This window comes from Salmo salar, chromosome 07, assembly GCF_965601325.2.
Source record: "Salmo salar chromosome 07, fSalSal1, whole genome shotgun sequence".
Lineage (NCBI taxonomy): Eukaryota > Metazoa > Chordata > Actinopteri > Salmoniformes > Salmonidae > Salmo > Salmo salar.
The window spans coordinates 53,515,496-53,587,584 of record NC_138297.1 but is presented as its reverse complement, the minus strand read 5'-3'; the positions used below and the strand labels follow the sequence as shown (position 1 = coordinate 53,587,584).

Below are 72,089 nucleotides of genomic sequence, written 5' to 3'. Positions count from 1 at the left end.
CCAGACCTGCCCAAGGACCTGCGGGACCGCATGCGGCGGGAGAAATACCTGATCCAGGAGATGATGTACGAGGCCGAGCTAGAAAGACTGCAGAAGGAGAAGAACGAGAAGAAGAAGAATTACAGGGCCCATCATAACGCATTGCTCTGAATGCACAAACAGGTGATAAATAACTACACTGCACTGAATAGTGACAGGCAATCTATAACAGTTTGCAGGCTGCAGAGTGTGGCGTATAGGAATTACATTTATATATAGGAAGAATAAGTCACCTGTATGACCAAGGTGTAGCACCACTCATCTGGGTGAAGCACGGCTGTCATTTTATGCCTGAACGCTCAACACACATCAGCTATCGAAGTAAGATTTGCCAATTGAAGCACCGGACGACAAGGGACCAGGTTGTGCATGGAAGGGAAATAAGGAAATAAAATAAAAAGTAATGTCCCTTTTGTTCCTGTTGTCTAGAAGTTCCACTACTGTTGTGATTATCTACTGACACGCTCTCTATGACTCCACAGGTCATACTGGTGTCCATTTTTGCTCGGTGGTGTTGTGTGTGGGAATGACAGAGAACTGGCTGCATGCACGCCAGGGACTGTCCTGCCTGTCTGCGTCTCTCACTGGACCAGGTGAGCGCCCCCAAGAGGACCATCCAACAAACCTGCATTCAGCATGCTCCTCGCCATGGTGTTCAAACGTACTGTACGTCATTCTGAAACCGAGAAGCCAGTGGGTGAGGGGGAAAAAAGAGGACATACATTGGAACATTTGACAATGGGTTTACTAATTTTTTCCAGATTGCTCCTTCCACTTTGGACTCACAACTGTACATTTCTTGAAAACCTGAATGTAGATTTCAAAGAAACACAAAAAAACTAACTTTTGCAGTTCTATTGTCACAACTTAAAAAAAGATTCTGTCATCCGTGCGGTTGAATGACAAACCCTGTTTACAATCCTAGCCTTTTTATTTTCAGGACAAACTCATGAGGAATCATGATCAATTGCTTTTACAAGGCTGTAAACCTTCGGCCATGTTCTCTGCTTACGTTGTGTGCTGCTTACAATGTTATTTTGAAATGTTCCATCAGATCTGTGTTAGTGGACGCAGACTGCTCAAACATCCAATGCCTTCCTTTACAATGGATACTAATTACAAGAGTAATAAAAATTCATATTTGTTACAAACCGGTTTTGTAATTGTCCCATTTGCACTTTGATGTGATTTTAAAACCGTCTCAACATGTTTCCATCTGACAGAATGTGCCACTATGAGAATCTCCATGCGGGTTAGCACGTCCTTAGCGGGTAGGTCAGGTTGTCAGAACACAGTATGCATCACTAACACTGATGTCTCCTCCAGCTCGTTTAGAGGCTGCCCACCAAGTAACTGTAACTGCAGCTACTGTCTGCCTCTAGTGTCTAGTGTGGTAACACCTGATTCCCCCTCTGCAGTTCCCTACTTGGCCACCAAGGGGTGCCAATACACCTATCTTCTGATGCAGTCACAGACCTCAACAATGAGAGAGAGAAGGGAATAGGTAGGTGTACAGTTAGTTCTCACATTTTTTTGACAAGTGTCCAAAGATAAACACAGTCATGTTCTGATACTTTGAAGATGAGAAGTATCTTTATTTATGTTTATTGTAGGGTGGGGTTTTTTTGTGCCCCTGGAAGAATTCTTGTTCGGTTTACACCATTATTGGTGTAAAATATCTGTCAAATCCTTAAAGCTTTATGTTTATTTGAATGCTCTCTACTGTTGGCAGCTTTCTCCTGTACATTTATATAATTCCTAGTGTCTACATGTCTATGTAATAGTAATACACATTTTGCCAACAGTTGGTTCCCCAAGCACCGCCTCAATATTGACCACTTTCTTTCATATCCGTAGGAATTGTCAGGCTTGTTTCACACATTTGGCACTACAACAGCCTATCAAGGTGAACTAGCTTGTTATCCTTTTCTGTGATAGGTAACAGTTACATTGAGGATAAGATGTAATTTAAAACTGTTACAGCTCCTATTCATGATTGACGTTCAGGGGTCTAATAAGACAAAACAAGAATATGGCTGAAGTGGCCAGTCAAGGTCATGTTGGCACACAGAGCACACTGAAAGGCCTTTTCAGCAGCAACCACAGGGCTGGATTCAAGCAGAAATTGGATGTTCCTGTTTGAGCACAAAATACACAAATGTTGGGGGGAAATTTCTTGGCTGAATGTCATTGCAGAGAGACAGCATTTTGGTTGGAAGTTGATTGTCTTGACAACGGAATCACACCCATCTTGCAACTGTCTTGACCCTGGAAGCCTGAGAAAAGGGCTTTGTAATGCCACTGGGAAGTTCCAAGCCATTCTGTATGTTTTATGAAAACCGCTTTTACAGTATTTTGTCTATGGTCATATTGTGTTAGCATTATAAAGCCATTCTGAGGTTACATAAAGTATCCCTTCTTAGTCTGTCTGACCTTGACTGGAACTGTTACATGTGGAGCTGGAAGCTGTTGGAAATCACATTAGCATCTGAGTCGTTGAGATGTAGCTTACGTAATAATACATGGATGTACTAATCACCTAATAACCACCGTATCCATAAGGGTGTCTTTCTATATTGTTTTTAGCTTCATAACTTTTCCATATTGTTCCATTTTATATATTCAAAATGCTTAATCCTCCTGACCCTTGCAAAATGCTTGTAATCTGCTGTTCAGATTTTTAACTTTCGCTTGTAAATGATGCACATCACTACAAATTGGAGGCTACAAGTTCTATGTAGTCCAGTGCCATGTCCTTCAGGGTGGATTACTGTGGTGTGATGGAGTTAGCGTAGGGTGCCCATCCACACACACTCTCCATTCTGAGAATTAAAAACAGGAGGGGAAACATGGCATGTTTGTTTCCTATTAAGGCAAATTTTCACCTCTAAGAGGATTATCTCTGACACCGGCTCTGAGTTGCGTAAGGCTATCCTGGGAATCTGCGATCATATCAGCCATGGCCTCATATCCTGTATTTTTTCAGAAATGTCTAATACGAAGTGGTGGGGACCTGGGAACATAGAAATAGAATGAATGAATAGATTATATTTATATGTCCAGGCTCCTGTTTGATGGGACGTAAGCTTCATTTGAGTTTTCATCCATTTCGTTCAGACCAGTGACCAGTGTTCCTTGACCCGTCTGGTGTTTTTTTTCTTCAGATTTGTATCCCTTGCTAGTCTTTCTAATTTATCCATTCTAACTAATTTTCTAATACTTATTCATGCAGGACTACTCAGTCTACCTCTCCAGTCTGTCTCAGCCACGATTCAGACATCAAACACAGTGTCCCATGTTATACCCAGACTTATTGGTGTTCAATAACATTTAATGAGTTCTCAAATATAGACTTTCAGATTTTAATTGAAGAGACCCCCTGCTTTGTGTGGTTCCTTGAATGTTGCTTGCCTAATGTCTTCAAGAGAGCGAGAGTTGCACCCCTTCTGAAAAAAACCTACACTCGATCCCTCCGATGTCAACAACTACAGACCAGTATCCCTTCTTTCTTTTCTCTCCAAAACTCTTGAACGTGCCGTCCTTGGCCAGCTCTCCTGCTATCTCTCTCAGAATGACCTTCTTGATCCTAATCAGTCAGGTTTCAAGACTGGGCATTCAACTGAGACTGCTCTTCTCTGTGTCACGGAGGCTCTCCGCACTGCTAAAGCTAACTCTCTCTCCTCTGCTCTCATACTTCTAGACCTATCTGCTGCCTTTGATACTGTGAACCATCAGATCCTCCTCTCCACCCTCTCCGAGTTGGGCATCTCCGGCGCGGCCCACGCTTGGATTGCGTCCTACCTGACAGGTCGCTCCTACCAGGTGGCGTGGCGAGAATCTGTCTCCGCACCATGCGCTCTCACCACTGGTGTCCCCCAGGGCTCTGTTCTAGGCCCTCTCCTATTCTCGCTATACACCAAGTCACTTGGCTCTGTCATATCCTCACATGGTCTCTCCTATCATTGCTATGCAGACGACACACAATTAATCTTCTCCTTTCCCCCTTCTGATAACCAGGCGGCGAATCGCATCTCTGCATGTCTGTCATACATATCAGTGTGGATGACGGATCACCAGCTCAAGCTGAACCTCGGCAAGACGGAGCTGCTCTTCCTCCCGGGGAAGGACTGCCCATTCCATGATCTCGCCATCACGGTTGACAACTCCCTTGTGTCCTCTTCCCAGAGTGCTAAGAACCTTGGCGTGATCCTGGACAACACCCTGTCGTTCTCCACTAACATCAAGGCGGTGACCCGATCCTGTAGGTTCATGCTCCACAACATTCGCAGAGTACGACCCTGCCTCACACAGGAAGCGGCGCAGGTCCTAATCCAGGCACTTGTCATCTCCCGTCTGGATTACTGCAACTCGCTGTTGGCTGGGCTCCCTGCCTGTGCCATTAAACCCCTACAACTCATCCAGAACGCCGCAGCCCGTCTGGTGTTCAACCTTCCCAAGTTCTCTCACGTCACCCCGCTCCTCCGCTCTCTCCACTGGCTTCCAGTTGAAGCTCGCATCCGCTACAAGACCATGGTGATTGCCTACGGAGCTGTGAAGGGAACGGCACCTCCATACCTTCAGGCTCTGATCAGGCCCTACACCCAAACAAGGGCACTGCGTTCATCCACCACTGGCCTGCTGGCCCCCCTACCTCTGAGGAAGCACAGTTCCCGCTCAGCCCAGTCAAAACTGTTCGCTGCTCTGGCACCCCAATGGTGGAACAAGCTCCCTCACGACGCCAGGACAGCGGAGTCAATCACCACCTTCCGGAGACACCTGAAACCCCACCTCTTTAAGGAATACCTAGGATAGGATAAAGTAATCCTTCTAACCCCCCCCCCCCCCCTAAAATATTTAGATGCACTATTGTAAAGTGGTTGTTCCACTGGATATCATAAGGTGAATGCACCATTTTGTAAGTCGCTCTGGATAAGAGCGTCTGCTAAATGACTTAAATGTAAATGTAAATGTAATGATCAACCATGCCTGATACCTGAAAACCCATGTCAGCTCCTAGAGCTAATTCTAAGGCTTTAGCTCGGTGGGCTACCACAGACAACTTGGGTTTGATACTGGTCAAATTTGTATACCCCAAGATCAAGGCTCACGGGTAAAAGCTATTTTGTCAGGATCTGTAACTTCAATGTGAGGGTGAAAAAGCTCTAGCACACCTGAATCACACAGTGATGGTCCCTCAGACATTTCCCAACCCCAGTGAGAGCTTTTCCAGAATAATGCATAGGCCCTTTGAGCAACAGAAAGCACCAACACACAACTGATGTAGTTTCTAACATGGTCTTGTGTTTTTATCATACGTCATAAATTATTTCAGCTCTCCCGTTGCGACAGTGCCATGGTGCATGTCCTTGAATGTCAGCTGTCGGCCCTAATGTTGCTGATAAAGAGCCCTCCTCGCAGGCTGTTTGCACAAACAGATTAGATGTATGATTGTCTTCCTCTGTCCCTGCTACAGGGAGAGAAATAACCACTCACTGGTTGCCTGGAGCGACACAGCAACCTGTTCCATCTCTCACACACACACTTAAGTGCGCCAACAACCCTTGTAACAGCAGATAGATAATAATGTAGTCTAATAACACGGTTGATGATGTGGAAAGCTACTTTCATCCTGTCCAAACCGTGACCTGCTGCGTGCACCCATTTTTAAGGGTGAATCTGTCAGCGCTTGTCCCGGTGAAAGTTGCAATTATGTCAACAGTGCACCACTCTTCACCTTCCCCACACAAGAAACTGTGTCAAAGGTACCACATTCTATTTATTGACTTGTCCATGGAACCCATTTCTGTTTATATGAAATGTTATGTCACCATTCACCAGTCTGTTCTAGGAAATAGTGCCACAACACAAGAATCTCATTCCCCTCACTTTAATAGGTCCACCGACCATACGAATTAATTCATTCTCAAAAAACACATAGCATTGTTATAAATTGATGCAAAAAACGAATTACGATATTAGTTCCACATTTAATAAATCAACAATTTAGTGTGTGCTGCGTCTCTAAGTCAAACATTTTGAAATGCTGCTTAATAGTTTCATAGCCAATCATGTTCGACCTTTTCTTGCACATGTAACTGAATATCATTTAGAGATTATGGTCAAATGTCAAACGTGAAAGCTTTCAGAGGAGGCATGTAAGACATCTAAGTGAATAAATGTATAGATCTGGCTAAATTTGCTAATGCAGACCCATCATGACAACTCTTTAATGTATTTGTCTACATCTGTTTCACAAGCTCCTGCTAAATTAACCGTACATCTCCTTCTTGCTGAATGTTTTTTGTATTATTATTTTTACCTTTATTTTAATAGAGAAGATGTGCCCTGTATAATACAACATAAATATACACATTATACACACACAATAAAATACAAAAAAACTGTAATGGGAAGCACAAATAAAACATCACAAATCAACCAGGAAAACAGTTACATTCCTCCGCAAATAAGTCCTGTCCCATGTCAGGTGCATTGTACAGATGTCACAGGTCTCTCCTCTCACTGTCACCCCATACAGTGGCAAGAAAAAGTATGTGAACCCTTTGGAAATACCTGGATAGCTGCATAAATTGGTCATAAAATTTGATCTGATCATCTAGGTCACAGCAATAGACAAACACAGTCTTCTTAATAAACTAATAACACACAAACAATTATACAGTTTCAGGTCTTTATTGAACACACTGTATAAACATTCACAGTGCAGGGTGGAAAGGGTATGTGAACCCTTGGATTTAATAACTGGTTGACCTTTCTTTGGCAGCAATAACCTCAACCAAACGTTTTCTGTAGTTGCGTATCAGACCTGCACAACAGTCAGGAGGAACTGTTTCAGTTCAGCAATATTCTTGGGATGTTCCCTTTATTTTTTTGAGCAGTGTATATATATATATATATATATATATTAAAAAGTGACTTAAAAACATTTAAAATATATATAAATAAGAAACCTGTGAATTTCTGACTCAGTTGACAGACTCATTTATCTGTTTCAATTGAAGGCCTACTATTATCCTTCTTGCACAATACTGCTTGGGTAGGCCTGACTGTGAAAGACCAATATGGGATTTATCATTTTAGGTCATTCAGAGTGTCACCATTTCTCAGATGTTTTCACACAGGGTGCCTTTCCGTTGCCGGGTGGACCATTTTGATTTTTTTTCCTCACAATTAGAGTATATCCACTTCTCCAGGCACCACTACACCACTGCCTACAGCGATTCACATCATGTCCTATTTAGGGAGGGAATCTGTGTAGGATGGGTTGTATCATTCAAGCTAATCAGATATGTTATATTCAATGCTAAAAGCTGTTAGGTGGGTGAGAAGTGTTTCATATTGGTTATGCTGATCAAACCCTTCAAAGTTAGATTTATACCATGCACTGAATTTGTTAATATAACGTTATTCCTAATAGGATATGTGGGTAATACTACCCCTGTGGGAGGCATATAACATCAATATAACACCACCAGGCATTGGTCATGTCAGCGGGACCTTTTCGAAGCACACAGTCACAGGAAATGAGGTACATGAGTCAGGGGTATGGGCTGAATTTAAAGCTCCATGGTCTTTAGATTGTCCTAAAAGACTTGAAACGTTGCCAGATAGGCCTAATAACTGCTGTTCAATAGGCATGGCATACACTATGTCCTTTGTTGTGACAATAAGAGTACCTCATATTCAATTATGAAATATATAATTTTTTATCCAAAGTAGACAAGTTCAAGTGTTGATTATTTTGTATAAATATATACTGTAGGCCTATAATTATCTTCTTATACAATCAATCTATTGTTCCATTTTCAAGGTGCTAAATCCAGTTCAATGCACCAGTTTGTTACAGTGGATGTCTGTTGAAATACTTCTCCACTAAAGACTGTGGTAGAAGACATATGGTGATTTCCATAACCATGCTACTCTCTAATCTGATTTAAATAGGCCACTGTCTTCATATGACTTAAAGGGAAAGGGGGATGCCTAGTCAGTTGTACAACTGAATGCATTCAACTGAAATGTGTCTTATGCATTTAACCCAACTCCTCTGAATCAGAGAGGTGCCTTAATCGACATCCACGTCATCGGCGCCCGGGGAACAGTGGGTTAACTGCCTTGCTCAGGGACAGAATGAGGGTCAAACTGCAGTTGCTACATCCATTTTTGGATTTATTAATTAATTATATATACCCATTCTTGAAAGATATAACATAATGCCTCATGAGCTTAGTTCGAACTGTCACACCCCATCTGAACCCAAAATATAAGCTGGTTTTACTACAATGATTGTAAACATTGTAAATGTATAGCCTCAATACTGTATAGCCTCAAAACATAGTTAAAACCTGGTATTAATAGTTAAAACAACACCTTTGATATAATGTATGGTCAGTCCTCTGTCAATGAATGGTTACATTTCTCCAGGCCCATCCCTCAGCTTTTTACCAAAACAGAGGCAGGGTTGACGTTTTGTTATTGTTTCAACAGCGGATTGGCCCTTTAACTGGAGATTTGAGCGATATGGGATAGGCCACCTAATTGTGTCTGCGCAGGATCCTTTCAATGATTTTATAACATGAACAACAGAGAATGCAATGCAATAACATGTTTGGCAAAAGGAACATCCCACTGGGCAAAAACTGGTTGAGTTGATTCAACGTTGATGACGTTGAATCAATTTGGAAAACTGATTGGATTTTTCAAAGATCATCAACATATCGGGGTGTTTTCACCAAACTTTTAACCTAAATCCAATGACATGGTACATTTTTTGTAGCTGAATTCACTTTAGTTGACAACAAATGTAAATCAAAACTAGACGTTGAACTGACATCTGTGTCCAGTGGAATGTAGCCGACATAATTTAAGAAAAAACCTTTGATTGCACTTACTGATTTTGGATCTGATCAATATCTGTGATTTCTCTTCGCTTTCATAGCCTACATTTCTTGATTAGACTTGTATATTACAAATGGCATTTGATTAGCCTTTAGCAACTAACTGTAACTCGTGTAGTAGTACCCACCCACTTGGGAGCCATGTCCACCCACAGGGAAGCCAGGCGCAGCCAATCAGAATTCGTTTTTGGGTTACACGTGGTTACACGTGGTCTGCGGTTGTGAGGCCTGTTGGATGTACTGCCAAATTCTCTAAAATGACTGGGCGTCTTATGGTAGAGAAATTAACATCCAATTCTCTGGCAACAGCTCTGTTGGACATTCCTACAGTGAGCATGTCAATTGCATGCTCCCTCAACTTGATACTTCTGTGGCATTGTGTTGTGTGACAAACCATTCTGATCAGTGTCTGGGAACTTGCCAGCTCTAGCCCCAAGCCTCCCATGATCTATATACTATTGTTGTTCTCGGTTATTTTTGCAGGTGTGACTGTGAATAGAGTTTTTCAAGGTGAGGAAGGGACTGATATGTTACTGCTGGTATTAATATATTGAACTAACTTGGATATTGACATTAATTTAGAAGAACTAAATTCCATTGTCTCAATGTTGTATCTTTTCAGCATATATGCATTCCAGATGAGTAGGCTTTTTTTCTGTCAATGATCTCGAAACAGTGCAGGAGACCTGCTATATCTTGCAGACCCCATTTTTAGAAAGAAATCACTTAATTTTATATTAGCGTTAGGCTGTAATGGAATAAAGCTTTACAAAGCGTTTTCACATCCTTAGAGGTAATGGAGTGGACAGGAATTGATTGCCGAGATCTCTTGGCTGGCATTACCATAACTGTATGGGAGTTAGAGGAACATGTAGGATGAAACTCCGCCTCCATGACAGTTATATCATTGATGAAGGGGCAAGACACGGCAAGCATTTGTGTACAGCAACTCACAAATGATTTTCTCATGCAATTACATAGTTTAGATTAGAGCACAGTATGGCCATCGGGTACTATATTCTGAACTGTGTCGTTTTGAAGTACTCCCTAAAACGCACATTGCCCGCAAACTGATGTGAAAACAACAATTCATGTCTGGGCTTTCTTCTCCTAAGAAGAAAAGGGAACATTTTCCCAGCAATGGCAGGGAGCTACCACCACACGGACTATAGGCCTGGCTTCTGTAATAATGACAACTCAGAGGTTTAGTATGTGTGCCTATTGGTCAATGACTGGATGCTATGATGAGCCTGTGAGATCTATTAGCATATTGTATGATATACTACAATCACACACACAAAAAAAGGCAATTTTTGTTAAATACATACAAACGTTACAACACGTACATGTGTTAAATTGGCATGTTGACAGGTGATTTGTAAGTGTTAATATGTAATAACTAAGTAATACATGGGTTACGGATACAGGTATCCTGTGTGTGTATCCTGTGTGTGTATTTTCCTTCTGCCCTATTCACAGGTGCCGCCAATCAGTCACCAATCAGTCGCTAATCTGAAGACAGACCTGCTCCTTTTCTCTTACCCAATCACATCCCCTTTCCCTTAGTTTAAAAGTATCCCAATCAGTTCCCTCTGGAGATCTCTCTTTTGTTTTTGTAACTACATGTCACTTTGTCCATTATCCTGTGAGTTTTGTTATGGTGTTTGACTGTTTGTTTGATGGTGGGAAAAGGGGGTAACAAGACAAGTCGCCAATGGGCATACACTTCACGTAGGTAAATATTGTCTAAAGAACACTAGTTAGAACTGGGCGGACCACCCACTGTATTTTATTGGTTAGTGAGCTAGCTGTTGTTGAAGCAGGTAGACTAGCTTAGGGGTGTTTTTGAATACTTATTATTTCTTTCCTTGGGTCCAGCTCAGCTTTTCTTCCCGCCCCCCTTTACCGTGTGTTTAAAAATAAACCTGAAGTGTTTGACGGTAAATTTAAGTTGTCTGTGGTTTTTGTTCTCACTGTTCCTTTTCACTGTTATAATTTGCATGAGTTATGTTACGGGTCTCGTTTCCATCCCCCTTAGACTGCAGGGCCAAAGGGATTCGTAACAGATGTAACTGTTGAAGCCAACTTTTCACTCAGTCAGTCCAAGGTTCTCAACATTAGCAGTGTAGCAGCACATTAGCTATGTAACCATAAGTAAGTGAACAGAAAATTGAAAACTGACGCATTGAGTCACTGACACTTCATATGCTTGGAGTAAATGTCCTTATAAAGTAATTGATAGAAAACAGAAATATTAAATTGTAAAGGAGGAAATATTTCCATAGGAAATGTATGAATGGCCTCCCGAGTGGCGCAGCAGGGTAAGGCCCTGCATCGCAGTGCTAGAAGCATCACTACAGACCCGGGTTTGATCCCGGGCTGTATCACAACCGGCCGTGATCGGGAGTCCCATAAGGCGGCACGCAATTGGCCCAGTGTGGTCCGGTTGTGATACAGCCTGGAATCGAACCAGGGTCTGTAGTGATGCCTCTAGCACTGAGATGCAGTGCGCCAATCGGGAGTTGTCATTGTAAATAAGAATTTGTTCTTAACTGACTTGCCTAGTTAAATAAAACAATTATTGAATCATTGAAATAGTTGTTGGAAGCCCATTTGACGCAATCTTCCTGGGAAAACACTGATGTCATGTAATCTAAATATATAGTGGTGCATTTCTAAGAATTACAAGTGATGAAATTTCCATTCGCAGAAACTGAAAATAACTTTGGAGTGCTGTTTCTGTAGAAAGCTTACTTGAGTCTAGGTGGATCTGGAGCCCAAACACATCTGGAGCCCAAATGCATATAACAGAGAAGGTAGTTATTCCAGAATACCTACGTTTCATTTCAAAGCAATTTAAAATGTTTTATCATTCAAAATATCCAGGGGTGCAACTTTCATTGGGAGGGGGAGGGGGACATGTTTCCCCCACATTCTGAAATTGCATTTTTGTCCCCCCCCATGTTTGTCATTGGAATGTGATACAAAACGAGGCAACAGTGTGCTTTAGAACCATGCGGACACCTGCGAGCGGTCGGGTAGGCTGTTTGGAGAGTCTGTCTGACTGGATTTTTAAAAAAAAGTTGTCCCCCCCACTTCTAAAACCAAAGTTGTGCCCATGAAAATAACTACCACTGAATTTCCATTCTATTAAAGCACTACAAAAGAGTGAATTGACAACACTTCCGAATATCCAGTACATTCCATTTCATAGAACACTCCCCGTTCTCTATTTTCAGCTAATGCATGTCTGTGGTGTGACCTACCTGAGCTCCTCTTATTAACAGAACTGGGTTTCTTGATGTCTACTACATGAAAGTTTGCCCTTTACAATGCCCACTGGGCACAGACATCAATTCAACGTCTATTCCACGTTGGTTCAACCTAATTTCATTGAAATGACGTGGAAACAACGTTGATTCAACCAGTGTATGCCCTGTGGGTGGTTTGCTATCTCCCTCTGTTTTGTTCATACTTGGAAGGTTTTACACTCCTGTGTAACTCTGTCATGTCACACTGCTTAGTGTACTATTCAATCCCAACTTGAGATATGCAAATCTGAAATTACACATTTCCTGTTGATATCAATGAATTATTAGCGCTTGAGTAATGAGTGCATCATATCTCAATGATTCTACCTTCTGTATGTGTACGGTAGGCATATTTTCTCTGTAGCACAAAAAATTAACAGTACTGTTTTGCAGTGGTGTAAAGTTCTACTTTAGTAGTTTTTGGGGTTATCTGTACTTTACTATTTATATTTTTGACCACTTTCACTTTTTACTCCATATATTTTCCCTGAAACCCAAAAGTACTTGTTACATTTTGAATGTTTAGCAGAACAGGAAAATGGTCTAATTCACACACTTATCAAGAGAACATCCCTGGTCATCCTTCTGCCTCTGGCGGACTCACTAAACACACATGCTTTGTTTGTAAATTATGTCTGAGTGTTGGAGTGTGCCCCTGGCTCTCTGTAAGTAAATTTAAAAAACACAAGGTACAGTCTGGTTTGCATAATATAAGGAATTTTAAATTATTTATACTTTTACTTTTGATACTTAAGTATATTTAAAACCAAATACTTTTATTCAAGTACTATTGTACTGGGTGACTTTCCCTTTTACTTGAGTCATTTTCTATTAAGCTATCTCAAATCAAAGTTTATTTGTCACGTGCGCTGAATACAACAGGTGTAGAACTTACAGTGAAATGCTTACTTACAGGCTCTAACCAATAGTGCAAAAAAGGTATTAGGTGAACAATAGGTAGGTAAAGAAATAAAACAGCAGTAAAAAACAGGCTATATACAGTAGCGAGGCTGTAAAAGTAGCGAGGCTACATACAGACACCGGTTAGTCAGGCTGATTGAGGTAGTATGTACATGTAGATATGGTTAAAGTGACTATGCATATATGATGAACAGAAAGTAGCAGTAGCGTAAAAGAGGGGCCGGCGGGTGGTGGGTGGGACACAATGCATATAGCCCGGTTAGCCAATGTGTGGGAGCACTGGTTGGTCGGCCCAATTGAGGTAGTATGTACATGAATGTATAGTTAAAGTGACTGTTCATATATGATGAACAGAGAGTAGCAGCAGCGTAAAAAGAGGGGTTGGGGGGGCACACAATGCAAATAGTCCGGGTAGCCATTTCATTAACTGTTCAGGAGTCTTATGGCTTGGGGGTAAAAACTGTTGAGAAGCCTTTTTGTCCTAGATTTGGCACTCCGGTACCACTTGCCATGCGGTAGTAGAGAGAACAGTCTATGACTGGGGTGGCTGGGGTCTTAGACAATTTTTAGGGCCTTCCTCTGACACTGCCTGGTGTAGAGGTCCTGGATGGCAGGCAGCTTAGCTTGACATTTATTCAAGTATGACAATTGAGTACTTTATCCACCACTGCTGTTTTGACTGGTATTTACCTGGTATTTGATAGGAAATAATGTGGTAACGTTGGGTATTTTCTGGTATTTACACCTCTGGTGGCATGCGTTTTATTCATAGTGTCGTGTCTTTGGGGTACCATTACACTGAAGATATGTTTATCAATTAGCTCCCTGTAATTATTATCACGCGATTAAACTGATTAATCGTTTAATTGTAATTAACTAGGAGATCGGGGCACCAAGGAGAATATTCAGATTACAAAGCTATAATTTTCCTAATATAACTTTCCTGTACTATAATATTATATTCTATTATAGTATAGGCCGATTATCTTCTTGTTTAAATGGTGTATTTTACCTCTAGTCCAGTCTCATTCCAAACGTCGTAAATTGTTGTATCTGCACGAACCCAGTCTTTACTAAAATCATCCATACATCAATTGTCTTAAAATCATTTATTTACTACACTAAGTAATTAACAGAAAAACATACAAACAGTAATTATCGTCACAAAGGATTGGTAGAGGAATGTGCCCTTGTGGGCTAAACAGGCAGGTCGGCCTGTTGAACAATGGGTCATAAACGGTCCGCTGAGAAGTTGCACAGAGTTCATTAATATTAACAATTGACAATTGAAGGCTCACTCATTCGGGAACAATTGCAATCAATATATATTTACGCTCAGTGTGTCGTCGTGATCCTTGTTCGAGAGTTCTGTTCTGTTGGGGAGTTTTGTCCGCGTTCTCTCTCTCTCTCTCTCGGTTAGAATGGATCTTTCAGAGCGACATTCATTAATGTCGTCATAGAATGGTTGTTTCGTTGGTCTTCGCGTTCGATGATATAATTTACTTAGCTGCAGACTAATAATTAATATCAAAGACTTGTTCTTATTCTGTCGGTATCAATAGTCTAAAAGTTAACCATGTGGTATGGTTCACTTTCAGTAGAGGAATTGGAAGGTAAAACCTATTAGCCAACGGAGTGTAGGCCTGGTCTGGGGAAATGTAAATCAAGGGGTGTTTTATAGTGCCCATAGAACAGCTTGTCAAATGACGCCTGGTCCTGTATGGGTCCCTGGGGGCGTGCCTATGACTGAGTTAGATTTGGTTACAGTAATACAATTCTATGACATTACATCAGTACATAGCATCTCAATGTCTTACAACAGCTTTATCCTTATTAATACATTCTATACAACCATTATGATGCTATTATATAAACAGTTTTATGGTAATATGGCTATATTGTCTCTTCTGAGTATCACAAAATTGTTCCAAGCGGATCAGTTCGTAGCTGGATTCTTCACCAATCTTCCATACCTTCTCCAGCACACACAAAATGTCGCTTGGCTCTCCAATTCTATGAGTTGGAAGAATTTCCTGTGTCTCTCTATGGGCCATGTGGCCAGAGACTCTCCTGGAATTTTAGAGTTTTTACAACCCTTTACACACAGGGTGGATTGGTGGGGAGTCAACTGTCCTCCCTGTACCAAAAGAGGCCAACGTCATGACAATAGCCTAGTACAGTAAAGAAATGGTGCCCTCGTGCTTTAACTGAGGGTGCCACACCTTCTGACTGAGATGTACTCAGAGATGTTCCGGAACTCCAATTTGAGCAGCAGCAGCTGAAAAATGAGCTCCTACAAATATTGAAATTTACATGGTTTTTAGAGTGAAGTACATCGGAAAAAAGCAAAAGAAAACTGCAAGACTGAATAGGAGAAAAAACAAGCAACAAACAAAGAAGATAGGCTTTTGAAAAATAACTATTTTTCATAAAATTGTAGTTATCTTAGCAAGCTGAATTGTTTACCAGTTGCTAAGCAGTTGCTAGGGACTCTTTTGGAAGAAGCTAGCTAGCTAACGAAGAACAACAAAGAATATCTAGTTAACAGAAGAAAAGAAAGAGAAAATCAGGACAGAAGAAAAAGGATATCAAAGTGAAACAGTTCTCTAAAGACACAGGAGACAATAATACAAGAAACAACACTTCTGTAGCTTGTCAACTATGTGTCTGTCTATCCCTGTTCTCTCCTCTCTGCACAGGCCATACAAACGCTTCACACCGCGTGGCCGCTGCCACTCTAACCTGGTGGTCCCAGCGCGCACGACCCACGTGGAGTTCCAGGTCTCCGGCAGCCTCTGGAACTGCCGGTCTGCAGCCAACAAGGCTGAGTTCATCTCAGCCTATGCTACCCTCCAGTCCCTAGACTTCCTGGCGCTGACGGAAACATGGATTACCACAGATAACACTGCTACTCCTACTGCTCTCTCTTCGTCTGCCCACGTGTTCTCGCATACCCCTAGAGCATCGAGCCAGCGGGGTGGTGGCACTGGAATCCTCATCTCTCCCAAGTGGACATTCTCTCTTTCTCCCCTGACCCATCTGTCTATCTCCTCATTTGAATTCCATGCTGTCACAGTTACCAGCCCTTTCAAGCTTAACATCCTTATCATTTATCGCCCTCCAGGTTCCTTTGGAGAGTTCATCAATGAGCTTGACGCCTTGATAAGTTCCTTTCCTGAGGATGGCTCACCTCTCACAGTTCTGGGTGACTTTAACCTCCCCACGTCTACCTTTGACTCATTCCTCTCTGCCTCCTTCTTTCCACTCCTCTCCTCTTTTGACCTCACCCTCTCACCTTCCCCCCCTACTCACAAGGCAGGCAATACGCTTGACCTCATCTTTACTAGATGCTGTTCTTCCACTAATCTCATTGCAACTCCCCTCCAAATCTCCGACCACTACCTTGTATCCTTTTCCCTCTTGCTCTCCTCCAACACTTCTCACTCTGCCCCTACTCGGATGGTATTGCGCCGTCCCAACCTTCGCTCTCTCTCCCCCGCTACTCTCTCCTCTTCCATCCTATCATCTCTTCCCTCTGCTCAAACCTTCTCCAACCTATCTCCTGATTCTGCCTCCTCAACCCTCCTCTCCTCCCTTTCTGCATCCTTTGATTTTCTCTGTCCCCTATCCTCCAGGCCGGCTCGGTCCTCCCCTCCTGCTCCGTGGCTCGACGACTCACTACGAGCTCACAGAACAAGGCTCCGGGCAGCCGAGCGGAAATGGAGGAAAACTCGCCTCCCTGCGGACCTGGCATCCTTTCACTCACTCCTCTCTACATTCTCCTCTTCTGTCTCTGCTGCTAAAGCCACTTTCTACCACTCTAAATTCCAAGCATCTGCCTCTAACCCTAGGAAGCTCTTTGCTACCTTCTCCTCCCTCCTGAATCCTCCTCCCCCTCCCCCCCCCCCTCCTCCCTCTCTGCGGATGACTTCGTCAACCATTTTGAAAAGAAGGTTGACGATATCCGATCCTCGTTTGCTAAGTCAAACGACACCGCTGGTCCTGCTCACACTGCCCTACCCTGTGCTTTGACCTCTTTCTCCCCTCTCTCTCCAGATGAAATCTCGCGTCTTGTGACGGCCGGCCGCCCAACAACCTGCCCACTTGACCCTATCCCCTCCTCTCTTCTCCAGACCATTTCCGGAGACCTTCTCCCCTTCCTCACCTCGCTCATCAACTCATCCTTGACCGCTGGCTACGTCCCTTCCGTCTTCAAGAGAGCAAGAGTTGCACCCCTTCTGAAAAAACCTACACTCGATCCCTCCGATGTCAACAACTACAGACCAGTATCCCTTCTTTCTTTTCTCTCCAAAACTCTTGAACGTGCCGTCCTTGGCCAGCTCTCCTGCTATCTCTCTCAGAATGACCTTCTTGATCCTAATCAGTCAGGTTTCAAGACTGGGCATTCAACTGAGACTGCTCTTCTCTGTGTCACGGAGGCTCTCCGCACTGCTAAAGCTAACTCTCTCTCCTCTGCTCTCATCCTTCTAGACCTATCTGCTGCCTTTGATACTGTGAACCATCAGATCCTTCTCTCCACCCTCTCCGAGTTGGGCATCTCCGGCGCGGCCCACGCTTGGATTGCGTCCTACCTGACAGGTCGCTCCTACCAGGTGGCGTGGCGAGAATCTGTCTCCGCACCATGCGCTCTCACCACTGGTGTCCCCCAGGGCTCTGTTCTAGGCCCTCTCCTATTCTCGCTATACACCAAGTCACTTGGCTCTGTCATATCCTCACATGGTCTCTCCTATCATTGCTATGCAGACGACACACAATTAATCTTCTCCTTTCCCCCTTCTGATAATCAGGCGGCGAATCGCATCTCTGCATGTCTGTCAGACATATCAGTGTGAATGACGGATCACCAGCTCAAGCTGAACCTCGGCAAGACGGAGCTGCTCTTCCTCCCGGGGAAGGACTGCCCGTTCCATGATCTCGCCATCACGGTTGACAACTCCCTTGTGTCCTCCTCCCAGAGTGCTAAGAACCTTGGCGTGATCCTGGACAACACCCTGTCGTTCTCCACTAACATCAAGGCGGTGACCCGATCCTGTAGGTTCATGCTCTACAACATTCGCAGAGTACGACCCTGCCTCACACAGGAAGCGGCGCAGGTCCTAATCCAGGCACTTGTCATCTCCCGTCTGGATTACTGCAACTCGCTGTTGGCTGGGCTCCCTGCCTGTGCCATTAAACCCCTACAACTCATCCAGAACGCCGCAGCCCGTCTGGTGTTCAACCTTCCCAAGTTCTCTCACGTCACCCCGCTCCTCCGCTCTCTCCACTGGCTTCCAGTTGAAGCTCGCATCCGCTACAAGACCATGGTGATTGCCTATGGAGCTGTGAAGGGAATGGCACCTCCATACCTTCAGGCTCTGATCAGGCCCTACACCCAAACAAGGGCACTGCGTTCATCCACCACTGGCCTGCTGGCCCCCCTACCTCTGAGGAAGCACAGTTCCCGCTCAGCCCAGTCAAAACTGTTCGCTGCTCTGGCACCCCAATGGTGGAACAAGCTCCCTCACGACGCCAGGACAGCGGAGTCAATCACCACCTTCCGGAGACACCTGAAACCCCACCTCTTTAAGGAATACCTAGGATAGGATAAAGTAATCCTTCTAACCCCCCCCCCCCCCCCCCCCCCCTTAAAAGATTTAGATGCACTATTGTAAAGTGGTTGTTCCACTGGATATCATAAGGTGAATGCACCATTTTGTAAGTCGCTCTGGATAAGAGCGTCTGCTAAATGACTTAAATGTAAATGTGAATGTAATGTACTGTTAGGCTTATTCCTTACAACATATAAATGCAACAACCACACTAAATAGTAGGCTACACACCACAACAACATTAGGGTACGAGTTACAGCTATTATTGGGTAATAACGAATAGCAATTGGGTAATGGCAATACAATACCATATGTACTGTAAATATATCTGTAAGTAACCACTGGTTGGAGCTAGTAAACTTCATAGACCTACTATCTCACTCTGCACATTGTAGAAATCAGGGGTTTGCTACAGTAGATCTCAGTGTTGTATGTGCAGTTCAAGCGCAGGCTGTGACAGTGACATAGTTCCCATACGTCAGTGATCATTTAATATTCATTGATTTAGTTTTCATTAGGCATATAAATCATTAGGAGGGTAAACGTGTTGAGTTGGAGAACATGAGCGTTCTTAGAAAATGGCTCGCATTGTGTCAACGCAGGAAGTGATTTCCTTGGCATTCTACCTTTTGACATTTCTTAAAACTGGTTCCCTTTCTCTCTTACAAGAAGTCAGAAGCCTTACCAATTCAGTGCTACATTAGTAACACTATTACAGATTGCTATTTTGGGGCCAAGAGGAGGTTGTACATATTGAGATGCAAGCCAGTTACAGCGTCACAAGACAGTCCGTAATTGTGATCATCTCTGTTCATGGTTGCTAATGATTGCCGTCACAGAAACCAAATTGTTCACCACGAACAAAGGAAAATAGTCGTTAGTTTCAAATTGTTGATCGTAAACTTTACCGCCAAACACCAAATCAGCATACATCCAACATCCTGCTACTTGTAACATGTTCTCGAAATGTTTATGTATGTAACTTTTTACTCATGTTGTCTGTTATCTACATGACACAGAAAATACTAAGAAATGAACACGGATCAGATGATAAGAGCTGGACAAAGTTGTGAAAGGAAAAATTTAAGGACGTCCGTAACACTATACTCATACAATGTATTCACATTGTGAGTATTGACACAGATACACGAGTCCATTCTGTATACCAACTCTGTGACCTTGTGGTTAGTGTCAGCCCTGAGATTGACATTTTTGTCGTTTAGCAGACGCTCTTATCCAGAGCCACTTGCAGGAGCAATTAGGGTTAAGTGCCTTGCTCAAGGGCACATCGACAGATTTTTCACTTAGTAGGCTCTGGGACTTGAATCAGAGGCCTTTCGGTTACTGGCCTAACACTCTTAACCGCTAAGCTACCTGCTGCCCTGGAAGTTAATTAAGGACGGTTGGGAGTTTGATCCTCGGCCGAGTTATACTAAAGACTGTAAAAGTGGCACCTGCTTGGCACTAAGCATTAAGGAGATAGATTGAGTGTAAGGCCCTGCGATAGACTAGCGTCCTTTCCAGGGGTGTACTTCTACATCAAGCTGCCTCACACTACAGAAACAGGAGATAGGCTCCTGCCTCTATTAGCCATTCTGGCTCACACAAGCCAAGGTTCGTGCAAGGCTACTAACTTACAATTCTGTATGGATCTTTGCAAGGAATAAGATCCACCGTTGTATCAAAGTCAGTCACTATTAAACTATAGGCAAATTCTTAGTATTTGATTAGCTCCTTATTTTTTAACATCTCACTCATGTTGGAACTGGTTTCAAGTACTTGTATGTATTTATGAGTGTGTGCATGCTCACTTCCTGTGGGCCGTGTCAGTTTAGTGTTATTACTGTATGTAGAGGTGTGTGTGACTCCTATGGTTTAAAAGTGGACAAACGGGCAACTTCCCAAATCTTTGTCCACATCAGACATCATGTTATGATCATGAAGAAAGACTTTGAACCCATTGGGACAGAAAATACCCGTCCTGTATCCTGTATTTACACAGAGGTAAATAATAACACCTGTTCGTCAGAGGGAAGGAAAGGTGAACCCAGGAGGTCACTGGGTTTGCATTCCAGGTAGAACATACTGCTGGGGTCCTTGAATTAGACTCTGACGTTAAATAGTTTGAGTGAGTGGAAAGTTTGTTTGAACGTTCGCCACCGGAGACCGTTTGAAAACTACAAATGAATGTATTGCTAAGATTCTGGCTTTGTTTTTATATTTTTTATTAAACCCAGGAATGTTGGTGGATTGCTTTTTGAACCAAAGGTGCAGGGGCTTGTGGAATGGCTCCTGTTGTGATCTGCTTGGGGGTCACAGGGTCAAGTCCAAAAATATAATGTTGACGGGAAGCTAATGGACATGGAGGGTACAGGTGGTCGCCCGCCCGTACAATGAGCTGAACACAGATGCAGCTAAAAGCATGTAATCTGCAGTCCCTGACTCCACTCAGTCCAACACACAGAAAACAATAACAACCTCACACTGAGTTGCCCCCTCACTTGGAGAAGTGGGATGAAAGAGCAGAATACAGCTCTCAAGAAGAGCATTATAGTGCTATGAAGCTAGACAGACGTCCGCTTTTAACTGCTTTATGGAAGTATAGCGCTACGTTCACCCAGTGCCAACCCACTACAACCACCACTGAAGCCTCCCAAACTCCAGTGCTGTTGGTTAAATTAGCGCAATTGAATTTATGAAAACAACAGGCGCATGATGCTCATTACACAAAGTCCTGGTTTGTGCAAGCGCCTCACGAGGGGCATTCTTGAATTGCTCAGTGACACAGCATAAAAACTCCCAGAACGGAATACCTCTTATCGCACTGAGGAACTCTCTCCAAATCTGCCCACAATATCCAATTAAGTTAGGCAGGGAAATGTTAGATAGCTGTTCATTCAGTTTTGTGAAAGCCATTTAGTGCAAGCACGCTCACACAGCCACTGTAGCCCATGCCAAAGGCCTCTTCTACAGTTAGATTTAGCAGTCTTTCCCAAACCTCTTCTCAAGTACCCCTGGCTAATGTCACTGTTTTGATCTATTCCTGATCTAGTTGACCTGATTAAAGTAACACGCCATTGGTCAGTTCAATCAGGTGTGCTAGTTCATGAAGTAGTGACTATTTTGCTGCAGATCAAGAAGGGTGCATAAAATTCTCCCCTCTACCCTGGTGGTACATTAGAACACACTTGTAACAGTCACATGATTGTGTCAATAGCATTTCTGTGAGACACTCGCATGCCAGTAAGTTGTGTGAAGCCAGTAGACCTACACATTAATCTCATTTGGGGATTGTCACCTTCACACTTGTTTTTGTAGTGGTTTGTCACATTTTGAATGGTGACAATTTGTTAGACCATCAATCAATCCCGTGTCATGAAGTGCTTAACAACATGACGGTGACAATGAAAAATGAACACCAGAGGGGGAGTTCATCCTCTCCTGTCTGGCCAGATAGAAGTTCAGAGTATATACACTGAGTATACCAAACATTGAGAGCACCTTACTAATATTGAGTTGCCCCCTCCCTCCCTTTTTGCCCTTCGTCAGGGCATGGACTTGTAACGGTCGTCGTATGAAAGGGACCAAGGCGCAGCGGGTTGAGTGCTCATTTTAACTTTTAATTTAGAACACTGAAAACACAAAACGCACAGTAATGCAGGCTACACACAGCAATGCACAAACAACTTCCCACAAAGGGACAGGTGAAAACAGGGCTACCTAAGTATGACTCTCAATCAGCAACAACGATGTACAGCTGTTCCTGATTGAGAGCCATACCAGGCCAACAAAGAAATACACAACATAGAAAAACATAGAAATACAAAACAAGAACATTACCCAAAAACCCCGGAACACATAAATCAAACACCCCTCTTACATAAATACATATCCCATTAAACCCCGAACCACATAAAACAAATACCCCTTGCCACGTCCTGACCAAACTACAATAACCAATAACCCCTTATACTGGTCAGGACGTGACAGGACTCTACAAGGTGTCGAAAGCGTTCCACAGGGATGCTGGCCCATGTTGACTCCAATTCTTCCCAGAGTTGCGTAAAGTGGGCTGGATGTCCTTTGGGTGGTGGACCATTCTTGACACACACGGGAAACTGTTGAGTGTGAAAAACCCAGCAGCGTTGCAGTTGTTGACACAAACCGGTGCGCCTGGAACTTACATTTTGCCCATTCACCCTTTGAATGGCGGACACAATCCATGTCTCAATTGTCACAAGGCTTAAAAATCCTTCTTTAACCTGTCTCCTCCCTGTCACGTCCTGACCAGTAAAAGGGGTTATTTGTCATTGTAGTTTGGTCAGGGTGTGGCAGGGGGTGTTTGTTTTGTGTGTTTCGGTGTTTTTAGTTTAGGTTCTATGTTTTCTTATTTCTGTTTTTAAATCTAGTTTTCTATTTCTATGTTGGGGTTTTGGTAGGACCTCCAATTAGAGGCAGCTGGTTGTCGTTGCCTCTAATTGGAGGCCATATTTAGTTGGGGTTTGTTTCACTTGTGTTTTTGTGGGTTGTTATTTTCTGTATAGCCTAGGAGCCTTATGGAACTGTTATCGTCGTTTGTTTATTTTGTTTAAGTGGTTTCTTTAAATAAATTAAGAAGATGAGCACTTTACCCGCTGCGCCTTGGTCCAATCCTTACAACGCCCATGACAGAACCACCCACCAAATAAGGACCAAGCAGCAGGGATTGGAGCACCGAGGAGAAGGATGGACGTGGAAGGCAGAACAACGTTTCTGGGAGAGGAAATTAAGGGAGCTACATGAGGCCGAGAGGCATCCCCCAAAAACGTTTTTTGGGGGGCACACGGGGAGTTTGGCAGAGTCAGAGTGGAGACCTGAGCCAACTCCCCGTGCTTATTATGGAGAGCGACGGATCAAGCAAGCACCTTGTTATGCGGAGATACACACTGTGTCACCCATACACACGCACAGTCCGGTGCGGTCAATAAGGGCTCCGCAGCGTTGCAGGGCGAGAGTTGGTCGGCAGCCAGGGAGAAGTGCGCCGGCGCAGCGCATCTGGCCACCAGTGCATCTCCTCGGTCCAGTTTACCCTGTTCCTGCTCCCCGCACTAGCCCTGAGGTGCGTGTTACTAGTCTGGCGCCTCCTATGCCAGCCCCACGCATCAGGCCTCTAGTGCGCCTGCCCAGTCCAGTACGTCCTGTTCCTGCTCCCCGCACTCGCCCTGAGGTGCGTGCTACTAGTCTGGCGCCTCCAAAGCCAGCCCCACGCAACAGGCCTCCAGTGCGCCTGCCCAGTCCAGTACGTCCTGCTCCCCGCACTCACCCTCCAGTGCGCCTCCATAACCCGGTACAGCCAGTGCCTGCTGTGAGCACTCGGCCATTAGTACGTCCTGTTCCTGCTCCCCGCACTCACCCTCCAGTGCGCCTCCATAACCCGGTACAGCCAGTGCCTGCTGTGAGCACTCGGCCTCCAGCGACGCTCCTCAGCCCTGGGCCTCCAGCGACGCGCCTCAGCCCTGGGCCTCCAGCGACGCGCCTCAGCCCTGGGCCTCCAGCGACGCGCCTCAGCCCTGGGCCTCCAGCGACGCGCCTCAGCCCTGGGCCTCCAGCGACGCTCCTCAGCCCTGAGCCTCCAGCGACGCGCCTGAGCCTCCAGCGACGCTCCTCAGCCCTGAGCCTCCAGCGACGCTCCCCAGCCTAGAGTCTTCTGAACGGGAGCTACGCCCAGAGCCATAGCCACCTCCGTAGTGGGAGGATTGGGAGGGGGGGAGTGTAGCACAGGGACCGTTGTTGACGGTGGCCACCCTCCCTTCCCTCCCTTTAAGTTTGGGGTTGTTTTTTTTTTTGGGGGGGGGGGGGGGTACTGTCACGTCCTGACCAGTAAAAGGGGTTATTTGTCATTGTAGTTTGGTCAGGGCGTGGCAGAGGGCGTTTGTTTTTGTTTTAGGTTCTATGTTTTCTATTTCTATGTTTAAATCTAGTTTTCTATTTCTATGTTGGTTTGGTAGGACCTCCAATTAGAGACAGCTGGTTATCATTTCCTCTAATTGGAGGCCATATTTAGTTGGGGTTTGTTTCACTTGTGTTTTTGTGGGTTGTTATTTTCTGTATAGCCTGGGAGCCTTATGGAACTGTTATCGTCATTTGTTTATTTTGTTTAAGTGTCTTTAAATAAATTAAGAAGATGAGCACTTTACCCGCTGCGCCTTGGTCCAATCCTTACAACGCCCATGACACTCCCCTTCATCTACACTGATTTGAAGTGGATTTAAAAAGTGACATCAATAAGGGATCTTAGCTTGCACCTGGATTCACCTGGTCAGTCTATGTCATGGAAGAGCAGGTGTTCTTAATGTTTTCTATACTCACTGTATGACCATGTGGGAAGGCCAATCGGTTGTCCTCAGATCCCAGCACGTGCTAGTAGTTTTGTCCATCACGTTCTAGTCCATGAGGTGTGTATTGACTGTGATCCAGCGGTGTAGTGAACTTCACCTCTGAGTGGTGATAATATAGTATTCATAAAGCCTTTATGAGCATGACATAGAGGGTCATAATGCTCTACATAACATTAGACTCTTTAATATACGTTTATAAATCCTCAAAACAAATGTAGCCTCTTATGGTATGATGAGACACCTGTTATGTCCTTCATAACAACAAATAAATAGTAAGAAAGTGAGCCGGGTCTGGTTTCAGCAGACACGTCTACAGTTTCATGCGTCGGTTGGTTGCACTGTGGATCAGCACGTTACTGGCGGTCATGATGTGGAAAGTGGACTGGCACGTGTTGCTGCATGTTGTGGACAGTTCTGTTGGACACGTGTACTTTTGCAGTTCTCCTCCAATCTGACCTGACCATTCGTTTGGGTGCCTTGTGAATGAAGCCCAACAGCAGGAGATTAGCTGGGCTCTTATCATGGCTATGTGAATGTCAACAGAGGGATGCGACCCCCTAACCCCTTCCATATTAGAGAACAGGGACCGTCTGAAAAATAGATTACATAATGGGTTTTACATAACGACCTCAACAATTAAAGAGAGGGTAGAGGAGCGGAAGAATTTGGAAATTATGCAGTTGACCTTGGCATTGAGCGCCCAGACTGGTCATTGAGGCACAGCAGAGGCCTCCGAAGGGTTCGTCTCTAATGAGGCTGGTACAGTGTGCCTACATGCAGTCATAACAACAGCTATATATGCCTTATCTAATTGCATAATAGGGATTATGATTTTCACTCAACATAACTCTGTATTGACAGTTAGGCCTATTCCACCTGAACTGCCATTTTGATAAGGTACAAAGTGTTGTGAATAGTGACATGGTGAAAACTAGTCCAATGGTCATTTGACAAACAACTATATTTATACGTTTCTATGGTGCCCTTATGTTGTGACAAGATTTGCCACTTCTGCATAACAGTAAACATACACCTGCTGTGGTATTTTCAGAGTACATGACCCCCAACTAGTCATGACCTTCAGAGTACTGACACTTACTGTTGCCCCCCCCCCCCCCCCGTCATGGTCATGGTTAGACCGTAAACATAAAAGATATACAGTGGCTTGCGAAAGTATTCACCCCCTTGGCATTTTTCCTATTTTGTTGCCTTACAACCTGGAATTAAAATGGATTTTGGGGGGGGGTTGTATCATTTGAGTTACACAACATGCCTACCACTGTGAAGATGCAAAATATTTTTTCTTGTGAAACAAACAAGAAATAAGACAAAAAAAAACAGAACTTGAGCATGCGTAACTATTCCCCCCCACCCCAAAGTCAATACTTTGTAGAGCCACCTTTTGCAGCAATTACAGCTGCACATCTCTTGGGGTATGTCTCTATAAGCTTGGCACATCTAGCCACAGGGATTTTTTCCCATTCTTCAAGGCAAAACTGCTGCTGCATCTCCTTCAATTTGGATGGGTGTACAGCAATCTTTAAGTCATACCACAGATTCTCAATTGGATTGAGGTCTGGGTTTTGACTAGGCCATTCCAAGACATTTAAATGTTTCCCCTTAAACCACTTGAGTGTTGCTTTAGCAGTATGCTTAGGGTCATTGTCCTGCTGGAAGGTGAACATCCGTCCCAGTCTCAAATCTCTGGAAGAGGGTTTCCCTCATACGGTTTCCCTCAAGAATTTCCCTGTATTTAGTGCCATCCAGCATTCCTTCAATTCTGACCAGTTTTCCAGTCCCTGCCGATGGAAAAACATCCCCACAGCATGATGCTGCCACCACCATGGGGTGGGGATGGTGTTCTCGGGGTGATGAGAGGTGTTGGGTTTGCTCCAGACATGGCGTTTTCCTTGATGGCCAAAAAGCTCAATGTTAGTCTCATCTGACCAGGGTTCCTTCTTCCATATGTTTGGGGAGTCTCCCACATGCCTTTTGGCAAACACCAAACATGTTTGCTTATTTTTTTTTGGACACTCTTCCGTGAAGCCCAGCTCTGTGGAATGTATGTCTTAAAGTGGTCCTATGGACAGATACTCCAATCTTCACTGTGGAGCTTTGTAGCTCCTTCAGGGTTATCTTTGGTCTCTTGTTTGTCTCTTTGATTAATGCCCTCCTTGAATTCTGTGAATTCTGGTGGGCGGCCCTCTCTCGGCAGGTTTGTTGTGGTGCCATATTCTTTCAATTCTTTTAATGGATTTAATGGTGCTCCGTGGGATGTTCAAGGTTTCTGATATTTTTTTATAACCAACCCTGATCTGTACTTCTCCACAACTTTGTCCCTGACCTGTTTGGAGAGCTCCTTGGTCTTCATAGTGCCGCTTGCTTGGTGGTGCCCCTTGCTTTGTGGTGTTGCAGACTCTGGGGCCTTTCAGAGCAGGTGTGTGTATATATAGATATATAGATAGATATAGATATATCTATATATATATGAGAAAGAGATACTGAGATCATGTGACACTTAGATTGCACACAGATGAACTTTATTTAACTAATTATGTCACTTCTGAAGGTAATTGGTTGCGCCAGATCTTATTTAGGGGCTTCATAGCAAAGGGGTGAATACATATGCACGCAGCACTTTTCAAAAAATGTTGAATATTTTGTGTATGTCCATTACATGTAATCCAAATAAAAATCCATTTAAATTACAGGTTGTAATGCAACAAAATAGGAAAAACGCCATGGGGGTGAATACTTTTGCAAGGCGCTGTATCCTCAATGGACCTAGAAACAGCTAGAGGAGGACAGACGTATGTGACCTAATTCTGACCCAGAGCCCGCTAGCTGTTGAATTTAATATTCTATATACCACAGTACAGACTTGTGATGTTTTAAAGTGTCATCATGGCTCAATGGACGTAGAACAGATAGCATTTTTCCCTCCATGAAAGATAATTATTACCGAGAAATAGAGAAGAGGGAGGATATTGTTGGGGTTCCCTTCATCCTATCTCACGTTAGTGCAACATATTCTGCCGATTGTCTACCGTCCAAGGTGAATTAGCTGAGGACGACTATTGGAGAAATATCCCACCCAGCAGATACTCTTAGCCCATCGTTTTGATGAGAAAAGAAATGTACAAATACTGACCTGTAGCCTCACAGCTGAATTTATAGGGTTAGCTGAAGAGACTATTTGTTTCCTTTTGTCCAGATGCTGACCTAAACTACAACCTGCTCTAACCCTAGAGGGCATATCAACATACACCATGTAAGACACAAGAATTATGGCTTTATACCTCTGGTAGGTTTTGTGTTGCTTGATATTAGAAATTAACAAGTTTCGGAACTTCCAGAACCATTAACATTTTAGTGACTAGGGTACAAAACCAATGGGCTGTAATGCATACTTTTTATGACAACAACCAATCACATGAGGCAACAACCCAGTTCAAGAAGTCAGAGGTCATTCTAGGGTCAGATGATGTACACAACAGCATGTACACCAGAATAACCAGAAGTCATCTGTTAGTCAGTCACCACTGTGTTGATAACAGATGTGACACAAAACTTGGAAGGATAATACACCCTTCAAAGACTGAGAGGACATGGCTAAATGGTAACCCTAATGGTGGCTAAATGCAAACCCTAATGGTGGCTAAATGCCCTAATGGTGTCAATTTCCTCCATGCTGGATACAATGCTGTATGACTTAAACAGACTTCTGAATGTGTAATGCAGAAACCCATTAGGCAACTTTTGAATTACAGTCAGAGCAACCAACTGTGCAATTCGAGATTGATTGAGTAGATGTCATAAGACTGACAGGAATCATAGTGCAGTGTGTTATTCTTTTTTTTAAAGTTATTTGAACTAATTTGTCTTACCGGTAATCATTTTCGGATGGAAATTGACAGTTCTATAATTATTCAGATAAAATATATAAATAAATACAACGTCCTATGGTTTATGGAGTAGCTTTTTAATAGTTTTTGTGGTTAAAAAGGTGAATTAATTTAGTAATTGAAAACAGGAGACTGGAATTTGATAATTGGTCTGAAGTCAAGCCAGAGTCCCCAAAATAAAAATATGGTCATGAAGAGGGACTGAACTGAGGCACCTATTACTGTATAATTACATTTATGACACAAGACTGTGGAGCCATTACTATACCATTGATCAAAACCTGGTGTGCATGAATGAGCTTGCATGCATGGATGAAGAATACATATATTACCCAAACGTAATGACAAGAAGTACACCCAAATCTGAGTTGAGGAGACAGCAATCAATGTTCTGATCAACAGTCTAATTGTAATTTAGGCAAGTACTTTGCAAAAGACGTTTGCTGAAGTGCGACATGATGTAATGGAAATGATACTTCTCAGATGTGTCGATGTCCGTGTTATTAGGGATGTTCTAACCATTCATAACGATGGCTTGTTTGTCAGTGCCCCTGTTATGCATGTTTGGATCTAAAGGGGCCATCATAAGTGGCAATGCCTGTGAACAAATTGCTCTGCTGAGCCCTGTCTTAAACACTGATCCCAGAGCTGCGACTGAGTGGCCCCTACCCACCTGAGTAAACAGCTAGGAACAGGGACAGGGAGCCGTAGGGTGCCTTCTATTTTTCAGTTGGTTGGGGAACTTCCTCTGTGTCTGTCTGTGAGATGAACTGAGTACACAGATGTTCTCTCGTGCAAAAATAGACACATTTTCACATTCACTCTTGAGTGCTGTTTGTCCCTCAAACAATTAAAGTCCAGGTCATGTTGAGAGCCAATAAAATACAGTTGTTTATTATTCTACAAGAACAGCTGGTGTCTGCTTTTTGACAAAGAATGAAAACGCTTGGTCTTCCTATATTTGACTCAACACATCCATCTGAAGCCTGACGTTACATAATGCATGTTCATTTTTCATCCTGATTATTGACCATATTGAATACAGCCTAATGTATTCTACACATCAGAGTTGTAGTCTTGACTCAAAGTAGAAAAAAATATGACATGACACTCCACCCAGACTTACCAAGTATTTCATGCCTTAAGACTGAAACTTTTTTTTAATGACTGAACAAATTACGGCAAACCTTACACTAAGACCGAAAGGGTCTTGAGTAAGACTAAAACTGATGACTGAACAGATGACAGCTATGCCATTTCAACACTTTTTTTGATACAAATACCCCTCCCACTTTCACTATGTTCACAGGACGTCTTCTTGAGACTTGACCCTCTTAACTTGGAACCTTCTTGAGACTTGACGGTCAAGACGAACTGCTTAACTACACCAGAGGTATTGGGTTAGCATGCAGTGAGTATTCTATAAAGTTTAGTTTTACACAAACTTCTACAACCTCAGAGGGATAACTTGTCTGAGCCTGAAGTAAGACACTGTGTATTTATGCTCCATAGAAAATAGACTTGATACGGAGGAATACAACAGGGATGTAAGTCTGCTTGCATGTGTTGCTGCTGCATTGTGCATAAGAACAGCCCTTAGCCGTGGTATATTGGCCATATACCACACCCCCTCGTGCCTTATTGCTTAATTCTATTCTACTGTATTTAGTCAATGCCACTCCGACATTGCTCATCCTAATATTTATATATTTCTTAATTCAATTATTTTACTTTTAGATTTGTGTATTGTTGTGAATTGTTAGATATCACTGCACTGTTGGCCCTAGGAACACAAGCATTTCGCTACACCCGCAATAACATCTGCTAAATATGTGTATGTGACCAATCAAATTTTATTAGATTTTTTTAAAGACAGATGGGCACAGTCATGGCTAAAAATACATCAGAACTTGTATAAATATTAGACCTGTTTCAGTGGAGTGACTCCCATTTGGCTAACAGATCAAAACATGCAGTATTTGTTGCATAAACTCTCCTGGTATTTATAGATCAATACCTCCAAGCTACAGACGCACCCATATCTGATCAATAATTCTATGTTGAAAACCATTCACCTTTCACAGAGAAAGATCAGGATAAGCTTTTATTTTATTTAACTATAAATTGGTTGCTTTATCCCCAAGAGCAAATTAGGGATTTGTTGGTATAAAAAGGTGATAGAATCTTTCCATAATACAGATGGTTTACTATTGTTTATCTGGCAAAATGTCTGGCAATAAGTAGATTAAACAATGTAGCAACTAAATGGCATTCTCCAAAAATGCTAGCCAGGAGATTTTGTACGTTGCTCAATAACCAGCTAACGAATGTAAAAATGGGTTGGAGGAAATGATAATGTCCCAGGGAAGTCAAAAAGAAGCTAAAATGTAAAAAGAGGGAACTATTACTTTAAGGCGTTATTAGATCTCACTAAATCAGACATCTTATAATGGTCCAAATTACCATTCTACTTTTACAGGTTGTACTAATTCTGGGCTGGGTGGTAGCCTAGCGGTTAAGAGGTTGGGCCAGTAACTGAAAAGTTGCTGGTTTCAAATCCTCGAGCTGACTAGGTGAAATATATTCCCTTGAGCAAGGCACAACTCAAATTGCTCTTGTAAGTCACTCTGGATAAGAACATCTGCTAAATGACTCAAATGTTTTAAAAAATGGTCACATTGCACAGATTGTTGTAAATTTTATAGTTTTTATTCCAAGTCTTTACTAAGTCTCCCCCCCATCTAAAGTGTTTTGAACACCTGCTAAAATAGTATTTAAATCCAATTCACCATTATTACTACAAGGGAAATTCAATGGCAATTTCCGATACATCATGAGAAACAATTATTGAGAGGTTTTTGGGGGGTGGCATAGGGAGTGGGGAGGGTCTCGTTTTGAGTAGGAGAATTGAGTATGGGAAGGTGGCGTGAGCATTATACCATGCAATGCCATGTATGAGGTCACTCTGGAGACTGTGACCCCAGTCACGCCTGTCACTCCTGGCTGTACCCCCGCACACACCGAAACCACTATCTGTGCCCCCTCCCCAAAGCTGAAATAGACTGGCTTCAGATAACTGGGTCAGCCACCTCTGCAAGCCGAGTTTCCCACCTCTGTGAAATTCCCAACGCCTCAGCCACTCTGACGCAAGAACTTGAGGAGTGTGTGCACTCAATCCCACATAGAAGTCATCATTCTGCTATATCACCCTCCCCTTTTTAAACAGGCTGTTTCTTCTTGTTATATCATACCCACCCCAAATACTGTTTAATCTTCCTTTATCATAAAGCAGAACTTGTAAAAACGGGGTGAATTATTGATGTAGCACACTGTTACTGGCAATACATATTTAACTAGTATGTTTATCAGAAATGCTTGGTGCCATAGCTAAATATACAAAAGAGATTCTTATTTCAAAGGGAATAGAGGCACCCATGCCGTGTCTGCTCTGGCGTCACCTGACTCCTATCCTCAAATGGTTCCCTAGATCAGACCTACATGTCTTAATTGCAAACTTCATTACAGTGTAGGAGTCTTTAATCACTGTCAGCTGGTAGGCACCGGCCCTCCTCCTGTGAGTGCTTTAGTAGGTATCACTCTCTAAACCAGAGCGTGAGACAGCTGACCCCAGATAATGCACGACAGAAGCCAGCCTCTCCATGGACTTCAGTGAAATTGTTTCAAAATAATTTAGCAATTAATCATAGAAGATCCAGAATCAGAGTCCTGATAGGGAAACATTAGAGTAACATACTCACCATCTACTGGTGTACTGTAGGGTGGCAGGTATCCCAGTGGTTAGAGTGTTGGGCTAGTAACTGAAAGGTTGCTGGATCGAATCCCCAAGCTGACAAGATAAAAATCTGTCGTTCTGACCCTGTACAAGGCAGTTAACACACTGGGCACTGAAAATGTGGATGTCGATTAAGGCAGCCCCCCGCACCTCTCTGACTCAGAGGGGCTGGGTTAAATGCGGAAGACACATTTCATTTGAATGCATTCAGTTATACAACTAACTAGGTATCTCCCTTCCCTGTAAGAGTTTGCAGGTTTTCAGAATGTTCAGCTGTACAGATGTAGGATCTTAACAGGAAATGTAAAATCTGTAGTGTATTTGAGGTTTAAAAAGGCTTCTGAAGTTCATAATTTCCACTTTGAAAGACTTTATTTTCCCTTACAAAAAATTTCAACCCCTACAAAAATGTCCATTAATTATAATCCACATAATAATCCACATTTCCTGTTGCTGCAGGATTATTTTCCTGCTGTAGCACATTGCTCAAATTAAGATCCTACATCTGTACTGTATGTTGACATTTGATGTCTATGTGATAGATCAACAAGAAGTTTGGGACCAAAACGGCATACTGTACACATGGATTATGTAGTTGTCACTTAGATCAGGGGTTCCCAAACTTTTTCACTCGGGGGGCCCCCCCTTCCAGCATTGGGGAACATTCCATGCCCTCCTACATCTGTACTGTATGTTGACAATTGATGTCTTTGTGATATATCCCCCACGTCTATTTCTATGGGAACAAGCACTGTTCATGACACAAACTGTTGACACCCCTCTTGTTGGTGTAGAGAATTTTGCAGGTTTAAAGCTTCTTTCCTGCAATTCTACACATTTTGTCATGGGGTAAAAATAAATGTTGCTGTTTTAAAGCTAGTTTTCTTTCAATTCTATACATTTTGCCATGTATAATGTGTATTAATGTGACATTTGAGTGAAAAAAAATTACAACTATATCTATAGCTAAAATAAAGGTTAAATAAAATACTCAGTCGTATACTCAGTCATACAGACAGAATGGATAAAATATTAAATGAATGTCATATAAAACAAGGTCTCTAGAAGCCATGCTTTTCAACCCAGAACACAAAGGATAATGCCAGAATAGCATCTCATCCTCACAAGTAAAAAGCAGAAACTGACTGACTTCACTGACCTGATTAGTGACATTCAAGTATGTTTTTAATCTGAGCAGCATTTGTTGTTTTTAGAGAGACTGTAGGGTCAGGCAGAGTAATCATGAGACTTTGCTCCCAAACCATGGGGAATGTGTTTTTGCCAGCAATCACATAAATGTGAGGACCTGTCAAAGTCCTGCCATTGATCAATATGGCATGAACCACTTCATAATGTATGGCCGTCGCAGTAAACGCATAGTTGAAATAGTGCACATAGTGGACTCAACCTTGAACCCCAAGATAATGGTGTGCAAGGTAATAAGGTCATATTGACCATGTCAATAGCCAGGCCTTGTTTAATCAGACAATTATTCGGGGCAAGTCCAGAAGAGGACTATTTTGCACTTGAAAACAAAAAAGATAGTGCAAACGAAAATAATTCTACATACTAATTTGTGATTAGTATGAGTGCTTTGTCACTGAACAGGAAATAGTTTTTGACTTATCAGGAAACCCAGTATGGTTGAATATGTCCCTTTTGATTGGTTTGTGGAATTATTGATGAAACCTTTTTGTCATGCCAAAGTTTTAAATCCGTTGTTAATTGCAGGAAATTAATTTGTCAATATCACCTTCAGTGCATGAATGGTGATTTTTCTCATTTTGGTAATGTATTATATCGTTTTTAGTATGCTTAGCAGGCTTGCTCTATCGGTTGGTTGCTGACGCATAGCTTTGAGAATGTGAAAGCTGATTTTATGAGCTGCTGAGACAAGCAAAGTATAGCCAGTTGAGCTGGTTATTTTATGTATCCAATTTATACAGCTCACTCAGTTCTTTGATTACATTGGCTCCATTAACGTCCTCGCATCTGACATGCTACTGTATAGAACATTTTCTATACAACTCACCACCTATGAGGTCACTATATGGGTGTTATTACCTTGTAGCAATAATGTAAAAATACAGACAATTGCATACAGATGTAGGATCTTAATTTGAGCCAGTTTTCTACAGCAGGATAATAATAATCCTGCAGCAACAGGAAATTTGAATTATGTGGATTATAATTCATATAAATATTTGTAGGGGTTGATACATTTTTCGTAAGGGAAAATTAAGTCTGTAATTTCCACTTTGAAATGTCAAACTTCAGAAGCGTTTTTAAACCTCAAATACACTACAAGAAAAGTTATCACGCAACAGGGTGATCAAATTACGATCCTACATCTGTAGTAGGTTGTTAGGCAATTTATGTAGCTAGAAAATATAAAAAGTTAGCACCATGCCTTTATGAGATCTTTGTGGCTGTATATATTACACATATATTAAACCATTCATAAGCTGTTGTAAAGTGGAGCGAGCGTATTTATTTAATATTTTTTGTATTTAACCTTTATTTTAACTAGGCAAGTCAGTTAAGAACAAATTATTTTTTACAATTACGGCCTACCAAAATGCAAACATAATTAAGCTACTTGTCCAATATCAACATTTAACCTGAAATGATAGTGACTGGACAGATTTTTTTATTTTTTATTTGTCATTTAGCAGACGCTCTTATCCAGAGCGACTTACAGTAGTGAATGCATACATTTCATACATTTTTTCTCCGTACTGGTCCCCCGTGGGAATCGAACCCACAACCCTGGCGTTGCAAACACTATTGCTCTGAGCCACACGGGACTATTTATTTTGGTGACTGGCTAGATGGCAATTGTTTTGAATGCATTATTACGATACCTGGGTTATGAACATGTAATAAACTCATTGTCTTCATTTTCAGGATAGCCTGACCTACAGTGATAAACTGCAAAACACTTTCCCTAATGAGTTCTAGGATTACGAAGACAAGACATCTTTAGAAAAACACTGTAGGTTGTTGCATGTTCAATTATTTCATACAAGTAATTACTTTTTTAATCAGTTATCCAACTGAAATTAATTTGAAAGTGAACGTGTTGAATGAAAATGCATCCACAATTGAAGACTTATGGAAACTTTATAGAGCGCGCGCAAACAATGGTAACCGTGCCCACTCCTTGAGTGCGTCTACTCTACAAACAGAATGTGAAATGTCAACAAAGATAACACATCAACGTGAAGGCGCTCCAAAATCAATTTTGCTCTTCATATTGCCTACGTTTTACATATTTTAGTCGGCCACTGTCCATCATACAGCATACAACTTCCATGTTCTGCCATTGCCTATCGACGAGGGCGAGATGCAACAGCCAATTGGTTGCGTTCAGTCCGAGGGTGTCTTGGTAGTGAAACATGACGCTTGAAGAGTTGCCATCACACGGTGGAAATTTCCACTGTGTCCCTCGGTTGTTAAATGGGAAGGGTCTCCCTTACTGGTGTTCACTACGCTTACTTGTCCTCCACCTATGAAGTCCCGAACAATTAAAATTTAGGTAGGTAGGTCCCCATTTAAGCTTTTTTCCAATGTTTAGCCTGTATATGTTCTCCCGTAGTTGTGTAGGTATTACATACTTGTTTGTCAACGTCGGTATTTTGAAACACTGTATCCCATTTCAATTCGCACCGGAAAGCTAATGGTTAATGTTGACATTATTGACAAAACATCTACAAGAGTAATTAACCAAGGCTGAAATGTAATCTCTCAGGTAGTCTGTTTAGCCAATTCATGTGTCGTTTAAATGAACTATGGATATTTAAAACACCTTATGTATTAGCCATGACATCTGATCAAATGTCATAATCCCTGGAGTATATTTGCTGTGTTGGGTGTAGCCGGAACGTTAAAGAATAATGTTTTTCGCGCAAATAACGTGTCGTGTAGCCTACATGAAGGGCAAATCTTCTATGGTAGACCGTTAATTATTCTTATAACGCCAGTAAGTGATATTACATGTGTAATTCACTTACTTGCCAAATGAAGTAATTATTTTGATGTGTTTTGGAGAAGAAAGAATGCAGTTGCTTCCAATATTTGGAACTGCCCCGCGTGTGTATTTCGCATACTACAAAGGAACGTAAAAATTACTATTTTTAACCATTCGATAACCTTTACAACGACACTGTCGGAGTTATAAAGTTTACAAAGGTTCAATAGTTATTTTGAATAATAATTTCTGTAAGTGTGTTTTAATAGTTGTACAATTATAAATATAGTGGAAATATCTGAATCTGAATTAAATGAGAAATCGAGGTATTTTGGAGTGTGTGGTTTAGCCTACAGACTGTTTCCGCCTTCTTTCGTTGATTTGGGAGGTGCGCATTTCAAAAAGATTCCTCAAGGGTTAAGTCATTTTAACCCTTAAGATTTTTCTTTATCTTTATGTCGTTGATGGGGATATGCTTTGAGAATATTCAGATTTAATTCCACCTCTTTATTTGCTACTTTATTTGAATATGTAAACCTAGATATATTATAAAAGTACATAGGGTTCTCAAATCCTTGTGGTTTAAAAATCGCCTCTCTGTACCAGCATTGACGGAGGGTTGTACATTATCAGCCTAGTGAGCCTACCTTAACAGAGGCTTAGGCATGCCATATCTTAAATAGAAATAAAGTAAGTGATTCAGGGAAAGATATATATATATATATATATATATATATATATATATATATATATATATATATATATATATATATATATATAAATATTGTCTGGTGAACTCACACGGCATGCATTATTAGGATACCTTTGCCATCAGTAACATATTTTTATAGTAGCCATGCAGACTACTGTGAGATGGGATTATTTTAAGTAATATTGGTTTTGAGTTGGGCAACCAAATTCAGATGGCCTAACTTCAAGTTTGTCCCTAAATGGTAATGTTTCACACACATGTAGACACATTCTGATGTTTACAAGTGCAGCACACGTATAGGCTATATATATATATAAATATTGTCTGGTGAACTCACACGGCATGCATTATTAGGATACCTTTGCCATCAGTAACATATTTTTATAGTAGCCATGCAGACTACTGTGAGATGGGATTATTTTAAGTAATATTGGTTTTGAGTTGGGCAACCAAATTCAGATGGCCTAACTTCAAGTTTGTCCCTAAATGGTAATGTTTCACACACATGTAGACACATTCTGATGTTTACAAGTGCAGCACACGTATAGGCTAGTATTGGAGCATAATTTCCCAGTTTAGTTAAATGTTTTTATGGCGTGAAGGTTCAGGAAGTTAGACATGAAGTTAAATCAAAATGTCCAACTTCCGAATGTGGCACAGCGATAATACAGGTCTGTTATATAGAGCATGCCAAAAGGGTTCGTACAGTTCCTGTTTTGAACTTTACAATGCAATTTTAGGTAGGTAATGCAGTTACTAAATTGTTGCTTGGTAAAATCCCATCCACATCTTGGGTTGCTGACTGTTTTCTAGGTATCCATAAAATAAGGTCCATTTGTAATATGGGTAAACTATCTGAAGTCTCTTTTGACACCTGTCAAAAGAACTATTAATAAAGTGTAAAGGTTTGTGGTGTTTTTTATTTATTCTCACAAATGGTAACACAAATTATAGAGACAAAGATTGGAAATTACTTGCAAATGTGAAGTGCTTTTCACATTTGATAAAATCTTTATTTCACAGCTAATCTACAGATGTAACCACTTGGTGACAGTCAGAAGCCTAGGCTATTACAGAGAACACAGTACACCTTTCATTGTTTACGGTCTAATAGAAAATGGGTTCATTCTATGTCAAAGACTTTCATGTCAGCAGTGTGCAGGTGTGTTCAAATGCAGGGGCAGGCCCTGGCACCTTTTCTCTGCACACACCTGTCAATGGAGATATAGAAATGGGCATGCTCTTTTCATTGGTCAGTATGAGGTGTGTGATGCAGGGGCTTGAGTGACAGAACAGATGTAGGTCAAAAAGCCCAGAGCTGTTCATGTTCGAGCAATGACGGCTGATGCAATTGGGACTGTGTGGAACAGAGCAAACTTTCCCTTAAGCCGGTCGCAAAGTCGTGTTTGAGGTGTGTGGTGCATGGCAGCTACTATTAACACTATTCCACTATTATTCCGCAAAGGAATCAAAGGATTTCGGGGTGATTTTCTAAAACACTGTCACTAAGTCCTGTTGAAATCTGAGAAGAGCATACAATGTGAGGGCTGGCTATTTTTACCACTACTGTTGTATAATGCAATGACTAAATAGTTTGAACAATAAGAATATGGAACTTAAATATGCCATGCACTAGCAATGGTAAGAAATATTTCTTAGACTAGCTTTAATTTTTGTGAAATGGCTTTGAACCAGGTCTCTTAATAATTGATCTTATCTCTGAGACAAACCTGCATTGATAAATCACATTATGTAATACCACATCCTACTGCATAACCAGTTTGCTCATGGCCCCCTCAGGCAGGCTGATAGTCAAATCTCTATACCATCTATACATTTTATATGCAGTACATTAAGAGCAGGTAAGGTGCATAATGCAGACATAAAACTGCCTCATATCTCACAGTTCTTACATGACGCAACTGTGTTGGCTGATTTAGTGCCCAATGCTATTAGGTAATGCAACCCAAGTCCTGCCACATGCATTTAGCCAACCTTTTGCAAATCATTCCACAGAACTCAATTGGGAATGTGTTACCTTTGGTAGCATCAAAATCATCAGTGATGTAGTGGAGGGTAAACACAATTCATCCACCTTTTTTTGCCCAACAGTTTATTCACCTTTTGCGGAAAAATGCATTGAAAGAATAGGAAGCTTCACTTTTTCTCCACGACTGGTAATCAAAGTTTACCCACCTTTTTTCTTACCACTACATTATTGTGTACAACATTGGCTAGCATTATGGATGAATTGCATCAAATTCAAAGGCGAAAGGGTTAGGTGATTGTCAACATAGAGGACCGTATGAGATCACATCATCTTATGTAAGACTTTGGTTTACTCAGGTAGCACAGTGATAAGACCACTAAATGAAATTACGTAGTGTCAAAACAGACATTTCCAATGGTACAAAATGTAAGTCGCTCTGGACAATTACACAAATGTCTCTCCCAGCGTTATTCCACCACCTATGTTTAGTTTGGCAAGTTCTCAAAATGTCATAAAGCAGTGAAAGGAAAACAGGTTTCCTGATAGTGCACCCCTTCCCTGGAGGAACCTGGCATATCTCTAAATGACCATTCTGTCCCAGACTAGAGCTGGGAGCTGCCAACCACATGAGGCCGCTCAGGGTTTTAAGAGTTTGCCTGATAGCCAGTCACACACAAATTCGCCAATGGGTTTGGAACAGAGATACTCTACAAGTGATTACTTCCTGTAAATAACTAGCATGGAGGAATTTGCCACTCCAGTTTATGCTGGATTGTGAGATTTCCTTGCAGGTTTTACAGGAAGAAATCGCTCGATGACTCTCGGTTTCAAATGTCTCAGTTGCCAGCACGTACTGGCTCGAAAATTGCGCAAGTGAGCAAGTGTCTAATGACATGCAGGGCCTCATCTGGCCCCGGGAGCACCCTCATCCCCTAGCAAATTCAAGGCCACTCAGATGTGGTTCTACGTCAAGCAGTGCAACTTCGTCATCAGCCAACAAAAGCCATGGGCAGATCAATATGGACTGATAAGACCATCGGAACATGGGGGACCTGGGGAGAGTGTTCACAAACAAAGTTAGGACGGACCATGTACAGTACCAGGAAGCAACAACGACTACAGCCTGAACCCCATCAGGCCAACAAAATAGATCTTACTGCGGAGGTCCAGCTCAAACACACAGGGACCATGCTTCGGGTGATCCTCTTCACCACAAACCTGGTCACACATTGTTGTATTTAATTATACCTTATATGAGGCCCTGCTATTACTATCAGGCTCTTGTGCTGACCTGACCAATACATATCACCACACCCTTCACAAGATCGTTATGAGTATGTACATTCATTATTTTTTGACAAAAGTATGTACAGCATGATAAATGCCAGTATTGATGCTAAGGCTTGAGCAAAGAAATATGTATCACAAGGTCACTGAGTCGTACGTATCCCAACTCCAATTCTGAAATACCTAATGGCTCAGACACACCGGTAGGATTGTCAAACGTTTGCCTGCCGACAGTACTTAGCGCCTCTGAACAGTGTTGGCAGTCAGTCTCTTCTGTGTTCAGACAGCAAAGACCTTGAAGTTGTAAGCCACTCAGCCTTATTAAAATACACCATACCAGAAGGAGGCAGTAGCATTTTTTGCCAATGCATGTCTGTGTGTGTTGCTTTGTCTAGTCAATGTTAGCTAGCTAGATGCGCTAATGTTGCTATTGTTGTAAAAACCCCTTGTTGATACTAGCCAGATGGCCACAGCTAGATAACTAGCTAGCAAGATTACAAAACATTGTTTTATTTACTCTCCATAATCGCATACAGCCCATATATACAGTTTTAGCTAGCTGGCTAATGTTAGCTAAATGGTTAGCATGATGTGCTAGCTAGGTAAAGTAAAGATACTGCATTCGCTCTCAACAGCTACAGGCAGCTGCCTCATGGAAATAAATCCCTTGTGATTTAATCATAATGTTTCTAGCTACAGTGGCTTGGTAGCATGCTTGGTTAGTGTTGTGTGTATTGTGCTGCACTTACCACCCCATTTGTTTCATATGAAGTGTGTGTGACTGCCTTGCTCACTTAGCAAGCTAACGTTAGCCAGCTAGCTAACTAATAAGCAAGTGCACATTTATCAAACCTACCAAAAAAGCACAAAACTCCTTAGCTAGACGTAAAAGATGTAAACACTTGCTCTAGATTTTCTATTTTTTATGCAGCTTTATTGTTTCAGGTAGAACAATTCTGATTAAAAGTGTGGATTAGCTCTCTTTTTTCCTTCTTATTGTCACTCCTGTCGGCTCCACCACGTGGAGGTTTATGCTCTTTGATTGGCTCAAAGTCAAGTTGTTGGCCACCGCCAGCCATTGGGATTCTACAAGTACACAGAAGGTACGTCTTTTGTTCTAGCAAGAGAAGGATCGGCCTCCTACTGTGATAAGTACCCAATCGGCAGTCAGATTCTCATGTTTTTCATGCTTAGCAGATTTCACTGAGAGATTGAACTTGAACGATATAAATACTTTCACATGGGATGCCAAGATCTTTTAGACTAAACCAGATGTTCTCTTGAACACTTCTACAGCACTGTATTGGTTTGATAGATTCAGGTGTAAGTGTTGCATGAAGTGGTAAAAGCATGGCAGTCATGTCACAGCTAGTGTAGAGATGTGAGGTTCTGAGGAATGGCTTATATTTAGCTCTGTTACTATGTGGACTTTGGCCTGATGGGAGTCTCTCAGGCTCTATCAGATCATTTCTCCAACTCCAGTCCAGCTATGCTCTCAGTCAAATCCCACAGATGAATCCAACCCTGTGTTCTTAAGGCTAACCTGTGTTCTCAGTGCTAACCTGTGTTCTTGAGGCAATCTTGCTCTCTCAATGCTAACTTGTGTTCTTTGGGCTAACTTGTGCTTAATGCTAACATGTGTTCTTTAAGATAACTTGTGCCCTTAATGCTAATTTGGTTCTTAAAGCTACCTTTTGTGCTCAAGGGTCACCTGTGTTGTCCAGGCTAACTTGCATGGCTATTTTTATTCTCTGGTTCAACTTGCATAATGCTTGTGCGTTGTAGGCTAGTTAGTACTCTACACTCTTAGAAAAAATTGTTATTCGGCTCTCTCCATAGGATAACACTTTTTGGTTTCAGGTAGAACCCTTCTGAGTTCCATGTAGAACCCTCTGTGGAAAAATGTTTTTTCAAAGGGTTCTCCTATGTGGACAGCCGAAGAACCAGTTTTAGGTTCTAGTTAGCAACTTTTTTCTAAGAGTGTAGAAGCGAAACCTCAGCACTGTTGGCTAACGTGGACATCAAGGCTAACAAATGCACTATTTGGCTGTATTCAATCTGTATGGAGATCCTCATGGAAATATTTGCATGTTTTGGAGCTTACCCTCAACCCACATGTTCAGCTCCATAGACGCCAGCTCACATGCTCTGACCTGTGGGAATGCTAGCGAACACACCTACTTGTTAGATGATATTGGCAAAGGCCTAACCAAACACCTTGCAAGTTTTTGGATGGAGAGAGAGCTGAGAATAGAGAATATTACCGCTTGGTATTTACTGATACCGGACAGGTGAATAGCAGCAGTGTTATGAAGCAACCATTTCTATGTCAATAGCTAAATGCTGCATTTGCAAATTTGAGTTCCTGACGTTCAGAAACCATTCTTGCGAGTTGAATGGGGAGAAGTGACACCTAAATTCAACATTGTGTTTAAAACTGATCAGTGGCCAACATTCAAAGCTTTACTAGTTGTACAGATGTATACAAGGACTCACACAGCCAATAATAGTAATTAGCTAGTGTAGATAAGCAGTTGATCGGACGCATCTCAAAGTAGGCTACACGAGTCGACCCCATCTTGAACTGGGCTCCCATAACACCCAGGCATTTATGGTGGAGCTGAAATTGTGGCAGGGAGCCTCGGAGAGGGGACATGTGGAATGTGTCACGTCCGTGAGAGAGAAAGAGATGTACATGCCACTCATAATTAACTTGCATGTGCAGACAACATCTAAATAGTTGATTTGTGGGTATCAACTTGACTGACAGGGTGGTTAGGACACTTTTAATAGGTAATGATAATAGTAATTACTAAACATTGTGGGGATTTCAATGTAATCCCCGGCCGAGTCATACTGTAAAAATGGGAACCGATGTGTCTCTCCATGGCGGTGCTTCATAGATAGGCCATGCGATAGGATACCCTTGACTTTCTCCTAAACTACCCTGAGGTGGTCAGCTGATCACTAACCTGAGTCTTTTTCGACGTCATGTTATACCCGGACTATTTCTATTGACCCCTCTTTTTTTTTACGCTCCCGCTACTCGCTGCTTATTTTCAATGCATAGTCACTTTACCCCTACCTACATGTGCATATTACCTCAATTACCTTGACTAACCTGTTGCCCCCCACATTGACTCGGTACCGGTAACCCCTGTATGTAGCCTTGTTTTTATTTTTTACTTTTGTTTATTTAGTCAATCTTTTCTTAACTCCTATTTTTCTTAAAACTGCATTGTTGGTTAAGGGCTTGTAAGTAAGCATTTCACAGTAAGGTCTACACCTGTTGTGTTCGTAGCTAGGGTGTGGAAGGGCTGGTGTATCTCTTGCACTGTATTCATTCCTTATTGACCTTTCAGCATTTGAGGGATTACCAGAAGGAGCGTTGTGTTCAATTCGTCTTTGCTTTTGAATGCCAGTGTTACACACCTGATAGTACACAGGCTAATGGTTCACCAGACGTAAGCATAGAGTTACATAGCAAAGATGAAAATGTGCCTCTCAACACATTCTAAACTGTTATGATGTAAGGGCCCAGACATTCTTCCAGCAATGTTGATGTTGGACAGAAAGATATGTTGGTTTGTTTGACGCAACAAAAGCGGGACTTTCCATTACCTTCCTGGTGATATGTCATCTGGCCAATCATTCACCGCCTACCGGAGATATTTGCAGCAAGTCACATGGCGTCTGAGGTACCAACTTATTTTGGTTGCTTTAAAATTCCTGCTTTTTATAATTGGTTAGAGAGCTGTGGAGGCTGCTGGAATGAGGCTAGTTGGACGACTGCACTGGCAAGAGTCTGGTGACTGGAGTGCTGTGTACAGTTTGTGGGTGTGCATGCGTCTTTCTTGGGACAGGACCCTGTATTCACCTTATTGGAGATGCCTGTAGTATTGTGGTGACATGGTGTTTCAGCTGTTCCAGTTACCTGCTGATGCCAGTGGACTGGTTTGGTGTTTTTGTTTTGGAAGATAAGAGAGGTCAGGAGGCCCCTTGACCTGTAATTGACAACCCCTGTTTACCAGCTGCTGTTGACCCAACCTGTGGGTCTCCTCCTGCAGAAATAACCCCACTATAGGGCATCTACAGGCCAGATCCTACTCTGTCGACGTCAGAGACCCCTCGTAAAAAGTGAATAAGTTGGAGGGGGAGTATTTGCCTCCAGTCCAGTGGGTTTTTGGGGGACCACAGTTGAAGTACTTCCAGTAATGCAGTTAATGCAAGGATCTGGCTCTTGGTCTTCACAGAGGGAGAGAGAGTTGAAATTACTGAAAAAAATACCATAGAAAATTCAGCCCATGGAGCTGAAACTTCTGATATACAGCAGGAAAACATTGGCTCTTATTTATAGCCCCTTATCCACAATGCTAGGTACTGTATATTCCTCCAGGTATATGCTTGAGAGCTGGGGTAAGGAGTGCAACTGGTCAGAGGCTAAGCTGTTGTTATTTCCCTGGTCAATCCACGTGAGGTCGAGTAAATATGCATCTTCTTGTGTATGAGAGATGTAATATGACATGAAAAATGCCATGATAAAACAATGTTTGGTTAGAATGTTTCACTGGCTTCTAAAATGTTCAGCCAATGCAGTAGTTATTGTCTTAATAACGTTGATGTCAAGGCTTTTTGTGTTGTAGTTTAGAATTCGTGTTGTAATGACTAAGCACGTCTCTGTGCGTTTGAGTAGTGGCTGGAGCAGGCTTGGTCCAGTCAGTCGCTTCTCCTGTGTGACCTGTGCAGGTCTAGAACAGCACATGATTGGCTCAGAGACATTAGACTGTTTGGTGTGAACCCCTTGCACTTCGGAAGTGTGACGCCATTTGAAGGAATGGCCCCGTAGCCAGAAGGAAGTCTGTGAAGATCTGTGAAGATATCAGGCATGGTCAGTAGGACTTTCACTAGAATTAACCTTTTCATTTCATTCTCCCTGTAGTCATTTCTCTTACCTTCTCGTTAAAATTTCACTCTGATTGAGCGCTGATTGAATTTCTGAGCTTCTTTTTATAAATTGCACTCAACTCTGAATAGGCCGGATATTTTCCATGTAATTTGCCATAGTGGTGATGCATTGCCAATGGTAGCATAGAAGAGTATTTTTGTTTGTGTTTTCGGTCTATTGGTCCTTAGTAGCAGATCATTTTCCGTGAGTGATGGTTGGGGTATAGATGGAGTTGACATATCTTCCAGCTTTGGACCATCTTGACTGACTCAGTCTTTGAATGGTTGAGATAACTTACTTGCAAAATTGGTTTGTTTTGTCTCTTAACTTGTAACTAATTACAAATACTACATGTGAATATACGACATGTTATTTAGGTTATTCTGTGGAGATTTTAGATCTGTATGTGTGAGTGATGTTTTGTGACTGTACTGCTCTGCCTCTGCAGATGTGTTGTGTGGACCAGACAATACTCTCTGCTGTAACAGGTGTGGACCAGACAATACTTTCACTAATATTTATTTTATTTCAGAAAATGTGGAGGTTGGTTGTGGACTCAAAAGAAGCATTTCATATGTCTGATTTAGAAGTTTCTCTGTGTATAGTGTGTGTGTGTATGTGTGTGTGTGTGTGTGTGTGTGTGTGTGTGTGTGTGTGTGTGTGTGTGTGTGTGTGTGTGTGTGTGTGTGTGTGTGTGTGTGTGTGTGTGTGTGTGTGTGTGTGTGTGTGTGTGTGTGTGTGTGAGGGGGGTTACAAAGTTGGACTGTTAAGGGAGGAAGTCAGAGACCTGGCCGGGTGGTGCCAGAATAACAACTTATCCCTCAACGTAATCAAGACTAAGGAGATTATTGTGGACTACAGGAAAAGGAGGACCGAGCACGCCCCCATTCTCATCGACGGGGCTGTAGTGGAGCAGGTTGCGGCAATTGCTCGGCCTCTGACCGCAAGGCACTACAGAGGGTAGTGCGTACGGCCCAGTACATCACTGGGGCAAAGCTGCCTGCCATCCAGGACCTCTACACCAGGCAGTGTCAGAGGAGGGCCCTAAAAATTGTCAAAGACCCCAGCCACCCCAGTACCGGAGTGCCAAGCGGTACCGGAGTGCCAAGTCTAGGACAAAAAGGCTTCTCAACAGTTTTTACCCCCAAGCCTGAACAGGCTACCCGGACTATTTGCATTGTGTGCAACCCCCCCCCCCCCCCCCAACCCCTCTTTTTACGGGCTGCTACTCTCTGTTTATCATATATGAACAGTCACTTTAACTATACATTCATGTACATACTACCTCAATTGGGCCGACCAACCAGTGCTCCCGCACATTGGCTAACCGGGCTATATGCATTGTGTCCCACCCACCACCCGCCAACCCCTCTTTTTACGCTACTGCTACTCTCTGTTCATCATATATGCATAGTCACTTTAACCATATCTACATGTACATACTACCTCAATCAGCCTGTCTGTATGTAGCCTCGCTACTTTTATAGCCTCGCTACTGTATATAGCCTGTCTTTTTACTGTTATATTTCTTTACCTACCTATTGTTCACCAAATACCTTTTTTGCACTATTGGTTAGAGCCTATAAGTAAGCGTTTCACTGTAAGGTCTACACCTATTTTATTCAGCACACGTAACAAATACATTTTGATTTGATTTAAGACCCCATCCTTCAGCGGAGTGTAACCTTGCACTCAGCGGCACACTCAGCTGCGGCCCCTGATTGGCGGGCAGTGTCACAGCCTCCCCGGTGGATTCCAGTTGTCTCTGGCAGGCTCTGAACGCTTAACGGTACGCTGAGTCAACCCATGGTAGTAGGGGTAGTGGGAAGGGAGGGGTGTGTGGTTGAGTGCAGGACAGGACAGGGTAGGACAGTGACCGCAGCATGAGGACGGTACCGTTTGCTCCCAGGGATGACCACCCGGGGTGTGTGCTCGGCGGGCCATCACAGAACAAACAGCAGTTGATGCAACAACCCTCACTGTGCAATCTTGGCCGAGCTTTCAGGATGTCTGTGTGCTGTCTCTCTCTCTCTCTCTCTCTCTCTCGAACCCCTCCCTTTCTTCTTCTTCTTCTGATTCAGTCTCTCTCTCTGCCTTTCTCTCTCTTGATCCTTTTTCATTGCCGGGGGGGGGGGCGTGGTTGGCTTCAGGCTCCTGACGTGATTGGCCAGGGTGGGTCCTTCCCCTGCTCTTTAAAAGCCTTCCTCTCACCTGGGTTACAAAAAAGCAGCAGCTCTTGCCTCTCCCGGCTGCTCACTAGCACTGTCCTCATTCTCCCCCCCCCCCCCCAAAAAAAAACTTTGGAACCTCTCTCTGTCATCTCTGAATGAGTGAGTATGTCTCCTTTTCCACATGATTTATCTGCTTCTGATGTCGGGGAACTTTAGTTACCTTGGTCTAAGTTTGTGATTCAAATAGCCACTAAATTGAATCTGCTCAGAAAATAAAATCTTGTGGAGAATTTTCCACAGTTTTCTTGAGAAACTGTAGATGCACCTAGCTGAATTAGTTTTTGTGCTTTTGAGATTGTGGGAGGTATTTCATTGGTTGAAGTATTTAGTTGGTTTCCTTTGAGCATTTGTTTGTGGGTTTATTAGTTTCCTTTGAGCATTTGTTTGTTGGGTTGTTGAGAAAACCAAGCCACTGCTGAAGTGGGACTTGCATAACTTGAGTGGTAGTTTGAGTTAGACAAAGCTAATCTTTGAGCTAATGATGTGTTGTGTACCTCCAGTAAGAATGGGATCCTCTGGTACTGTACTTTTATTGTGTCCTTAAACTTAGAGTTGAGTGTTATGTAAGTTGCATAGACTCCTTTTCTGCTACTTCTGGACATATAAAACTAATGAAGTTCATGTTTTTCCCATTCAGATGATTGATGTCACGCTGTTGGCAAATTGGATTAGAAGAATCTCAAGTTTTGATAAGTGTTTGTTGTGTCACAGAACTCACTTTTCTATTAAAAGTGTTGTAGCCTTGTTGTATGCAAGCACACAATATTGGATTTAGGCGTTAGGCATTTTCAACAAGGTTCTTAATTTGCACAATGTACAAGGCTTGGTATCGAATATTGTGTTTGATAATGCAATAACCGATTTGGCATACAGATGCCATATCCTAATTTGATCATCCTGTTGTTGCAGGAATATTCCTTAACAGCAGGACATGCAAACTTGTAGTGTATTTGAAGTTTAAAAAGACTTCTAAAGTTTGTGATTTTTACTTTAAAATGTCCGACTTGACTTGCCCTAACGAAAAATGTATCAACCCTTACACAAAATGTCCATTCATTATAATTGTTTTTATCAAACAGCAAATGCACACACAGACACATTGACAAACACACTGGGACAACTTTAAATCACATTCACTCAGTTATTGTTATTCGATATAAAACGTGTTTCAAACAATCATATGCAAAAGTACCAGTGGTTTTAACTACAGTGGGTAAAGCATACATTTCAGATGTGCATGAAAGGCAAAGGATTTTGCTGGGGCTGGGTCTATGGCTATAGGTAGCTTAGTCATAGCATAACACAAGGTATATGCACGGGGAGCAGTGGAGTGCTTAGCTGCATGGGTGGAGGGGTGAAGTCTGGTTGAGCAGGTTCCTTCTTGTTTGCTCGAGGGTAGCACACTGGGGAGGTGTACAGTTGGGACCATGATTGATAGTATTTGTATGCAATGCACACAATCTATCACAAAGATGCAAATATCTACCAATATGAAGATATAGGCCTATCAGTCGATCTAGAGGAGACATAGGACATGTATTAGGACACACAGCAGTTCCAGGAACGCAGCTGGTACAGGCGCAGCAGGAACTAGAATGCGATCAAACCAGAACTGTGTAGAGTAGACAAGCTAGGCAAAACTAATTATGTAGTAAAAATGCTTCACAAATATCTAATGATTGGCTTGGCTATACATTTCCATGCAGGGCAGGTGACAGCAGTCACAACAAAAGAGGTGTGTGGTAAGATACAGGTTCAGTCTGTCTATGACTTCTCCACAGCATGGAGTTAAAGGGAAACATGGAACCCCTTACATGACCTGTTTCAGTCCTGAAGGCCATGGATCTCTGTCCTGACTGGGTACAACATGGAGGACCTACTGTGCATAGACTCACTTACGTAATGCCTTATTGACTGTAAACGTGGCGTGCTTTGACCATCATGTGAGCATGATGGATTTTATACTTGGCCCAGTTTCATCAACACCTTTCAATGGCTGGGGCAAGAGTTTAAATAGCCAGAGTTTAAATAGCCAGAGTTTAAATAGCCAGAGTTTAAATAGCCAGAGTTTAAATAGCCAGAGTTTAAATAGCCAGAGTGTAAATAGCCAGAGTGTAAATAGAAAGAGTGTAAATAGCATGTGACTGAAATGTATTTTCTAGCACTAAAACTTCCTTTCGAAGAGTTTTTACAATGCTTGTTTTTTGATGGGCAGCACTGAAATGTTAATTCATGAACTTGGATTGGTGGATGAGGTTATGTTCCATAGCTGTTTGTTTATGGCTTTGTCACAGCATTGGACATCCATGTTTGTTACTAGGGTTTAGATGTGTTTCCCCGTTGTGTTTTTCCTGGGGTGTTGGTCGGTAGGACAGGGGAGGGAACAGGGTGCGACTTTTGGGAACCTGGCTGGACAAGGGCCCTGGCTGCTCGGCTGTTTTTACCCATTCCTGTCAAAGAAGCCTTTGTATGGGAAGAACAGCACTGTGGGTAATTGGCTGTTAAAATTATTTAGCAGAACACTGTGTGCGCTGCCCAGTGCCTCATCTTGTTGTTACGTAATAGCAGCAATCAAATGTTCAATAGAATGGAAATATGAACACATGCCTCCTGCTGGCCCGCTACTTCAGTGCACTCGGTGCGTTCAATTGAATTGGCTTTACCGTGGACAGCAGTACAGACAGGCCTTTGTAGCTTGCTCTCCCAGAGGTTAGGAACATTTGATCGGAAAACTTGCCTGCCTCGAGGCCTCATTAGCCGACCTCTTTGACCTGAATTTAGGATTCAGACGTGTTTTTAACATAATGTTGAGACTTGCTTTCACCCGCCTGAAATGAATGTGGTTATAGCATCATAAAGGAAACTGCACAGCAGCAATAGAACATGGACGTGTGTCTGAAAGGGTTACTTAGAGGTTCTTTTAGGGAAAATAATGTGTGCTAATCTCTAAAAATAGATGATATGTAAAATTGAGGTCACAATTGTTATGGGATTTTACGGTCTGTCAAGCAAAAAAATACTACAATTACTTATCTACGTTGAACTTGATACAGTTAGAGGCCATTTTGTTAACTCTCAATGTACAGCAGAGTACAAAAGGTATCCAAAACCAGTCAGCATGGAACGTCAAGATTCCAATGCGTGACAGGAACAGTGATATTGTTTATGAAAGATGCCATAGTTAAAGCACACTGAAGTGCGTGAGCTACCAACATATATCGATTGGGGAGATAAAATGGTGCTGCGGGTTCTGGGGAATGCGACACAGAAGGGTGTGTGTAGAATGACATCTTTTCTTCCCCTTGAAGTGTCCTTTGTCAAGGCCCTAGAGTTCTGGCCAGTCAGATAAGACTCATTGAATGTATCTTCATAACATTAACAGTAACTAGCTCATTGTTGACAGATTACACAGTCAAATCAGAGAATACTTGTGGCCATGACCTTTTTGACTGGACATGTACTACTTTGTATCTTATTAGGGATCTTGTCACTTTTTATAGAGGGCTAGTCAAAGTGTAATTACAAAGAAATTATGGCTAGTTGAGGCCCAGAACTTTTAGTCAATGTTTAGACAACATTGAATGATTGGTTGTATATTTGCTGGTTATAAGGGCTTCCCGCCACATCAGCAGCTCTCTGAGTATTCTTAGAACGTTTACTATCTCTCCCTTTGCCGTTTTCTGCAGGTATTTTCCCTATAGTATAAGGCTGAGCTAAAGCACGCCAACCTACCGAGTACAACTGCTCTGCTTTGGACCGTGACCCCTTCCCCAGCCCCGCACCACTATAGCCGTAACCATGGACCGCATGGAGCTGAAGAAAGTCTGCACGGAGGCAGACGATGACAGCACAGCCAGTTTGGACGACCGCTTCACAGAGCCCATCGACTCAGAGAAGGCCACCATCAACAGGTGTGGTTCAATACTGTATCAATTATTTTATCTGAGACTTTCGACAGAAAAAAAAACAGGAAAGAAAGCGCATTGCCTTAGTTGTGGCAACAAGAATGTGTTCTTTGCCAAACTGTACAGAAATGATGTTCTTTATCATAAATGTCTTATCTCCTACCTATCTTTGTCTAATGTACACAATGCTATTCAATAACCTGGTTAGGAGAATCTCTCAAGTTCATTGCTTCACTGTAAACCGCCAACAGATTAGCTACACTGTAATCTCATTTCTTCCATCACCCCAAAAAAATTTAAGAAATAGAAGCTGGAACTAGCCTAACTGACCCTGTAACCACTCATAAAGTCCTAACATGGCTGTCATAAACTAGTCATAAAGAAGTATTTTAAACTAGAGATTGATTCAATGATTGTACATCTGCAGTCACTTCCTGGATGAGGATGGAGACGCAGAGAGCGACAAGTTTCTCACTAATGGGATTATGAAGAAGAAGAAGTACGAGGAGTATCAAGAAGAATACGTAAGAAGACTGATGATGAACTATCGATGACACCACATGCATGTTTGCTCTTGCTTATGGACACTGTATCTCTTAGCTTTTGAGGTCAAGGTTGTAGCTGTCTGCTTTTATTCAAACCTTCATTCCGAGGAACCCTTTCGTAGGAACTGATAGCTACGTGTGTGTGTGTGAAATGTTCTTGTTTACGATCAGTTGAACTCATGGTGATCTCTCTCTTACCCTCTCTCTCTAACTTTCTCTCTCTCAGCACCCAGGACATACCTCCTTTGGTATGTCGGTCTTCAACCTGAGTAATGCTATAATGGGCAGCGGCATCCTGGGTCTCTCCTACGCCATGGCCAACACGGGGATTGTGCTTTTTGTGTAAGTGTGTGTCAACTTCTGCCATAGAGACAATGTGGAATGGGGTCAATGTTTGATTTCTGCAACAGTCAAGTGATTAAAGCACCAGCTAATAAAGTAAACGAATCTGTCTGCATCGTGTAGTATTACTGATAGGACTGAAATAGCTTCAGAGTCCTTGGTATAGCAAGTGGGGTTTGACAACAGGGTGAGTGGTGGGGTTATGTATTTGGGAATAGACAGACACTGACTTTGGCTCGAAGTTGGGACCTTCTTGTGACATGCCATCCCCAGCATGCATGCAAAGGTGGCGTGAGCAACCATGTCACAGCCCCGCCTCTGAACCCCATCCATTCCCAGCTTTCCCGGATTGTGTTGACGGTCCGTAACAGCCTGTTCAATCAATCTCTATAACCAGGTTTCTCCAATGTCCAAAACAGAATGGTGATGCTTCATTTCAGTCCTGTTTCCACTGTGTATGGCTGGGCTTTACCAAGAAATGATTTTGTGACTAAGTACTTTCACTAAGCGAAAACATTGTCATTTTCGGCATATCCCTGAAAGTGATTGAAGGACAGGAGACAAGAAAATAGATTAGGAACCCACTTGATGATTATAGTGGTGCAGCCGGTTTGTTTCCAGTCCTAAGGAGTTTACAGGGAGTCCCCAAACGTCAGTCCTCCTTGTCAGTTGCGACATCTTACTTCCTCACCATCTATTCTGGGCTTCCCTGACATTCTGGAAGGTGGTATCACATAACACCCATTTGATACAGTCATTCACCTGCTTGCCTGTCTCGGGTCAACAATAGTGAGGGGTAGAGGGGCGACTCTCAATTCAAAAACAACATCTTTAATTCAGTTAGTTTAATATGTTGGAGCCCATTGGAGGCTGGATGATTGGGTTAAAGGCTCCTTGGTGACCAAGGCCCCTTGTGAACTCTTTAGGATTTATGGCTGATCATGTTCAGCCGATGCGGGAAACCCATACATCCCCTCCCGGAATAACTCACAAGTTACTTTATTGGCTTATATAATAGCTCAGAGTTTAGTCTGGTCTCTAAGCACTGGCACGCATTGGTCTACCACTATTTTGTCTGAGCTGACACATATATTGACATGGCATGATAGTGTCTTTGACATGTGCTTTAGACATTGGAACATGGTCTTCTCAAATAGGCAGTAAATGAATGCCAGAGAAAGCATCAGGACCCCCCCCCCCCCCCCCTCAAGTGAAATACGACTGCAGTTCTAAAGCTAAGTTTACCTCCCTAAATAGGTAATGGGGAAAACAGAGTGAGAGTGACTAGGGGGGAAACTAGTGAACGTTATTATGTAGGGTGTTTTGTAACCCAGTTGATTCCCCTCCAAGTGTTGTTCATTGTGATTTGCGTAAGATTTCCGTATGGTATAGCCCAATGCTAATGTCTGACTGGTTTCTATCCCAACGTAGAGTCCTTCTCTTGGGTGTGGCCATCTTGTCATTGTACTCCGTTCATTTGCTGCTAATGACTGCAAAAGAAGGAGGTAGGTGTCATTTTTTTATTCATGGAAATGTCTGTCTTTCATCAGCCTCTGTCTGTCTGTCTGTCCTCGCCTTTCTGCTTTTTCCCCTTTATATCTTTGAATATCACTCATCACCACATTGCCGTTGTTCTAACAGGCTCTCTCATCTATGAAAAGTTGGGAGAGCGAGCTTTTGGCTGGCCGGGGAAAATGGCTGCGTTTGGATCGATAACCCTTCAAAATATTGGTGGTAAGTGAACAGCTAATGTTGCATTCATTGTAGTGTTATGATTCTATATTGAAATGTACATTTGTGTTTGTTTGCACACAGCCATGTCCAGCTACCTCTTCATTGTAAAGTATGAGCTGCCAGAAGTGATCCGTGCCTTCATGGGACTGGAGCAGAGCTCTGGGTAAGTGTCTGTCTGTCTGTCTGTCTGTCTGTCTGTCTGTCTGTCTGTCTGTCTGTCTGTCTGTCTGTCTGTCATTGGTTAACTATTTCATAAAATCCATTTATTTGTAGTTAATTTGACACAGGTGGCTCAACACACTACACAGTCTGGTTGGTGTAGATAGATAGATGGATGGATTGATTGATGCTCTGTGTGTGAGACCTGTTCTCTCTGCGTTGTTTACAGTGAATGGTACATGAACGGAAACTACCTGGTTGTGTTTGTGTCCATCGGTATCATCCTGCCTCTCTGCATACTCAAAAACCTGGGTAAGTGGTGTGGGTGTGTGTGTGTGGGCATGTGAGTGCGTGTGGGTATGTGTGTGTTGCGTTTGTTTCAGATTCAGTCTTTGTATGCTTTGTTTCCATAATGTGTGTGAGTGTTTGCTTGATAGTACATGAGTTTCTCTGTAATTCTCTCTCTCGTCTCTAGGCTACCTTGGCTACACCAGTGGATTCTCTCTATCCTGCATGGTGTTTTTCCTGGGAGTGGTAAGTTTAACCTGCCTTTTGCTCCGCTAGTTTAGCATTTCTACCCCGCTGAATTACTGAACGATGACGGATGATGGTGTTGATATTATATAAAGTACCATCAGATGTGAGATAAGACGGCTACATTTCACCTTCAGTCAATATGCCAACAACTACAGCTTTTTATAAACTCTGACATTCTTTTTCTGTCCAGTCATGTTTCAATGCAGACAGAACATACTTGTTGCCAAAATAGTACATTTTGCCTACATTGCTTTGGTATTCTTGCCACACGGCGTCTTGATCATGCCTACTTTCTCCTCCTTAAATGTCATCCTGACCTTTTGTAGGGTATTATGCCAGTGCTGGCTTTGCTCTCACAGGCAATGTGGGCGATTTGCATGCCATGGTAGTTCCTAGTAACATTTAGAATATGCCTGGTGTGGCGCTCAGGTGGTTAGTTAACGTACATGAGATTAGAGATGAGTTTATCAATAGCCTTCTTTTGATATCTTAAACTCCACTTTGGCCCACTTGCTCTCTACTGGTGTATCATATTAAACACTGATACAGTCTGTATCATCATTAATGAAATAGAGCTGTGCTTGTGGCCACAGTCAGCTTTACAAAGGGTTTATACCATAGTAGCTATCAGAGAGACATCCTATGTAGTTAGTAACCCTGAAAGTACATAGTTTAGTGTTCAGCGTCTGTTTCTTTGAAGACAGAATGAAAGATTACAGGATGGAAGGGACTCATTGCTCTGCAATATAATGGAATGCTGCCTATGTAATATAATGTATTTCTATGTTTGCTAATCATCTCCATCTCATTCCTCTCCCCCCTCTGTACCCCTCTGTCCCCATCTCACCCCTCTGTCCCCTCTTTACCTCTCAGCTGATCTATAAGAAGTACAACCTCCCCTGCCCGATGCCCTTCATGTACCATCATACCAACCACAGTATGAACGGAACAGCCCTGGGGCCCCACGCCCTGCACAACGGCACCGTCCTCATGGACATGTCCCCCGCCTCCTACCTGGACGGCCACCACACCTCAGGGGTCCACTTCGAACCACACCCCGACGACGTGGAGGAGATGTGCACGCCCAAGTACTTTGTGTTCAACTCTCAGGTGAGCTGGTTAGGTGTTGAGCTACTGTATGTGGGTGGGGTGGTGGAGGCATGTGGGTGGGGTGTGAGTGCGTACATGTGTGTGTATATGTGGTGAGTCAGAATGCTTCATGTCATAATTCTGTGTTTTGGAAACAATATCCTCTGATAAACAGTCCCAGAAACAGGATTCATCAAGGTTTAGAAGAACCCAATTCTTAACGTACATGAATCAAACCAAACATAGTTAGCTGCTGTGAGTGTGTATCTGGGCCTGTGTTTCATTCCACAATCTCTTCTCCTGTCATTGCAGACTGCTTACACTGTTCCCATCCTGGCCTTCTCCTTTGTGTGCCACCCTGAAATTCTACCCATCTACAGTGAACTCAAAGAGTAAGTGCATCCAAGTGAATTACAAAAGACACGTTTGCATAGACGCTCATAGAAATTGCTAAGGTACATTTTCTCCATATAACTCACATCTCAACTTGCGTCTTCCCCAGTCGCTCCCGGAGAAAGATGCAGAACGTGTCTAACCTGTCCATCCTGGCCATGCTGGTCATGTACATGCTCTCAGCGCTGTTCGGCTACCTCACCTTCTACGGTAAGATACACACACGCACAATAAGATACATTTGCAGCAATTGTATTACTTTGTTTCTGCTTTTATTGCCGTTATATGTTCATTTTATGAGTGAAATGTTTGAAAAAGAGCCAGTAGTATGTATTAAAACACTAGTAAGCTACCATAACCATTGCATGTTTGTTTACCATATCTCTCTCTCACCCAGTTCAGGCTTTTGTATTGGTATGTCTCTGACAGCTTGTATTCCTTCTTTCTCCCGAACACAGAAAACGTGGAGGCGGAGTTGCTACACACCTTCACCAAGGTGTATAAGTTTGACACCATGCTCCTGCTGGTCCGTCTGGCTGTCCTGACCGCTGTCACCCTGACGGTCCCCATTGTTCTGTTCCCTGTAAGTACAACGAGGCATCTGCTCAAACGCATGCAGACACACACACATACACACACACGCACATCCACACTCACACACACACAAGCAGAGACTCGCACACGCATGCATGCATGCACACAGACACACACACACACCCACATACACAACATATGCACACATTCTCACGCATACAATTTATGCAGACACATTCACACGCCGCTCAACACCTAGGTCATTTTATCCAAATGAGATAAAAATCCATTAATTATTTTAATACCAACAAGAGGGTCTCTTTCTGTATTGGCTGAGTGAGTGGGTGTGTTGACACGGCTGGATTTCTTGCTGAACTTGGTAAAGCACATACTGTTCTACTGTGACGTTAGATGACTCATTATTGGACTTTCAGCAATCCCGTCAATCCAATTCCCCAGGTCCCAAATGAGAACCAGCCCAGGTTTTCAAAGCTCTGTTTGTCTGTCGTAAGCTTCCTTACAAGAGCACTCTGTCCCTCCTCCAGTCATACTCTCGATCATACTTTAGACACACAAATACAAGCATAAACAGAAATTAACACGCACACACGTACACAGCTTTAAAACAATTACACCCCTACACTGCTCCCCACATGATACCAGACATATTCAGTCCCTTCCTTCTGGGAGACACATAGATGGACACACATCAATTGGCTCAGCATGTGAAAGCATAGAAATGTATTCACTCAGTCTCTCTGGATAACAGCGTCTGATAAATGACTAAAATGTCAATGTGAAAAAGCAGTGGTACAATAGACGTCTTGTTCGTCACAAGGTCTTTAGCCTGGCTGCCAAGGAACACAGTGTAATGTTCACAACTCCCCTGTCTCCCATTTCCCACTCTGCTCTTTAGTTGCACATTGTCACCACATGCTGTCCTAGCAAATAAATGCAGTGAAGTCACTTGCTACCGTCCTTATTTTGTTAAAGTGTAAGCTGCAGTTTAGCCTTGGTTTGTACAGTTTAGCCTTGGTTTGTACAGTTTAGCCTTGGTTTGTACAGTTTAGCCTTGGTTTGTACAGTTTAGCCTTGGTTTGTTGCGTCAGTTCAGGTCTGATACTGTGTTTCTGTTCCACTGGTTATTATGTAATATCCTGTTCATGCGGCCTGCCTGCCTGCCTGTCTGTCTGCCTGTGTGGTGTGTGAGTCACTGAATGAGAGCGTTGGCCTTGCATGGCATACCTGACCCCCCTATATGGCCGTGGGCTATATTTGACTTGGCCCTAGCCTGGCACAGGAGCCCATAAAGGGCTGAGGGTCTGAGGTGTCATGGACCTCCTTTGTAGCCTACAATGAACCATGCATTAGCACATAACAGTGCCCATTAGAATTGATCCTCTCAAAGGACTTAGTTGACCCAAGGAACATTAAGATGGTAATATTAGATTTATGGAATGTTTTTTTTTCCTCCATTGATCATAGTGCACCACAATTCCACTGTTTACCTACAGTCACTGTAGCTTGCAGGAGTTGGGAGATGGGTTAATGGACTATGTGGTGGTGTTACACTGAGCTACCAGCAGAGGGCAGGGGAGAACTGTCAGCCCCATGGCTCTAGTCAGCCCTGCTTGGAAAGAGAGGTGGGTGGAGTATCCGTTTTGTCACTATACTGATACTCCCACACTCTTACACGCCCACAGAAACACTATCTCGCTCACACACACACACACACACACACACACACACACACACACACACACACACACACACACACACACACACACACACACACAGAGAGAGAAACACACACACACTCACCAGCTCTCTCACTGTGGGAGTGAACGCTTCTTTGGTCATGGGAATGTGCGAGTGAATCTCACAGTCCCAGTGGAAGTTTACAGGAGATAAGCCCTGAGCAGACAGTGGAAAAACCCTCACTGTGACCTCCACCTTAGCGAGAGGGAGGGAGAGAGAAAGATAGAGGGAGGGGGAGACAATGCACTCACTGACTACTGCAGCTGACACCAAAATGCAGTGTCAGAAAGGAGGCTATAGGAACACGCCTAGTGCCCAAATGAATTGTTTCTTGCGCACCGAGAGTCGAGTAGTGAGAGTCGAGTAGTGAGAGTCGAGTAGTGAGAGTCGAGTAGTGAGAGTCGAGTAGTGACTAACGGATTGGGTTCTGTCAGTCCCGATGAGCCCTTCCCAGCTACCTAGTTTATGCTTATGGCTAGAAACTTCAGCGAGAATTTGAAACTTGCCTGCCGAAGTTGAAATCATTTTGTTTTTATCTGAGTATATATCTTTTTTTTATGTAACGTTAGACGTTAATGCCGTAGTTGTACATTTTTGGTGAAAACTACAATAAATGTGCTTCAGCTGTCACCATGGTCTGTTATTGGCTACGCTATCTAGCTACCCTTTCCTTACTGTGGCAAGTGGGAGCGAAGGACACTGTTCCCTGTGACGTTGTGTTGCCTGCTTGCAGCGCAAACTCTCCCCATTGAGCAGTAGATTGTATCCAGATGGTTACTACAAACATTACAAGTTATTTCTTGTCTAGGCTTCTATCCTACTCGGAATAAAATCAAGTTGGATGGAACAAATTGGAGATGGTGACCAATAAGACAAGTTATTTCTCCCTCGCCCAAAGATATAATCATCACGTTCTTTAACAGGTTTTAACTAGCGCCATGCTGTTGCCAGGTAGCCAGCATTACCTATCTGTGAGGGGCTTATCAGGACAACTGACTGAACCAAACCCCTTTGTCTCGACATGACTCTCAGCTGCGCCACATACACTTCATGACCAAAAGTCGCCGAACATCTCATTCCAAAATCATGGGCATTTATAATATGTTGGTCCCCCCTTTGCTGCTCTAACAGCCTCCACTCTTCTGGGAAGGCTTTCCACTAGATGTTGGAACATTGCTGCGGGGACTTGCTTCTATTCAGCCACAAGAGCATTAGTGATGTTGGGCGGTTAGGCCTGGCTCGCTCGCGGTCAGTGTTCCAATTCATTCCAAAGGTGTTTGATGGGGTTGAGGTCAGGGCTGTGTGCAGGCCAGTCAAGTTCTTCCACACCGATCTCAACAAACCATTTCTGTATGAACCTCGCTTTGTGCATGGGGGTATTGTCATGCTGAAACAGGAAAGGGCCTTCCCCAAACTGTTAGCACAAAGTTGGAAGCACAGAATCGTCTAGAATGTCATTGTATGCTGTAGCGTTAAGATTTCCCAGATTCGCCCGTTGGACTGCCAGATGGTGAAGCCTGGTTCATCACTCTAGAGAACGCATTTCCACTGCTCCAAAGTCCAATGGCAGTGAGCTTTACACCACTCCAGCCGACGCTTGACATTGCGCATGGTGATCTTAGGCTTGTGTGCGGCTGCTCGCCTATGGAAACCCATTTCATGAAGCTCCCGACAAACAGTTATTGTGCTGAAGTTGCTTCCTGAGGCAGTTTGGAACTTGGTAGTGAGTGTTGCAACCGAGGACAGATGTTTTTTATGCCCTACACGCTTCAGCACTCTGTGGTCCCATTTTGTGAGCTTGTGTGGCCTACCACTTCTCGGCTGAGCTGTTGTTGCTCCTAGACGTTTCCACTTCACAATAACAGCACTTACAATTGACTGGGGCAGCTCTAGCAGGGCAGAAATTTGACGAACTGACTTGTTGGAAAGGTGGCATCCTATGATGGTGCCATGTTGAAAGTCACTGAGCTCTTCAGTACGGGCCATTCTACTGCCAATGTTTGTCTATGGAGATTGCATGGCAGTGTGCTCGATTTTGTACACCTATCAGCAACGGATGTGGCTGAATTAGCTGAATCCACTCATTTGAAGGGGTGTCCACATACTTTTGGTCATGTAGTGTACATCATCCATTAGGGAAAGTGAAAGGGGGATACCTAGTCAGTTGTACAACTGAATGCATTCAACTAAAATGTGTCTAACGCATTTAACCCAACTCCTCTGAATCAGAGGGCACCAGGTGTGTCTGTGCAGCCTCTCCCATAGCCGAAAGGCTCCTTGAGCAGGCCGTAGTCAAGCACAGAAACTAAGGGAGGCGATGTGAACATAAAGCAAGTACAGCATGTCGAATACATGTTTGGACGCAATCATGTCGATGTGTCTGCTGCCGTGTGCTCTGTAGCCATTGGCTACTGGTCTGTTACACCTGAAAAACTGTGGGGCATAGCATATGCATGGCATCTTTTCCAAACACATTAGTCATGGCCTAGATAACCTATTTCCCCCCCTTGACTGCTGCTCAGGCTTCAACAAAGCATCACGGGCACCTCAGCATTTACAGTGCAGTGAGTTCAGTTCACAGCACAAGCTTGAGGATATAGTTGTGGAGACATAGGAGAGGTGAGATGAAAGTAACCAGTCATGCTGGCATCACGTTGCCAGGTGTCCAGAACTCTGAATCACGAGACGTGACATTTCAGATCTTCCTTTGAAAGTAATTTGCCCTTCATTTGGCAGAGAAGCCTTCAGCACCCAGATTAACGTTTGCTTTGTCTCTCAAGCACTATGTCCTTTATTACAGGCAGGAGGGCTGGGGTTGTGTAGGAGGGGAGCGGGGAGTGGAGGTGAAAGGGTTGGCTCAAACAGTAAAGAACCTAAAGGCAACAGTAAAGATGCTTGGTCACGAACCAGCAGGTTTTAATGAAACAGTGTTTAGATGTGGTAGGCAGACTTGTCTAGTTCCCATGCTCTCTTTGTTTCATGGCTCCTCAATAACAGGAACACAAATATTTAAATTACCTCAAGTCAACTGTTCATTTTGATGTTTAAAAAGTCACTTCAAATGTTCTTAAGTATAATGATTCCTGTTTTCATGAGTCATTTTAATTTACCAACATTGTTTTTGAATGTTGGTGTGTGATATGATCTGTTATATTGTGATATTCTATGGCCTCATCTCAAGGGGTTGACGTTTTCTTGATCGTATTTCTAAATAAAGCAGTGGGACCACTTGTCTGAGAAATATAAACGCATGAAATAGGGCCTTCTAACTATTAACCTTGGTATTTTCTGCTGCTTATGGCTCTGTAATAAGAAGTGATTCTGTTTGTGTTGCAGTCAGTTATGATGGTTATGTTGGCCTAGTAGTGATGGTACTCTTGTGATGAGGTTGTTAGGCTGCTGCTGAGTTTTCCACTAGAGGGCAGGTCAGAGAAGGCAAATCCTGTGGTGCACAAGCACAATGCCCAGTTGGCTGTGACTAAATGTAGCCTGCCATGCATGCTGTCTTTTCACAGTGACTTCATGGAAAATAAGCTTATAGTCAGTAAGTTAGCTATATATCTGCCCTTGTTATTGCTGTGATACACTATTTTCAGGATAATTTGACTGGCTTTACAAAGTGAACCCTGTCACCTGTCTTTGACAGTGGTTGAATAGGCTTGTTGAATGTGGTGGAAAAGAGTTTAAAATGGGTTTTATTTCTGATGGTCAGTCAATTGAGGATTTAAAAAATCTCAAATTAAAACCTGTCTATCTTATTCCTGACCTTATGGTGTGGTTGTTCCTCTTAATCTTGGATTTACCTTTTTTGCCCTTCCCTTTTTAATGTCTTCCTCTATGAAAAAAGCAGGGGCAAACCAAGGTGTAGTAATACTATGCCATATATCTAGCTGTAGCTGAAAAGGTTGCAGAATCTTTCACTTGGTTGGAGCCCAGTTGGCTCCCTGGTTTTGGGCCATGTTGCTAGCTTTTGGCTGGCCTGGTAGACCCAGGTACCTTGGCAGCAGTGGCGCTTTGCCACATATCTCACCCCAGTGGGAGCTGTCATAGCGGATGGAGGGAGGGAGATGCAGGCAAATATTGCATGGTGCACTCCAAAGGCCCTGCGCAGGATCTCTGTTGGGCGCTGAATAGTTCAGAGCCTTGGCGGTCAGGTGGGTAGAAATGTCACGCCCAGGCGCCAGGTTTTCACCGGCCCAATTATGCAATGGCTGCTGGGAGAGGGGATTGTTTATTATCAATGGGGGGAGGAGGTAATTTTGCCTTGCAGAGTTACTGCCACGCCTTAAAATAATTTTGGTGTAAATCTCTGCCACTCCTTCATACATTCTTTCAGTAAGGTGTCAGTGTGGGCCATTTTGGCTCTTGATCCACAACTCAAGAGAGCAGCGCGCCATCAACCCTCACCAAACAAGTATTTAGACTGAAACATGAACCAGCCAAGAGTCTCGTCTTTCTGCTGTCTAAATGTCTACGTAGGAAAGGTATCATTAGTGAAAAAAGCAAATGAGAGGATTTCAAAAAAGGGAAACTTAATTGACAAGCGTTGCCTGGGGGCAGAACACGCCTATCCTGCTGCCTTCAGTCCCGCCTTCTCTGGCCTTGGCTGATGCAATCCCAGGGTGCCGTTGCAGAAGGCTCTCCCAGAGTTAATCCTCTGCCTTTTGAATGGCGCTTTAAGCCCCGCCTCCTCAACCTTTCCCCCTGTGGCCGGCTGGCCCATAGCAGTTCCTTTTCACCTGATACCCGTGACCTCTCACCCAGTGAAGTCTTTAACTCAATGCCTTGAGCTGTGCTGCTCTCAGCCTCTTAGCTGGTGGCCTCTGCCTCTGCCTGGCTGCCTACTTAGACTCTCACCTGCTGCCGTTGACACACTTCAGTCAGCAGCCAACTGTGGGAAGTGGCCTGTGGGCTTAGACTAGTTTGTAGACATGACTGATGATATAGTTACCTACTCGCCATTGAATTTGACTGTGTGTGTGTAATTGTGTTTGTGTGTATGTGTGCGTGTGTAAGAGAAATAAAGACAAAGTGCTGTATTAATCAATACATAAAAAAACACTTTACAAGTGGTATCCTAAGTGTCAACTGATCGTCAGTATGTAGCGGTTGATCAGACGTTATAAAGAGGTTTGTGTTGCAGATCCGTTCCTCCATTAATACCATGCTGTTTAGCCAACGGGAGTTCAGCTGGGTGCGTCACATGCTCATCGCCGCCTTCATCCTCCTGTTCAACAACCTGCTGGTCATCTTCGTCCCCACCATCAGAGACATCTTCGGCTTCATCGGTGAGTCCTCCTCAACCATAGCAGTGGTCCCCAAACCCATTCCTGGAGAGCTACGGGGTGTGCAGGCTTTTGTTCCCACCAAGCACTAACATTGATTGATGTCTTGATGTGGAGGTATTTCATTGAATGAGGTGTGTGTTGCGTGTGTCATAGCGGCTCAAATTCCTGCTCAAATTCCTGCACACCCTGAGGCTAGTGCTGTCTAAGTGAGGACATTTGTTTAGACAGAAAAAGCTAGATTACTGATGGTGGTCTTCTTCCTGTTTCCCCTCTGACAGGCTCCTCTGCAGCCACCATGCTCATCTTCATCCTCCCTGCTGCCTTCTATCTACGCCTGGTCAAGTCCGTGCCGATGCACTCCGTGCAGAAGATCTCAGTAAGTGTGCAGGAAACGATGGTGCATGAACACACACACAAATACTCAACTCAAAATCACATATAGCGACTCACACACAGAACATCCACTCTGACACACGCAACATATGACACACACATGACATAGCCTGACGAAACTAACACCCATCAACATGCCTATACAGACACACCATAGCTGTTATTAGAACAGACCCCCCACCCCACAGCACTTAGACAACAACCCTGATTTACAGAGTTACAGTCCCCCAAAACAGGGTTTCCCAGAGGCCCACTGAGATTCTTGGCAAAAAAATGATTGCACTGAATGTACAGATATGAACACTTCACACAACCGCCTCTCACAGTGTCGTTATTATTTTTCCTGATGTCTTTTAGGCGGCCATTTTCCTGGTGGTGGGCATCATCTTCATGTTCAGCAGCCTGTCGCTCATCGTGATGGACTGGATCCACAACCCTCCCGGCTCCGGCGGTGGTCACTAAGAGGACCCCCCTTACCTCCACCCCCTCTCACCTCAAACCCCCTCCCCTGACTGTGCCTTGGGGGTAAGGTAACCGGGCCCGGGGGTGCCCCCACACATCACCCACAGACTGAGTACGTCAGCGTACTGTAAAGGGGCGGTTCGCTTTTCTCAACCCCCACCCCTTTCCACAAAGTATTACTGGAGGGGACTACGTTCTACGACTGAAACAGACACTTTTAAGTTCGTTATTATTTTTCTTTGTTGTTGTTGTTGGATGGTTTAGTTCTATAGAATCCTCCACAACAGGGACTCGCCGAAAGGACACAAAGTAATCCCGGAGGACGGTCAGAAACGGAAGAAAAGACGTCAGACGCTGCGGCTGTTGCTGGGCGCCCTGCCATAGTTTTCTAGATAGCCCATCATCCCTACTCTGTGATATTACCTGAGCAAACGAAAAATACGAGCAGAGACCTCAACCATTAAACGGTCAAGAGAACCCAAAGAGAACAAGAGCTGATCTGAGCGCTGCCACTATTGGAGCTGGTTGTGACTGCAGGCGTGGCTTCAGGGCCATGGGCTCTGCACACTTGAAGATTAGAGAGAGAGAGAAAGAGAGAGAGAGAGAGAGAGAGAGAGAGAGGTGGGACAATGGTTCAAAAACAAAGAGCACTTTTAGCATATGTTTCAAGTTTTAATGTATTTTTAACACATTCAGACACACACAACGACACACAAGAAACACACACACATACAGCACGCCATCTACACTAATTGGAGCTATTTTGCTTACTGTCAAAATATATTTTTGTACACCTACGGGGAGTAAGCAAAGTCGATGTAACCGTACATATGACAGCTGTAGTATCTTTTTCTGAGCTAGAGACTGGAAAAAGTTGTTCTGAGTGATATTTGTAAACTAGGTTTGGTAAAGTAGTTTCTATGTTATTTTATACTCTTACAATCAATCACATCACCAAAGTTTATGTGCGCACAGATATTTCTCAGTGGCCAGTGTGTTGCTCTCAAAACATCCCTTGACAGCAATCATCAGATCAGACGTTGGCAATCATACACATTGACAGACACATACACCAAGTCAACATTTTCAGCCATATCCATTCTCCCAATCAACACTTAATGTGATGATCAACACACACTGTCAGCCATTTTGAAACCGCCGTGTAGACTGAGCTTCAAACAAGAGACTGCATTCATTCAGTGTTATTGTCGCAGAGATTTGAATGTTGCCGAGTTTTGAATGTACCGGTACTTGGCCAATGGTCTACTGATCTACTGAATGACAGTTTACGTGTTTCTTTCTTTGCCTTCTTGTTCACTCTTGTCCAATGTGTCACGCTACAGACCCCTTGGGTCAATTGCAGCCAACATTACCAGGAGATGAGCTCATGTTGTTGGCTTGAGATCATTTTCAACTTGTAACTCCATCTCTTCCTAAACTTCATGTGAAGTGAACTGTGCTATGAAATACAACTAGTGAAAGCTAGTTTCAGTGAAGAGGAACAACAACAGAGCTCTATGAGAGTTAAAGAAGGTCTACTGGCAGTATACCATACAGGTTATTTAGCTATTTGACTTGGCACAGCGATCCTATAACCCATGAGAATGTTTTTCTTCTATCCCAGTGTGTAAAACGATATCTTGTGACAAAATTCAATTGTAGAAAAAAATATTGTGGGTAAAATAAGCAATGGATTGGACCTCCAAACTGTGCTGTTTCTGAGACACAAGATAAGTTGTTTTATCACCTTAAAGGGGAAATCTGCAGTTGCTACATTTTTGGACTTATAAATTAATCATTTGTACCCATTGATTCTTGAAAAATATCACTTATGAATGCCTCAAGAGCATAGTTTAACCGTCGTACCCCATCAGAACCCAAAATATATGATTGGTTTACTCCAATGTTTGTAAACAACGTAAATGTAAACAATATATAGCCTCAAAACATGGTTAAAGCCATAATTTTGATATCATGGAGGGTCAGTCCTTGCATCCGTATATCTCATCCTTCAGCTTTTTCCAGAACAGACGGGGACTACACTTTGTTATTGCTTCAACTGCTGATTGGCCCTTTAAGTTCAATATGGGTCATAATGTCAAATGTGGAAACGATTAGAGAAATGAAATGCATCCACTGTTACTTAGCAGGCTTGTCATTTGGTGATGTTTTAACCAGTGATTTGTTTATGGCAGACAGTATGTGTTTATTACTGTGATTGTGACTCTTGTTACTGTAATTTACATCATTTCAACGGACCATTATTTGTTAAAATGCCCTAATTAATTAATTAACACCACGATAAATTAATTTCAAAATATTGTGCCGTGCTGACAAAACAGTTGTCAGTAGGTGGCTACATTAGCAGTTTGCATTCAAAGCAGAGAATACCTGTTTTCTAAGGTATTAAAGCAGATACGTGTTCCGAATGGATCCAACAAATTGATATTTCAAATGAAATGGTATAGTATGTGCATGTTTTGGATTACAAACATGGTCTTTTCTGACAACTTGTATATGCTTTGTAAATAATCTTATTATATGGTACTCACTGAATTATGTGTGTGGGGGGTTGTAAGGGATTTTACCAGAAGTCCTCTACAATCTACAATGTTATTTTAGTGTTCAATGATATCGATTTTTCTCTATGATATTTTTTTTTATGGAAGCTTGTACATTTGTAGAAAATCTCTATCCCTTTTCATTTCTTTATAGTTACATATCTGGAGTACCTAGACCTTGAATTAATGAATGGTTTGTCGGTAATGTTGTCTGATGCCTCAGTCCTACAGTGGCTGCAGGGTCCAAATAGAATCTCAGTGTTGATGTCTTGCGAGACTTAGGTAGATATTGCCTATGTTGAGCTGAAGTACTTGATTCATGGGTGCGCTGTCAAAAGATCAATGATGTTCAGATCACATGCTTTTAGTAAGAACCACCCAACAGTCACATTTTAGATGCGGTCCGCATCGATAGGGGCTGCTGGGTCTTTGCTGAAATTCCTCCTGAGCCTCAGTTACTGTATGTGAAGATACATTTCATGAAGTATATTGACAAAAACCTTACTATTGTGTGAGAATGCAGAAACCAACCTTTGCCTTAATAATTGCAAACTTCAGTTCATCTAGGGAGCAAACCTTAGGGTCAGGCACGGCACCAGATGTAAGACCTTGGTCATAGTGATTTTGTCATTCGTTTTTTAACATTCAAAGGTGGCATGTTTTTTTCCCCCAATGAAGGACTAGAGCGGAGAGCACAACTGTTGGGGTCTCAGACACTCAAGAAGGGGGTCAGGGAGGGGCTCTTTCATCGCTATGCCCTCAATATCACTCAGGTACAACTTTAGACTGTTGTAGCATGACATGCTGTAGTCACGACAGCTGACTTTAATATACGTTAAATGACTAAACACTCTGGCATGCGAACTACATGTCATGCGTTTGACAACGTAAAGTAGGCTTCACGCCGGAGGGTTTAAGTAATGTGTTACCCCAAAAGCATCTACCTTATCTGTAACCTGGCCCGAAAGAAGCACTGGGTCAGCACCAGTGTCCTGCCGTTCAGTGTCTGCTTCCTGTGGATCAACTAACATTCAAATTGTATATTTGCCTGAACAAAGGGGATTTTTGTATCAGTGAAGCTGTTTCAATATCATGTAACATGAACAATAAAAATGTGAAATAAACTTGGCTGCATCTCTTTGCTGTTGAAATGAGGGAAGAACTGTAACGGTCGTTGTACGTAATGGACCAAGGCGCAGCGGGTTGAGTGCTCATCTTAACTTTATTTGAACACTGAACAAAACAAAACAAGAAACCGATCGAACGAACAGTATTGCAGGCTACACACACAGCTATGCAACAACAACTTCGCACAAAGGACAGGTGAAAACAGGGCTACCTAAGTATGACTCCCAATCAGCAACAACGATGTACAGCTGTTCCTGATTGAGAGCCATATTAGGCCAACACAAAGAAATACACAACATAGACAGGGCATAGAAATACAAAACATAGAACATAACCAAAAACCCCAGAAAATTCTAAACAAACACCCCTCTACATAAACACATATCCCAACAAACCCCGAACCACATAAAACAAACACCCCCCTGCCACGTCTTGACCAAACTACAATAACAAATAACCCCCTTACTGGTCAGGACGTGACAAGAACAAGGACTTGTGCCTAGAGTCCGCCAGATCAGAGGCAGTAGGGATGACCAGGGATGTTCTCTTGATACATGTGCAAATTGGACCATTTTCTGTCCTGCTAAGCATTCAAAATGTGACAAGTTCTTTTGGATTTCAGGGAAAATGTACAGTGAGGGGAAAAAAGTATTTGATCCCCTGCTGATTTTGCACGTTTGCCCACTGAAAAAGAAATTATCAATCTATAATTTTAATGGTGGGCTTATTTGAAAAGTGAGAGACAGAATAACAACAAAAAAATCCAGAAAAACGCATGTCAAAAATGTTATAAATTGATTTGCATTTTAATGAGGGAAATAAGTATTTGACCCCTTGTCACGTCCTGACCATAGAAATATGTTATTTTCTATGGTAGAGTAGGTCAGGGCGTGACAGCGTTTCTTTTCTATGTTGGAGTTTTGTTTGGGATGATCTCCAACTAGAGGCAGCTGGTCCTCATTGTCTCTAATTGGAGATCATACTTAAGTAGGGGTTTTTCCACCTGGGTTTTGTGGGTGATTGTTTTTGAGTAGTGTATGTTTCACCTCTGCGTCATGGTTTGTTGTTTTGTTCTTTAGTTTATGTTTATGTATTGCATAGTTTCACAGTGTAAATAAAATGTGGAACGACACACACGCTGCACTTTGGTCCGCTTCTCCTTACGACAACCATGACACACCTCTGCAAAACATGACTTAGTACTTGGTGGCAAAACCCTTGTTGGCAATCACAGAGGTCAGACGTTTCTTGTAGTTGGCCACCAGGTTTGCACACATCTCAGGAGGGATTTTGTCCCATTCCTCTTTGCAGATCTTCTCCAAGTCATTAAGGTTTCGAGGCTGACGTTTGGCAACTCGAACCTTCAGCTCCCTCCACAGATTTTCTATGGGATTAAGGTCTGGAGACTGGCTAGGCCACTCCAGGACCTTAATGTGCTTCTTCTTGAGCCACTCCTTTGTTGCCTTGGCCGTGTGTTTTTGGTCATTGTCATGCTGGAATACCCATCCACGCCCCGTTTTCAATGCCCTGGCTGAGGAAAGGATGTTCTCACCCAAGATTTGACAGTACATGGCCCCGTCCATCGTCCCTTTGATGCGGTGAAGTTGTCCTGTCCCCTTAGCAGAAAAACACCCCCAAAGCATAATGTTTCCACCTCCATGTTTGACGGTGGGGATGGTGTTCTTGGGGTCATAGGCAGCATTCCTCCTCCTCCAAACACGGCGAGTTGAGTTGATGCCAAAGTGCTCCATGTTGGTCTCATCTGACCACAACACTCACCCAATTGTCCTCTGAATCATTCAGATGTTCATTGGCAAACTTCAGACGGGCATGTATATGTGCTTTCTTGAGCAGGGGGACCTTGCGGGCGCTGCAGGATTTCAGTTCTTCACGGCGTAGTGTGTAACCAATTGTTTTCTTGGTGACTATGGTCCCAGCTGCCTTGAGATCATTGACAAGATCCTCCCGTGTAGTTCTGGGCCAATTCCTCACCGTTCTCATGATCATTGCAACTCCACAAGGTGAGATCTTGCATGGAGCCCCAGGCCGAGGGAGATTGACAGTTCTTTTGTGTTTCTTCCATTTGCGAATAATCGCACCAACTGTTGTCACCTTCTCACCAAGCTGCTTGGCGATGGTCTTGTAGCCCATTCCAGCCTTGTGTAGGTCTACAATCTTGTCCCTGACATCTTTGGAGAGCTCTTTGGTCTTGGCAATGGTGGAGAGTTTGGAATCTGATTGATTTATTGCTTCTGCGGACAGGTGTCTTTTATACAGGTTACAAACTGAGATTAGGAGCACTCCCTTTTAGAATGTGCTCCTAATCTCAGCTCGTTACCTGTATAAAAGACACCTGGGAGCCAGAAATCTTTCTGATTGAGAGGGGGTCAAATACTCATTTCCCTCATTAAAATGCAAATCAATTTATACAATTTTTTTACATGTGTTTTTCCAGATTTTTTTGTTATTCTGTCTCTCACTGTTCAAATAAACCTACCATTAAAATTATAGATTGATAATTTCTTTGTCAGTTGGCAAACGTACAAAATCAGCAGGGGATCAAATACTTTTTTCCGTCACTGTATGGAGTAAAAAGTACATAATTTTCTTTAGGAATGTTTAAATAGGAAAGTACAGATACCCCAAAAACTACTTAAGTAGTGCTTCAAAAGTATTTTACCTTAAGTACTTTACACCACTGAATAAGGGACCTCAGGTGTTTGTGGTATATTGCCAATATACCACAGCTAAGGGCTGTATCCAGGCACTCCGTGTTGCGTCGTGCGTAAGAACAGCCCTTAGCCGTGGTATATTGGCCATATACCACATCCCCTCGGGCCTTATTGCTTAAGTAGTACCCGGAATAAACTAACAGTGCAAAATTCTCTTTTGCACTGATTATTATAGCTACTGAAAACACGACTTGATTTTTTAGTAATGCATAAGTACCATACCATAACTCTTTGTAATTATGTGAAATATTATTATTTTTTCAACATTGACAACGAGGTCTAATTAATTTACATTTCATTGAACCTCAACTTATAACATTTCCATTTCATTCCTTCTTTTCTACAGCTGTAGTGTTGATGTTATTTCATCATTATCTCTCAAGCTTCGTGACAAATATGCAATATGTCTAATGGACGTGTGTACGTGCTTGTGCGTGTGCATGTGTGTGTGCACTTGTTTGGGGTTATATGTCCTCACCAAATCCCCTATCTCCCTGCCCACGGCTGGTGTTACGTAAGGTGGC

General features: G+C 42.9%; 2 protein-coding genes across 5 annotated transcripts in view; both read left to right on the top strand.

Annotated features, from left to right (window-relative positions):
- The window catches only part of LOC106609519 (anoctamin-4), a 22,787-nt gene extending 21,597 nt beyond the window's left edge, over window positions 1-1,190 (top strand). The window contains exons 24-25 of the mRNA XM_014208436.3: window positions 1-162; window positions 522-1,190. The exon at window positions 1-162 is cut by the window's left edge and continues 42 nt beyond it. Of these exons, the coding sequence (XP_014063911.2) occupies window positions 1-150 (150 nt within the window). The 3' untranslated portion in view covers window positions 151-162; window positions 522-1,190. The remainder of the gene's footprint in view (window positions 163-521) is intronic.
- A 34,349-nt stretch (window positions 1,191-35,539) lies between these two features.
- LOC106609518 (sodium-coupled neutral amino acid transporter 4) lies at window positions 35,540-68,829 on the top strand. 4 transcript variants are annotated; one of them, XM_014208429.3, is made up of 16 exons: window positions 35,540-36,408; window positions 51,692-51,916; window positions 52,338-52,434; window positions 52,682-52,797; window positions 54,229-54,302; window positions 54,439-54,531; window positions 54,613-54,694; window positions 54,920-55,002; window positions 55,166-55,224; window positions 56,101-56,337; window positions 56,629-56,708; window positions 56,819-56,919; window positions 57,168-57,292; window positions 64,145-64,289; window positions 64,568-64,665; window positions 65,040-68,829. In XM_014208429.3, exons 2-16 carry the CDS (start codon window positions 51,804-51,806, stop codon window positions 65,142-65,144), a joined length of 1,608 nt encoding a protein of 535 aa, XP_014063904.1. In that variant the 5' UTR covers window positions 35,540-36,408; window positions 51,692-51,803; the 3' UTR covers window positions 65,145-68,829. The 4 variants fall into 4 exon arrangements, with proteins under 4 accessions (XP_014063904.1, XP_014063907.1, XP_014063905.1 ...); XM_014208432.3 differs by having other exon boundaries at window positions 36,254-36,412; XM_014208430.3 differs by lacking the exon at window positions 35,540-36,408 and adding an exon at window positions 47,975-48,104.
- Window positions 68,830-72,089: the final 3,260 nt, after the last annotated feature.

What these genes read in the sequence shown, in the direction of transcription:
- LOC106609518 (XM_014208429.3), top strand. Translation starts at nt 51,804, where the DNA reads ATGGACCGCATGGAGCTGAAGAAAGTCTGCACGGAGGCAGACGATGAC. An exon ending in AGGAGTATCAAGAAGAATAC is followed by an intron (nt 52,435 to 52,681) that starts GTAAGAAGACTG and finishes TCTCTCTCTCAG; the next exon opens with CACCCAGGACATACCTCCTT. An exon ending in ACTTTGTGTTCAACTCTCAG is followed by an intron (nt 56,338 to 56,628) that starts GTGAGCTGGTTA and finishes CTGTCATTGCAG; the next exon opens with ACTGCTTACACTGTTCCCAT.